Here is a 69,245-nt window from a genome sequence, read left to right on the forward strand (position 1 = left end):
GGTGTTACTGAGTCATGACTGAACTGCCATCTGCAGTCAGCATGTGTGTACACACACACACACACACACACTCACGTATGGATGCGTGACTGCGGATGCCGACGAGTGTGAACGGCAAATACGGGTGAATATGAATGTGCAGGGTAGCTCCTGTCATACAGTAGTTACAGTGTTTACCATTATAGTGTACCAATAATTCTATTTTTTTTCTTGAATTTATTTAAAAGACATTTCATCTGTGAATGTATTTTTTTTTTTAAATGGAAAATGTGTGTTCTCCTTAGTTGGGTTTTTCTTCCTCAGCAGATTCTTCTCAGAATTGCCCCTCTTAGCTAATGCTATTACCCTATTTACATATTCCTGTGCATTGGTAATTATGGAGACTTTTTAAAAAAAAACATTATGCTTTATACTTTTACACTTCAGAGTTTATTTTTTATTTCCTTTTTTTAATTTTTATTTACCTATTTATTTTCAATTTTTATTGACTTGTTTATTTTTCATTTTTATTAATCTATTGTATTTTTAGCTAGCTCGGCTGTCTTGCTGCAGCTCAATTTTCCCAAGCATCTCAGCATCATCTCAAAATACTGAACCTCAAGTTGCTCCAAATGGTCACTGTATGTATGAATGTGTGGCTGAATGGACAAAATCCTAAGTCTGAACCCCTTTGGTTGGTTCTGCCCTGTTATGGATAGCCCTCTTACGATTTGGGGGTTCACTCTAAGGGTTTGGGCATGAAAGCGGGGGTCCGTCGTCCGTTTTGGACAGAGAAACTCTGAATATTCAGTGAATATCTGAGGATTTTTTTTCCCTCCTGCTGCTGTGAGAACATCAAACGGCATGTTTCTGCAGGAGAAAAAAGAAAAACCAGAAGGGGAAAAGGTGAAGCCCTTCTTCGGCCCCGTTGCTCAGAGATGTTCAGTATGAACAGAATTTAAAATATGGCTCCTTCCTCCCTCCTCCTTCTCAAAGCCACATCCTCCGTCTCCTTCCCTGTCGCTCGGCTGTCTGCATCTCATTTACGCGCACATATTTTCACACCGTCGCGCCAAACCCAGACCTGACGTGCCCGTACATGCACGCGCATTTAAATGTGCATGTGTGTTAGAGTTGCAATGAAATCATAAAACTAGTGGTCCACTGTCTACAGTCGCTATGCCTCAGTGTGTGTGTGTGACTGCTTAACTTGTTCATTAAATCTGTATTATATCCTGTTATACCCTGCTTTTCAGCTGTTTTTTTTTTTTTTTTGTCTTTTCTCCACTGTTTCTGGGCGACAACCTTTAGGTACCATCGGCCCGGGGCATGGAACTAAATAAAGTGCTAAGAAATATTTATTAGGACATTTACAGTTCCCATGCTTTGTCAACGAATAACACCTTGTGCCAAAAAGGTTGAGAGTTGGGGAAGGTGGTGGAGGGGGTCGCATAAAATCAGCCGTGTATTCATGTAAAGGCCGCCAGCCCCATTTTCTTGCTTTATAGCATCCACAGATCTTGACAGTAAAATAGCAGGTTGGCTTGTTAATTTGTCCCGACTGTTTGGAGGTCCTGCCTTCTTCAGAACCCCCTCTTCCTCCGTGAAGATGATGAGGGAGGGCTCCGGCAGACGTTAACAACCCGAGCGCTGGCAAGGAAGGTCAGGATCCAAGGAGCCTTCGCCCTCCTGACGGCTGGTACTACAGGTGGATTGGTAAAGATGGGAGAAACCAGGAAGAAACTGGTGTATTTGACCAGAATTCATGAATATAAAATGCACTCTCTTTAAAAAATGTCAGCTTAAACCTATTTCCGCATTATTATTTTGAATTATTAAAAAAAAAAAAAAAATACGCACGTCAAATATAGCCTACTGTAAATTGATGTGACTTAAGTGACGCAGAGTGGAGCAGAATGATGGTAAGTTTTAGTATAGTTAATATATTAACTTCCATATATATCAATCAGAGCAAAAATAGCAGTTTGAAAAACAACTTCGATAAAAAATACTTACAACTAAAATCTGCAACGTGTTTGGATCGTTTTAGGTTGTAGCCAATCACAGTACGCGCTGGAGAAGGGGGCGGGCTTTAAGCCGGATGTCAGCTGTCAATCAAAGGGCCACCTCTGAAGACATCGACTTATTCCTCCAATCCAACGGACAATTTAGTCTTCAGTAAACCTACTACTGATTTTTTGGGGGCCAGTGGAGGACTGGAGAACCCGGAGATCGTGCAGACTCAGCGAGACTGAAAGAACCTGAATCCGGAACTACTACCCTCCCGCTGTGAGTGCTACCTGGTTCCGCCCACCACGGTTAGCTCCGCTGCTAAACCTGAGTCACCTGCTAACTCGCCTGCCGTCACTATTCAAAATTGGTACAAATAAAGCGCGAGTGGAGGATTGCTATAGTATCGTGTCTAAAGAAAAGTACATATATCCCACAAGCTATCTTCTCAACTGTTGTTTGCCATTTAAACGAAGAAATTAGTGTCGCGACTTCAGGTTGTTTGGCTAACAGCTAGTAGCTAAAAGCTAGCATGATACGTTAGTATGGCGTATTTAGCTTCGTGTTGTCACGGTGTTTCTGAGAGGAAACTTTCTGTGTGTGTGTGTGTGTGTGTGTGTGTGTGTGTGTGTGTGTGTGTGTGTGTGTGTGTGTGTTTGTGTGTGTGTGTGTTTGTGTGTGTGTTTGTGTGTGTGTTTCACAGTTGTTCCGAATCCAGACCTGCACTAATGACATACAGTCTTTTTTAATATTTTCAGTCTGTGTTTTCTTGCAATGACATATCCAGATGGATTATTTAATATAACAAGTAAAACTACTGTTTCCTACTGAGATGACAATTGAATAGATTTTTAAGATCATGGGAATTGTCTTTGTTTCTTTAAGATTATAATTGAAATTAATAAAAATCCCCATATCAACAGTCTTTGTAACATGAGCCCAAATGTATTCTTTCTTGTGTCAAGACAGAAAATAATACTTATTTATTCAAAAGATTCGGAGTGTTTATTTTCATATGCACAAAGAAACGGGTTTTACAGTGGAATACTTGCTAACCATATAGCATAAAAAAGGTGTTGGTAACTTAGAAGAGACGCAGGTAACTTAGCATGGAGAAATAAATCCATAATAGCACAATAAAGTACAGCAAAGATGAAGTAGAAATGGAAACTTATTTAACACGTGCAAATAAAGAGTGTGTGAACTGGAGGGTAAATGGTTAAGTGCAGCCAGTCTGTGAATATCCTTAGGTACTTCATGGTTGTTCAACGAATTTTATGATTGCTTATTTACGGAAGGCAGATGGATTGTAATATCAGAGAGCAAAATACGGTGGCGGGCCTCACAGAAAGTCCAGAGTGCGGTAAAAGATTGAGAATCCATGCTGGTGTTTGGAGAAAGAAATGCTGTTTTGTGTTGTGTGACTGCTGCACGTAGATCTGGTCAGGGTTAGCCACAGAATATAGTTGTTGACATTTATGAAGATCGTTTCTGGGTTTCAACTTATTACTCCCCGCAGGTTTACACACGTTTCTTCTGGATGCTAGTTGTCAAACATGTCTGTTCGAACTACCAGCAATCGTGAGTCTGTTTTTTGTTGTTTTTTTTTTCACTCGCATTTTCATGATAGAAAGTCAGGGTTGGACGTAGAGATTGAGCAGTGATCCCATGAGGCCAATTGCTCTGGTTGGATTTCCTGGCATCATCTGAATCCCATCTGACAGGAGGATGAATCACTTGAGGGCCCGTCATCTGACAATACAATCACACTTATGTCATAATACAGTATTAATGTGTTTCTCTATTTATTTGCATGTATTATTTTCATTAAGCCTTGCTTCAGTTCCAAAGTCTCTCCCCAAAACCCCAAACATCTGTTTTTCTAAAAGCAGCAAGAGGGTTTCTGATTGTGCTTCCCAAGCATTGGTTCCTTGGGTTGTGTCTTTGTGGGACTCAGTGTTCTCCTGGTTCCTGTCCACCCCCCCCCACCCCCACCCCACCCCACCACACACACACACTCTCACACACACACAGTTCAAAACCAGCCAGTAGGTTCATTGAAGACTCAAAATTGTGCGTAGGTGTGAATGAGAGAGTGAATTGTTGGATATCTCTGCATGTGGCCCTGTGATTGACAGCTGACCCGTCCAGGTTAAACCCCGCCTCTCACCCCAGTGTTTGCCGGACTCGGCTGCACCCCCCCCCCCCCCCCCGTGTCCCCCCCCCCCCGTCCCCCCCCCTGACTTTTTGAGTACAATAAGCTGTAAAGACAATGAATACATGTTTTGTATACTATCAGGCATACTTTTTAATCCAAAGAAATCCATTATTCGCCTACACCTTTACCCTCAGTGACAATACAACTGTAAACTTAACCAAAGATCAGTAGTGTGTATCTGTGTGGATGGAGCGCTCTATATATACACTGCTCAAAAAAAATAAAGGGAACACTTAAAAAAACACATCCTAGATCTAAATGAATGAAATATTCTTATGAAATACTTTGCTCTTTACACAGTTGAATGTGCTGACAACAAAATCACACAAAAATGATCCATGGAAAACAATTGTATCAACCCATGGAGGTCTGGATTAGGAATCACACTCAAAATTAAAGTGTAAAAACAAACTCCAGGCATTACAACTTTGATGTAATGTCCTTAAAACAAGTCAAAATGAATCCGTGTTGCCTCCTGAGTGGACACTATGATTTCACACAAGGGTGATTGTCTTGGAGTTACATTGTGTTGTTCGAGTGTTCCCTTTATTTTTTTGAGCAGTATATTTTTATTTCCAAAATGTCATCGAGCGTCCGTATTGAATCTGGTCACACAAGTTCGGACTCCGATTCCCGCATTTGCGGTTGCGTTATTCCCTCGCAGACTAAAGGACCCGTCTCAAATCAAAACCTGTTTCCGCAAAACCTTTCGGAATATCTCGGTGCGGTTCTCGATTCGGTGCGGTCAGAGGCCCGAAAAATAAAAGAGACAGAAAGAGAGGAGAAAAAGGATGAGCGCAGGAGGAGGAGCAGAGGAGAGGCAGCCAGGCCTGGGAAGGGAAGGCGGGGGGTGAGGGTTTGGGTTGGGTAAGAGGAGGCCAAGAGGCACGGAGGTGGAGGAGGAGGAGGAGGAGGGTGAATCCGGGCTGACCCCTGTGTCTGTGTGTGTTGTTGTGTGTCTCAGTGGGCTTCCTCTACCCTGGCGCCAGCTGGGAATGCCTCCACTAAGCAGAGGCAGCACACACATCATCCTCCATTCACCCCCGTTCAGTCCCCTTTGATGCCAGTAACATTATACACGCCCGGAGCGCCGCCGAGATCCTATCAAACCGCTGCTTAAAGGGCGCGAGCAAGAGCCGGGCAGCTGATCTAAACCCATCCGGGCTCTGGATGCACCGTCATCCAGTTTTTGTTACCCGCAGAGGAAGTAAAAGCAGCGCAACTTTGTTTTTGTTTTTGTTTTTTTTTTTCCTTAAATATATAATTGGAGTTAGAGGAGTTTCACGAAGTACACCGCCACCTAGGGGACATTTTTCACGTCTGCGGCGAGAGCCCGTCCTGCGCTGAACCTCAGCTTTGTTTACATCCATTAAGAGGTCCTGCAAAGCTGAGGTCGGGTGGTTCTAACCTCTTATTTTTTCCTTTTACGAGAGCCTAATACCTTTGTTGACCGTAGCCCTAATACCTGCTATTGGATTAGTCACAGTTGCTCCTTGAGGTTTATCCTCGCGATGCTCTTTGTGGAATGATTCAACAGCCATGAAATTAGTCATTAGTTTGTTATCCTGCCGCGATGTTGCCCTCACGCAGCAAAAAAACCTCACCGGTAAACAATTACCCGAGTGGGTACGGGGGGTAACGGCCCAAAGCTGCAGCCCAGACATGTCGTGAGCCGGAGGAGAAGGGAATAATAACAACCCCTCTTTGCTTTGCGGAGATTTAGTTTGCTTTGTTCTGGTTATTAGTGAGTCGAAATATTGTCATTACTCATCGACCAAATCATTTTACGACATCCTGCAATTAAACTTTAAGCTAATGGGTTAATGAGACAAATGGAGTTTGAATGCTGGAAGTTGGTTTCCATTAAGGGGTGGATGCCGTCGCGGGGGGAGAAGTGCACTGTGCACACACACACACACACACACACACACACATAAATATATATATATATATATATTTCCTGTGTGCCGCTTACTCTGTTCTCACACACACACACACACACACAGAAAACAGGCTGGTTTGATTTAGGTTTTTGCGGTCCGGTCCTGTCGAAGCCTCAGACGGGCGCGGAGGACCAGAGCGGAGTGAACTCCGGTTCAGCCCGATTCCGGCTGTCTCTGTTGAGCCTCAAGTCGAAGCCGTCCAAATTGGGCTTAATCTGTGTTTTGCTTTGCCAATTATCGGCCAAGCCACGCTGCAAGCGGGGACGAACGGTGTTCTGGTCGGGCCCGGTTGAGTGGAAGGTCACGGCGTGATTTACGGCGATTCGCCGAGTCCCGGGCTGACCCGGCTGGGCCGAAAGCTTTATTAACACCAAATTCATGATGCGGCGCAAAAACGCCGCGAGAGCCAGTGGAAATCCTGGCAGCGGGAAACTAAATAAAATCGTCTTTTCATTTAATCGGGTTTACCCGAACCGTACGTTTTGCTTTTTGAATCCAGGCTGAAAGTAAACAGGCGGGCGTCTTGGTTTTCGGTGTCATGTGACACGACGCCGCTGGGAGTTTATGGAGATTAATACGGAGTCTGCGAGCCGGCTGTGTGTCGTCACCCCGGGCGATAGTGCCACGTTCACGTCGGAGGCCGTTTACCTCAGGTGAAAAGATGATTCTTCATCCAGGAGCCGCTCCTACGCTCGGCTTCGGTGTCCCGAAGCTACCTGAAACACCATTCGGTTTATTTATTTTTCATTATGGTAAAATCTGAGCCTTATTAAATGTCAAATCCACCCCACCCCATCCTGCAGTGGAATAAATGCAGAATTTGACATTTAGAGTTTGTCCTGCAGAATAAACAACTGTTAATACGAGGAAACACCGGTGAGAGAAGCACAGAACACAAATGAAGCAGTAATTCGTGTGAAACAACATTTTGAAAGAAGCTTGAGTTCTGATGATTGTTACCAAAACATTTTTACTGTCTGAGGCCTTCAACCAGAAAACAGTTGAAGGTTAAAACTCCTCGCAAAAGAAAACAAATTAAATCGATGCCCCGCGTTTAACGAAGGCATTTGTGAAAATATTTTCACAAGGTTTACGGGGACGACGTGCACCCAAACGCGCACTTTGAAGGAAGATCCGGGAGTTCGAGATCCAGTCACCTTGAAAATTAACTTAATTCAATCCATCAAAGATTATTATTTATGTGCGTTAGTCTTTTGAGTAGGTCAGAAACCGTATTTCCCTGCTGTTTTTTTTAAGAGTAGTTTGTGTGTGGCAGAACCTCAGACTGGTCGGGGTGTGAGGAGATTTACATGCAGTGTGTGTGTGTGTTTTAGAATTTCTTCTTCTAAACACGGCCGAGTCAGGTTTGCATTTATTAATCCCGTAATAAACACTCACACCTGATGTGTCTTTGCTGGCAGCGAAATTGTCAAACATCTAATGAAAAAAAAGTTGAAAAGCGAAAGCGGTCGTCCCAGTCCGTCGGTCAGTCTTATTTCAGGATTATTATTTTCTCGTTTTTATATTTTCCGACCCGTCTCCCTCGCCGTCTTCATGACCTCATCTTGTTCTCATGCCTGGGATTCCATCCTCTTAACTAAAGGAAAGCCGTTCACGTCCAAGACGTCCAGGCGGCGCCTTCAGATATCGCAGGACGCTAGAAGATGCACAAAAGATCCGGAGTAAAAATTTTAGGTTTTTATCCTGTTAAAAAAATGAAAAGAGGGACAGGCGTCAGCCGGCTGTAATTTTGCTTTGATTAGCCTCAAACTGATCATAAATAAGCCGTTACGTTTTATTATTTTTTTTTTTTTAAATACACCAATAACCCCGCCCCTCCTCCCACGTCAGGCTGTGACATCATCACATTCCAACCCTGCGTCTGCCAGCATTTAATTGAACTAAAAGCCAGTGAGTAGCGGATCCCACGTGAAAATGTGTGTGTGTGTGTGCGTGCGTGTGTGTGTGCGCGGGTCTCCCGGTTCTGGTTTCCAGGGTCGTTACAGTTACACAGTAATCACAGAAGTGACTCGGGCTCCCCTCCGCCCGGGTCAGCGGAACCCTTGACCCGCTGTCACTCTTCATCCGTCACGCCGCTCCAATTAAAATATGCATCGGCCTTGCTTCGGAAACAAGGGACAGTTCTAGCTTGACGTGGTTTCTGCACCCCCTTTTCCTCAAGCGGGCTGGTTCAGGACGCCTGAAAAATATCTCACTACCCCCCCCCCCCCCCAGCCAGTGTCTAATCTTTGACATGTTCCAGGAACCCGTTCAGCTTCTGGCCGCCCCGCGAAATTAAAAAAAAAAAAAAAAAAAAGGAAAAAAAAAGGAGTCCGACCCTGAAAAACACACCAAAAAAAAAAAAAAAAAAAAAAAATCCACCACGTGCGCTTCAGATGCCTGTTTATTGATGTATTAGTTCGGTCGTGATACTCGAACAGACGCTCGGAGCCGTCGCTCCACCGCAGTAAACTACCCCGCTGTCAAAATTCAAAAAATAATGACCCGTCATTTCACCACGCGGACGTCTGACGGAACAGGGGTTCCCGGGTTATCTGTACCCCTTTCACCGAGTAACTCCACGGTCAAAATACTCCTCGAGAAGTAAAACTCCTGCAGGGAAATTGTTACCTCACGAGGAACGAGTGTCTTAAATCCAGGATAAATCTTGACCGCGCTGGATGCGCTAGGTTTAGTATTCTTAACTCTCTTGTTGAACAGAATGTAGTAATCGTGGAGAACTACATCTCGCTATAAAGTCAGAGTTTATGATGACGCCTCCTTTTTTTCCAACCATATGGAAATACTCAAGTAGAGTACAAGTAAATGAATGTACTCGATTACCGGCGCTCGCGTCTGCACGACTTTGACATCCTCACCCGGGACTTTTTTTTTTTTTTTGTTTGTTTGTTTTCTGATTTGTTTTACAGGATTGCCGCTGTTGACAGATTCCAGTAAATCCCTCAGCGGGGGTGGCTCGGGGGGGGGACGCTTCCCACCGCTGCGAGGAAACCGCCGCGACCCGGGGAAGGATGACAAAGATACGGCTCTATCTTCACCCCCCTGGAACCTAGAACATTAGACTTGCTGTCTTTTGCGCAGGGGAGGGGGTGAAAAGTGTGGCCGGTGGGATCTGGTGACGCCATGGAAGCTAAAAGTGATTATCTAGGTAAGATTCCATACATCCGGCGCCCTCGTTCTCGTCCCGACATGCCGCCGTAGCGGTGTCACGATTGCGGCGTGGGGACGGTGACGAGCAGCTGTCGGGGAATAGCGACAGGCGGTGTCGAAAAGCCAAAACGTCCTCATCGCCACAAGCCTCTCCGTGTCCGGGGGGGGGGGGGGGGGGGGGGGGGGGGGCTGGATAATCCAAGAATAAATTGCCTGTCTGTAGTCATTTGAATGCAACATTTAGCCGTGATTTATGTGAAGGGAGAAAAAGCATTACGAGAGAACGTTTTCCAAGTTCAACAGCTTGCAGCAATTTACATTATATGGAGGGAAAACCACTGAAACAAATATTTGACCGGCCTCCATAATGAAATGGATATATTTATACGCGTCGAATGGAGTCAAAGGCGCAGCTTTCACCGAAAGGCCTCCTTACGTTCCCGTTGTAAACATTTTCACCGATGCTACGGGGGTCGGGAATGAAGGTTATTAAAGACATAATTCTCGGGGCCAAAACACACAGATATGATCCATATGATGAAGAAGACGGGCCCTGGGAGGGAAGGGGGGGGGGGGGGGCTTGAATTGGTGACAGAAAGGTTTTAGAGATTTTCACAAATGAGATTTCTTTAGGTTGTTTCCGTGTTGGTTCCTGATTCCGGTGGCCCCGATTATCGAAATAAATAAGGTTTAACGGCTGCTCTCACACAGACCCGCAGGTGATTATCCCTTTACCTAATAATTATTTTTACCCTTGTTAGGGGCATCATCATATTCTACTAATATTTTTCACATAATGTATAGGCTATTATTTTGCACAGTATTTTTTTTTTTTGGATTTCCTGAATATCGATATTTTAGAGTTTCTTCTCCGATGTTTGTTTTCCACATGTTGGTCTTTAAAAGAGCATGACGGCAGTGCGGTGTTCAGTGTTGGACAAGAAGTTTCCTGGTTGAGGTCCAGGTAGCTGACGGGGTTCTCCCCAAGTTCTCCTGCCTGGATTCTCTCCATGCTCTCCTGATTCCTCCCACCGTCCAGAAACAGTCAGTAGGTCTGTTGAAGACTCTAAATTGTCCATAAGCGTGAACAGGAGAGTGAATGGTTGGATGATTGACAGCTGCCCCGTCTGGGTTAAATGTGATTTATCTTAATGAGAGATTATTATTATTCTACTTAAAGTTAGGAATACATTTCTCCCACTCAGTTAGATGAGGAACCATATCAATTTTGATACTGTCGTTGTTGCGCAGCTGTGACAAAGGAATTTCTCAATAAAGTATATCTTATCTTAATTCTTATATTATCTTCTTCAATTGCAAATACTACCTCGACCTTGTTGTAGGTAAAACAGGACTGTAAATTGTAAATTCTATAACCCCCCCAACACCCCTCCCCCCAAAAAATAAAAAAATAAAAGAATACATGAAACAAAATAAAAAAAATATATATATATATACTGCTCAAACAAATAAAGAGAACAGTTAGCGCATGAGGTAGAGCAGTTGTCTATGGAACTGAACATTTGACTGAACATTTGATTTCCATTGATCATTTTAGTGTGATTTTGTTGTCAACACATTCAACTATGTAAAGAACAAAGTATTTAACAAGATTATTTCATTCATTCAGATCTAGGATGAGCTATTTAAGCGTTCCCTTAATTGTTTTGAGCAGTATATATATATATATATATATGTGTGTGTGTGTGTGTGTGTGTGTGTTTCTGCTAAATAAATAATGAAAACTGAAGACTTGATAAGACAAAGTTGAAATTCAGTGGTTTGGACCAAAACACAGTGACATGAATTATGAATGATTGTGATCAAAACAACAAACAAAGATTTCTTGTAAGCTGATCATTGATCAGAAGCCACAGATTGATCGACACGTCCTGCGGCTAAACAGTGTGTTTGTTTGTTTGTTTTAATTTCTTTTCCTTTAATGGACAAAAATGAAGAAAATATGCAGTTTTGTTTTTTTTTTTTTCTTTCGGGCTTTTGGTCAAAATCTTCCCAGGCTTTTTTTTTTTTTTTTTTTTTTTTTTTTTTTTGGCATTGTGTGTCGGGGGTGGACGGTTAAACATACAAGAGTGAGTCATCTCAAGACATGTGTGTCGCTGTTTTTACAGGAGATGATGAGTTACAGATGACCGTGACGGATGAAGAGCGAACTCATTGCCGTCCGGGCGCGTCGTGTATCGCGAACAGAGCAAACAAACAAACACACACTCGTAAGAACACATGGAGACCTTCGACACCCGGCGTGAAGTCACAAATCCGCCGCCGTGATTAATATGTCACAGCGAAAATATTTTAATGCCTTACAAATGGGAGGGGTTGCACGCTGCCCCATGCCATTTATTTACCGTGAGGCTGAGACTTACTGGCATGAGGCAGCACATACAGCAAATTCTTAGACGTCTAAATTAGAGGGGCCTTCAGATGCATGTGTGTAACCCCTGTGGTCTCCGAGCCCCTTCCCTGAAATTTGCGTTGTCCTTAATCAGTGCCAAATGGAGCACCGCCGCCACCAGCCCCCACTCCTTGGGCGATGTAGTGAGCACGAGAGGAAGGAAGTCATTGTATTCAATGAGAGCCTTCCATTTTTGTATTTTACAGCCGCATCACTCTCACCCCCGAACCCCCCCCCTTTCACATAAACTCTTACAGTTGCCGATGCTTTCATGTGTCCCGGCCTGCGGTCGCCAGCTAAGGAGGGCCAATTGCTTAGAATTAAGAGGCATTTGTTTCGGGGCTTCGGGGCTCCGGGTGATTCGGACCCTTCGCTAAAATCCCGCTAACGGTCGAGAGATCTCCGGTGTTCCTCCGGCGGGTTTTAAATGCCATACGGCGGGGCGACGGCGTTACTGCGTGCAAACGCGACAGTGACAGATAGCAAGTTAACGGAGTTCCACGGGGGCTGTTTGGATTTCTGTGTCCGGGTCCGCCAAGGAAAACAAAAAAGCTGCTTCCATGCCATCTTGTCTCCAGAGCCGGCGGGGGCGACAAGACGCTGCTGGAGCGGACGACCAGCACAGCAGTGAAAGTCTCACTTTACCACCAAAATTATGGCCCTGCATCGCCAGACCAACGCGCCTTGGCCGACCGGCCCGGATTCCCAGGGACCGTTACCAACATCCTGGCCGGACCTTCAACCAGTCACGGCTCACGTGACCCGTTCCTGGGCGTCGGCAGGCCTCGTGGTTCCTCATGGGAACACAACAGAAGCTTTAAGCCTTTTTGTCCTTGTCGAGTGCATCTTAGGAATTTAAAAATACCGTCCAGGTCTTGGATAGGAACGAGAGGCCGCTTCGCTTCGGTCATCTGCTGCTGCTGCTCGGCTTTGCACAAAGTCACAAATGTGGTGTCTTGCGGTCCACGCGCCTTTTCAGGGAACTCAAGATCTAAAAGAAGGTGAAGTAGTGCTAGAATGAAGAGCAGCAGATGAAGGAACCATGGAAGCCTCTGTGTTGGAGTGGTCCGTCTCAAAGGCTCATCAATATTCATTTGAGGATAATTGAATTGCAGAACATGGGAAGTGAAGACTTAAATCCCGCTAAGAGTGGCAGCAGAATATGTGCATGGATGTTCATGGAGGGCACCAACGTCTGGTGCTGGACAGGAAAAGTAAAACACCCTGAAGTGAGCATACATCTTCTGCTCCCTGTTAGCATGCTGCTAGTTACACAGAGGGAGATTTTGAAAAAATAGGAACGACAATAGATTTTCACCCGAGTTCATATTTGCGCAAGTCACAGATGAGTCGATTGAGTGATTGCCCAATGAAACACGTGTCCGTCCTTAGCCAAAAGTGCTAACTAAAGTGCTAAAGTGCTAACGGCAACTACGGCCATGGGGAGTTGGAGGAGATTTTCTCTGGCCGGTCAAACGGACTTCAAGCTATCTTGTCAGTCTGGCTCAGGCAGAGGTGGTGTTTGAAGGATCGACGTACCCTGGAAATTGTGGGCCATTGTTGTGCAGTTTTAATTTAGCTTGCGTCCAACACCACAATAAAAATAAAAAATTCTCGCCTTGCGCCACATGTGCTAGCGATTATTAATTAGTGTTCTGCCTGCATTTTAAGGTAATAAGCAAAACAGTAAAATTGCACACCCAGGGCAACAATTACTCTTTACTACGTGTTTGTTTTTCAATCGTTTTTTTTTTTTTTTTTTAATGTTTAGCTGATGCAACAGCTTGGCAGGCGGCGTGTCAGAACAATGACGGAGGCTCGGCTGAAACGGTTTGAAGGACTGAATCTCCAGACGGGAGAAGGGAAAAACCTGTTCATTTGTGAGCTCAGTAAGTTTGACCTTTTTTTTTTTTTTTGCCTTGAAATTAAGCATACGTATATGAAAATAATCAAAAGAAAACATTGATTGTGCTGTGATAACCCGAAATAGCTAAGTGCAGTTTAAATCCTTACGTTTGAATGAACGATCATATTTTTCCATCACTTTCCACCGAGGAGATAAACAGACATCGCGATACAACAAAATTAGAGGCGGGGCTTAACCCGTGTCAATCACAGACGTCCAACCGTTCACCCCCTCAATCACACCTACGGACAATGTTGACGCCGACGCCGTGTTTCCAATGCTGCCGCGTGATTGGATCGACGCAGGGGAAAAGAAAACGCGGCTTTCAAAAGCCCGCCGTTTTTTTCACGTCCAACCCAAGACGCGTCTCTGGAGGCTCTGGCTGGAAACACTGATCTTCTTGCTGCCGCGCAAACAGGGGGTCGCTTCTTCTCCGCTCATCGCCGGGGTGACGGTCATTCAGCTAATCGACAGAGGAGATCATCTTCCACCGACACACACACACACACACACTCCTCATGGCTTGTGTGTGTGTGTGTGTGTGTTGCCACTGTAGTGCTGTCATTCGGTCTTGCTGACGTGGCAGAAAACTGTCTGGGTCACAGAGTCAGCTGGCACCAGAGCTAATGGCCAGTGTGTGTGTGTGTGTGTGTGTGTGTGTGTGTGTGTGTGTGTGTCACTCCCAGACCCCCAGCTCTGCTCTGTGTCCACAATGCGCCGCGGTCTGAAATGCGGAGCCGCATGATGACAGGCCGATCGGCGGGGGACAATGCGCTGTAATTTGTGAGGGGCCTCGCCGCGAGAGGAATGATGGGTAATTAAGAGGAAGACACTGAGAGACACGGCGGGGTCTCGGTGACGGGCGACGGGCCTTTGGCTGTGTGCTCCAACCAGCCAGCAAACACACACACACACACACACACACAAACCTTCTTCGTTTCCAATGGTTTTAAACCCTTTGTAATCATCCCGGCTGCTGTGTTTGGATGTATTTTTCGCAAAATACACATTCGCGCGTCTTGGTGACTGTGTGTGTGTGTGTGTGTGTGTGTGTGTGTGTGTGTGTGTGTAAGATGAGCTCACCCGTAGCAGCGGCTTCTCAAAAGGCACTACAATGTTAAAAGTTTGCCTCGTGGTCGATGGCGGAGTCTTCGGCGGTTGCCAGGCAGCATCAAGGCCCCCCCCCCCCCCCCCCCCCCCCCGCCACACACACACACACACACACACACACACACATCTAGACACACACACTCCCTCAGAGGGCAGGTTCACGTGGCTGGATCAAGTAGAATAATCCATCATGGCTGATGGTGACACCCACATCCAAAAAACAAAACACCTTTCAGCTTTTGAGTCTTGTTTTCTCCAAATCACTAAAGAAAACACATCATATGAAGCTGATAATAATTGCTTAGCTGTAGCTTAGCGTTTGAAAGTGTCTCCTTTTTACCAGGTCCCGCAGAGGTCGGTGAGGCTGCCATATTGAGGACATCCGGGCGCTTCACGCATCATCTATGAGACAATATAACAATATCGAGAGTCTTGTGAGTGTCAAAAACAAAATCCGCGTCGGGACCCGTCGACTGAAAGAGATTTTAAAATTTAGAAAATTGTGATTCTCCCCGTCCTCACATATTTTCCAGCATTTCCTCGAGTCGTAACTCCTCTTTTCTTCAGCTTTTTGTAAATCGAGATGAGTTCTTTTACCGACTTGGGGAAGTGAATAGCTCTAGAATGGGGGCAACTTCCATATTTATATAGTTTTTTTATTAAATGTTTCCGACACTGTGTGTTTCGCGCCGATTACTTCTCACAATTTTCAGGTCGTGAGCTGTGAAAGGTCATTTTCAAACCTGAAATTAATAAAAAAAACATATCTGGCAACTAAGCAACCTTGCTTTAAATAAGAATTGAAACAGATTTTCTCCCAGCTGATGTAAAAAGTGCAGTAGTTCAGGCATCATTTGGGGAAAATAACATAATAAAGTTCATGGATTTGTATTAAAATCCAATAAAGCTTCATCTGCGGTCATATATTTAAAAAGTTTTCCTTTCTCATAATATTTCTCAGTATTTGGGTCTTTTGCGTGAAGGGTGAAGGTTTGCTCCGGGCATCACGATGTTCCCGAGCCCCTTCAACAAACCGTAGCGATTTCCTTTGGTACAAAAAGTATAAAACAATATAGTAAGTGTGTTGTTTTGGAAATAAAAGAGAATTCAACAGAGCCCAGGTGGATGCGGATCAGTACAGTTTGGAAAACAGGCCAGAATCAGGACGCCGGATGAATTTGGAGTTTCTCCGTTTTGCCTCCCTGACTCTTTCTGACCCCGAGACTCAAAAACAAGGTCTAAAAAAAAGGTGTTTAGTCCTATGTTTCACACATATGATATCTGATAGTACAGCCAAAACAGTCAAAGCAAACGAAAGGAATTTGTTTAAATTCCACTTGTTTTAAAAATACTGCGTTCTATTTTGTGTTAAACCCAGCGAGGAGGCGACCGGATAGTCAAACCGCCGCGGCGCGACGTCCCGGTGTGCGCATTATCCTCCGTTCCCCGACATCAATGCACAAAGTTCCTGCCCTCTGATCTTGGCCCGGAATCCTTTCCAGGGTGTATCTCGGGCAAAGCGGCGCGCCGTGGTTGAAATCCAAGCTCCTTCAGGCCCTTCGGAGAATCTCAGACGTTTCCTCTTTGCGTCCCGCCCCCCCCCCCCCGATCTTTTTCATCTACTACAGTTTTTTTTTTTTTCCTTTTCCCACCGCGGCACCTCTTGAACCTTCCGACCGCACCGAATCCTCAAGGTACGCGGCGCAACGCCCCCGTCGGGTTCCCGCGGGCCTGGAGAAACCTGCTCGCGTCTCCTCGGCAGCCAGGAAGGACGAGGAAGGCGGAGGGGCGGCGGGTATCTCTTCATCCGAAGAGCCGAAACAGACGACGGATTTCGTACCCAAGCGGGCAAACAGGACGCGTCGGCAGCCAGATCGCAAAATGTCACCCATCGGCGCTCTTCGTGATTTTTGGCGTAAACATCGAAGCGATTACGCGACAAGGCTGCTCGTAACCGATCCGGTAATCCGTTCGTTCCGCGGGTTCTTTCTAGAGATGGCGGAGGGCGGCGATACTTTGATCCGCCGCGCCGCTTTCCTTCAGGGCTTCCTGGTAAGTTTCAGGAGACGCCGGCGGGCCGGCTGTCGGGGATCGGACGCTAATGGATCAGTTAAAGGGGGACGATTCTTTACGGCTGAGTGTTATCATGTGGGGTTATGGTCGTATGTCGGGCCGCCTCACCGGTTTTAACCTCTCTTCCTGTGTTTTCCTGTCGTTCCTCTCCAAACCCCCCCCCCCGGCCGCCACCGCCACCTCCAGCTGTACGCGGCTCTCGACCGTTTGTCAGTCGAGACAGAACGCCGGCGATGGATTCCAGAGTCGGAGGTGAGCCCCCTCCCTCCCGTACAGGGTTTTATCCGCGGGACTCAGATAAGGATCACAAAGACGCAGACGTGTCTCCCGAAGCGAGGCTCCCCGTCTGTGTTTTTGTTTAACGGCCGGACTGACGGCCGCCCCGCCTCCCGACCAACCTAATTGAATGTGATAGATTCAGTCATTAAGGTAATTGGCAGCTGGTTTCGATCACTGTCACGCTGGCCGGCGGATCCCAACGCGTCATTTTTTTTGTCGTCAAACTCCCCGGAAAGCACGGCCGAAAGCAGATTTTTCAAGTTTAGCCGTCGCCTCGAAGGTCGGGAGGTTTCTTCGGGGCCGCGTCGGATATTTTCACTGAGCGATTGGCGGAGGAAGTGGACCGACTCACCCGGACGATCCCACAGGGGTGTTTGGATGTGTTTTACTCGCCGTTTCTTACCTACTTCGAGGTTCAATCTTCGGATATTTAAATTTAAAATGAGCTATTTTGATCAGTATCACCGCACTTTTCCCGCGTTTATTTCAATTCACACGCCGCACGATTTTGCGACTTTACGCCAAACGTTGCGGAAAGACGGACGCAAGAACGGCAGAAGAAAGACGTTGTTGACTTCATCTCGAAAATGCGATGGCGTCGATTTGAAGGCCGAACACCTCCGCCATGCCCCGTCTTCATGGAGCTGTCAATCAGGGAGAAGCCCCGCCCACGCCTCCGAAGGTCCCCGTTCAGACACGGAGCCACCTGAAGACAAATAGCCAGTAACACATGTTTCAAATTGGCCATTGGTTATAGATCGGTTTATGAGGGCGGCTGGTTGTTGGCCCGCGTCGGTTCCCCGCCTCGATGAAGCACCGAGGAGCTGTCGGTCAATTAGTTCGCCGCTTTAGTTCGCCCCGTCGATGAACGCCGCTGGCCGACTTCCCGTTGCGGTCGTTTCCCACAAAAATTCTCTCCCCGGGGACGTGGACGGGCCGGCCCCGAACCCCCGGGGAAAGTTAAATCAGGTAAACAAAATCAAATCGAAGCTCGGAGGAGCGAGCGATCGATCCAGACGCGAGACGACGTCCCGTGATTGCAGGGATCGGGTTCGCCATCGCCCGACGAAGATGAACTTTTATCTCTCTCCTGGGTGAAAACCAGAAAAAAAAAAAAAAAAACAGAGAAAATGAAAGGCGCTGGCTGTCAGAAGCCTTTATCCTGAAGTCTTTTGTTGTCACGGCGGCGGACTGATGTTTCGGTGACGTGACAGAACCCGAGCGTGACAGTAAACACCGGCTCATTGTGGGACGGCGGCGGAGGTTTCGGCGATGACCGGAGTCTTTGTGAAGGGCGGGAAGTCGAGTTCTCGCGGTCGTCCCGAACCGTCCAATCCCGAACCCTCCCCGGGATCGCCGCCGTCCCTGCGACCCCGTCGGGCGTCAGCTGATCCCGTCCCGACCCCTCCGCCCGCCCAATTATCCCGTGGAGCCGGCGCCGTTTCAAAGGGCAACGGTAGAAGATGCTGGCCTCCGATAAGGGACACATGTGTTCCATCACTCTTAATTGAAGCAGCGTTTCCTGAGAGGGAGCGGGCCCCGGAGCCATGCGACAAAACAAACAGATTTAAGGACATAACAAGTGTATTTGTAATAGGAACGTTTTTCACGGTGCATGGAAATTGCTGTTTGTGGGGGAGGTTGCTTTAAACAACCAAAAAAAAAAAAAAAAAAAAAAAGCTTTTGTCATCATTAAGGCGTGCAGAGTGTGTGAGAGCATTTTTTTTTTTTTTTTTTTTTTTTTGGAAGGGGGGGGTTGGGGGCGATTCACTCTGTTTTGGAGAACACACCATGACGATGAGTTTCCAAACCTTCCCAAATTTGATTACAGGTCTGCAAAAACCTCAAACAATGCCGTGGCAAGCATGTCACTTACGGTCACAGGCCAAACCCCCCCCCCAACCCCCCACTGTATGTGTGTGTGTGTGTGTGTGTGTGTGTGTTATTTTCCTTTATTTTAAACTTCTCCTCTTTCTTTCTTTTGCACCCTCCAGATCACCAGTTAGATATAAAGGACTCGTGTCGTGTATTTTAACAGGAAACGGGACAAATAGGGGAGAAAAGGGCGGCCGTCTGAAGTTCGGAGAAAAAAATAAAAAATAAAGGAAAGCAGAGATGAGCAGTGTGGAAAAGAAAGGGAGGAAAACTTTTCAGGTGAGTGCATAATAAAAAGAATCAGGCGGCGAGAAAATCACACATTTTTAAATTCACGTATATACACTGCTCAAAAAAATAAAGGGAACACTTAAAAAACACATCCTAGATCTAAATGAATGAAATATTCTTATGAAATACTTTGATCTTTACACAGTTGAATGTGCTGACAACAAAATCACACAAAAATGATGAATGGAAATCAATTGTATCAACCCATGGAGGTCTGGATTAGGAATCACACTCCAAATTAAAGTGTAAAAACAAACTCCAGGCTGATCCAACTTTGATGTAATGTCCTTAAAACAAGTCAAAATGAATCTGTGTTGCTTCCTGAGTGGACACTATGATTTCACACAAGTGTGATTGACTTGGAGTTACATTGTGTTGTTCAAAGTGTTCCCTTTATTTTTTTTGAGCAGTATATATATTTTCTTGTTTTTATTTTCCGGGCGCCGTTTTGGCACGGTTGCGTAAATCCCCGGGGGCATTTATTTCCCGGACTCTCGGGGGCAGGAAACGTGCAGCACCCGGGTCGGAACCGAAGCTCGTAAAATAGCAAACCACAGATTCGCAGAGAGAAAGAGAGAAAGAAAAGGGGGGGGGGGGGGATAAAGAAAAAGAGAGAGAGGGAAGCTTCAGCTAGCGGGAGGCTCGGCTCCGTCGCTGCTCCCGGAGATCAGAGACAAAGGCGGGTTTTGTGTCCCGTCTCGCTCGGTTCATCACAGGAACATTTACTTTTTTTTATTTTATTTTTTTCATCCACGCTGGGTTTTCCCAAGCGCGGCGCCACGGGTGCGGAGGGGACAGGAACCCCCGTCTTCTTTAATACAGATCAAGAATGACACGCCCGCGGTCGCCTCTCGACCCCGGGCGCTCGTGCACAAAGCGGCGGCGTGGCACGAATCGATGTTTCTCACCTCCGGGGGGAAGCGCCGGCCTGCGCGCAGGCCCGACTCCTGCTCACACTTTGTCTCATTAACTGCACTTTGTATCCCATTAAACCCGGCCGGGGGGAAGCGCTTAATGTCCCCGCAGACCAGCAAATTACAGAGGTAATATTCTGATCTTTAATTAGACTTTACTGGGGCCTTACTCAGACGTGGAAAAGTTATTTTAAAAGTCTCCTTCCCCCCCCCCCCGACAAACTACCAGCTATCGAGTTTAACACGCGCCGACCTGGTCGATAATCTCATTTGGAGGCTTGTTTTCTCCCCCCCCCCCCGCCGCCCGCCACCTCCTTCCTTCTCCTCTAAATTGCCCCGACATCATGATGCAATTTGGGTTTTTTTAATCACCGTCTTAGCAGTTACAGTGCGGCCGTCCGGTTTCCTGCTACAAAAAGCGCACGGTGCCATTAGCGCGAGTAATTCCGCACAGCAGGCGTCCAGTTGTGTGGCGATCGGACGGAAAAAAAAAGAAGAAAAAAAAAAAAAAAAAAAAAAACAGCGGCCGGCCTTCGCGTTTTCTCTGTCGTGCAATCGGGAAGATGAAGTTCACACTCCGTTCTTATTTTTATTCCCTGCAACAACTCGTCCGCTCTCGAGGCGTTTCACCGCGATTCCGGATAAAGTTTTAAATCCGACGAATTCCAAGAATATCGTTAAGGAATCCCAATTTTTTTTTTTTTTTTTTTCTCGCTCCAAAAGAACTGGGCGGGCCTGCTGACATTGAAAAGCCCAGGATTCCTCAAGTTTAAATTCAGATTTGAGTCAGAGCAGGATATTTTCTTGTTTTTTTTTTTTTTCCTCCCCTGCGATTTTTGATGACAAACCGATTCTGCCTGATTGCACAATAAAGATGATAAAGTGACTCCATATGCCTGCGGATGGGATTTAGTCCCTTGTACGTGTGTGTGTGTGTGTTTGGTCGCTCGAAACCCCTCCTCAGGTGTGTTTTGCATTACACCCTCTCACGTGGAAACCTGGAACTTGTGACAGTCCCCTTCGGATTTCCTAAATGGGGAGCGCTGGAAAGTTAGCGCGAGGTCAGCGGTGAGTCATGCGCGTGACGTGGGCGAGCGCCAAGCGGCGCCGGCTACCGTTGTCGCCGTTGCGCCCGGACCCCCACCCCGAAAACCGCGTCCCGCAAACGACGTGGTCAACGCCGCCCCGCAAGATGGCCGCCATCCTCGCGCGTTAGCTGAACCGACAGAGCCGTGCAGCGGGTCAGATACACTACACACTGTGCGCGGGGAGGGGGTACAAAGGAAAACATATAGAATTCTTGGTCCTGTTTTAAGCCCGTCTTATATAAACGTAGCCAGAGCCGAGTGATATCTGATAAAATAGATCAAAATTACATTATTGGCTTTTATAGCCCACTGAAAACACAGCCCAAAGGTATGCTGTTTGGCAGAGAGCGCCTTGTAATATGTCTAAGAATTGTTACCATCTGGCTGGACCGCGGGGGGAACGCTCCTCTCTTAAAAAACCTCAAAGTCAGAATGATACAAGTAAAAAATGCGGCATTCATAACCAGGTCGGCTCTTTATGGACGCCCGTCCACATCGATTTGGCTCCACGGAGTCTTGGAGATAAATTGTTCTATTTTGAACGGGCGGGGAGAAAAGAAGAAGAAGAAGAAGAAGAAGGGAAAAAAAAAAAAAAAAGGAGAAGTTTTCCTTCCCCCCCCAACTCCTCCTCGAGCGCCGCGACACCGGAGCACAATATTCCTTTATTCCGAGGCGCGTGTTATTTATTTACGCGGCGAAATGGACGGAGGAGGATGGCTCGAACAAAAAAAAAAAAAAAACACAACGCGCGAAGTCCGCCGCCGCCGCCGCCGCCGCCGCCACCCAGCCTGGATAGGAAAATGTTCTCCCCTGACACTTTAACCCCTCTCCTCCGAGCCTCACCCTTCTAATCGTTCTCCTGTACACAGTTTCAGCCCCCATTACCTTATTATGAGATTACAATGTCAGTGCGCTGAGAATTGTGACAATTACCGTAAGTGGCGGCGTAATTTTCGGCTCTAAATAGGCCTCTTTGTGCTCGCCGCCGCCGCATTCCCTCCGCCTGTCACAGCCCGAGACGGCCTTCGCCGATATTCTTATATTTACAATAACGCGGGCAGGTATACAGACGCTTATGTGTGTGTGTGTGTGTGTGTGTAGCATGTGAAACATGAGTCGCTGTTTAGCAGTGTGAACCGCGAAGGGGGGGCTGTTTTCTCAATGCCTCCTTGACCTGTCACTATTGATGATGTGTGTGCGAGTGTGTGTTTAGACGTGGATGTGTGTGCAGGAGGGAGTGTGTGAGAATCCGGCAGACATCTACAGGGGACATCCCCTCCACCTCTCCCCGCTGCCGATATCCTCTCATGCCACCCCCCCGACCCCCCCGTCCCTTCCCCTCCCCTCTGCTGGCGCCCCGGTATGAGAGAGAAAGCTGTTGTTAATAAAAAGTTTTCAAAGAATGGGATGAAAAGGGAGGTGAAATTGAGCGGCCCTGGCCGTATTATTTCTTCTCTGTATGGGACCTGGCCTCTCGCCGTCTCCCCGACGCTCTCGGACCGGGAGGGGGTCGCTGGCTCGGTGACCATTACTGCCCCCGGGCCAAAGCAAATGATTTGCCTCTCTGAGGCTTCAAAGGGGAGCAATTACACTTAAGTAACCAAATGAATAGATAGCCCAGCTTGGCGGCCGCGAGGGGGAGGCGGGGGCGGGGAGGAGGTGGTGGTGGTGGTGGAGGGGTTGAGGGAAGAGGCACCACACCTCGGGAGTAATATGTAACAGCTCGCATCACCCGGGAGGAAAAAGGAATTAAAGGGAAAATAAACGAGGGGATAATCCGCCGTCGATTCCGCAAAAACAAAGGAGGAGTTGGAAAGTTTTTGGTTTGTTTGTTTTTTTTTTTTCAGTGTTTTTTAATGAAATGAGAGGGGAGATCTCCGCACCTGAGCGAGGGTTTTGAGAAGCCACACACACACACACACACACACACACCTCCTCCCGAAAAAAAGACATAAATCATCCCGGCCCCGAATCCAGCAGCTCCTTGTCAAACAGCGAATTACACGAACCGGAGCCGCCGCTCCCGCGAACGCCGCGCACGGCGGGCCTCTTCCCCCCCCCCCCCGTCGCCATAAAGGACCGGAGAAAGGCCCCATTGAGGCGGGTGGAGAAGGGGAGTTTTGGCGGGAGGGGGGGCTCACCTGTGGAGCGGGGTGTATAGCGGCATAGAAGGCCCAACAGCTGGCGGGGTTGTAAGTCCGGGGCTCCTGGCAGAGACGCAGAATGGGAACGGCGAGGCCCCCTTTCAGTCCGCCGCCACTTAGTAACAGAAGGCATGTGCCAAACTTGCAGAATGAGAATGAAACTCCCCCTTCGGAGTTCACTAAATATCAGCAGCCCCTCTTCTTTTTATCCCCCCCCAGCTCTCTGTGTCTCACCCCCCCTCCGCCTCCTCTGGTCTATTATAATTCCTCCATAAAAGAACAATGGTTGACTGAAAGACCCCCAAACCACGGAGATATACCAACAATCGGCGGGGTGAAGGAAAAAGAGGGGCCGGGGGTCCTGAGGGGGGGGGGGGGCGACTCAGCTGAAGTGTGGAAGCCATCAATTACGGAGGGCCTAAAGTTAACATCCCAGCAGGACGCGTGCATTAGAATGCAGATCTGGTCGGGCCGCGGGCAGCAGATGCCAGGCGGGCGGTCAGAGGAGCGGCGGCCGGAGGACAGATGCCGCGCGGGAGACCGCCGAGTCCAACCGGAGAGGGGAAGATGGCGGCGGCGGCCATTGTGCGGCGTTGCCGAAATGACCCGCCGGCCACGCCGTGCACAATGGAGGCCGGAGCACGTGACGCAACAAGTGGGCCCGCCAGGTGAAAAACACACCGCGATTCCCCCGCATCAGCCGTTCCAACAGGATCGCCCCCGCCTCCACCCGCGACCCCCTCGCCGCTTCCCGCCGTTCGGGCCGCCCAGCAAGACTCAGCCCTCTGGGCTTCCTCACGCCGGTCGTTTCCGGCGGCCCTCGGGGCTCCTTCACCGGCAACCGCGCGGAAATTGTGTTTTCAAGCCCCGCTAAGCGACGCCACAAAATGAGGAGTCCTCTTTCCCGGCGCCGCTGCGCTCAACGGAGGGCGGCAGAAAGGTGGCGAATGAACATTCTGCTGCTCTGTGAGCCCGTTTGTGTTTACGACACCCCTCTCTCTGTGTGTGTGTGTGTGTGTGTGTGTGTGTGTTGAGAACCAATCCGGCTGCTCCGTCGGCGGCTCCATTCACGAGCAACCCATGCTTGTTTATTTCAAAAGAGAACTTTGCTTTTTGAACTTCCCACCCTCTCCATTGTGGAACCTCGGGGCTGGGGGCGGCGGTGGAGTGTGTGTGTGTGTGTGTGTGTGAGGCGGGGGGATATTCATACATTCATGTTGTTGGTTCAGGCCTTCAGAAGCTGCAGCAGAGTCACTACCTGGTTCCTCAAGAACAGGTACAGTGAAAACAAATGATTGTTTGTTTTTAAAGTGACAAAAAAATTGGAGTTAAAATGTTTATGATGCTAAAAAAGAGAATATTCCATTCGCCTCCCAAATGGCTATAATTTCTCCTGCAGTTTGTCCTCGCCGGGATTTCAGGCCAGCAGTAAAAAAGAAAATTGATGCTGCTCCTGTGGGTTTTTTTTTTTCCCCCTTCCCTCCCTCGCTCTCCCCCCCCCCGGCTGCACGGCGGCTCCGGCTTCCGAGAGCGCGGCAGATTGCGGCGACATTCTTGGGTTTTTGCGACTGCGACCACGGAGGAACCGCGCAATCTTCCTCTGCCTTAATTTGCATTGTCTCCGGCCCTCCTCAAGAATGTGGGCTTTCTACGGACGACGGCGAGCCAGACCCGACGGCCGATGGCGTCGTCACCTCTGGCGGTTTCCTCTGTACACACACCGCCCGGGTACCGTCCGATCGCCTACGATCACCTACGTATTGATCTGAGCTTCGGAACCGGGAGCTCCCGGACCCTTTGTTTTGGAGGCGGAGTCAGCGGTGGTGACGAGAAGGAGGAGGCGGCGGCCGTGAGGAGAGGAGTGTTTCCCCCGATTCCAGTCAGGCCCAGGGCGGGACGCAACTTTTGCAGAAAACCTCCTGCGTTTTAGAGACGGGACTGAATCCAGGAAGATATCTCAAAAGACACACACCGCCGAGGAAGCCGCCAACCCGTTAGCTAAGCCCAAGGAGGAGGAAGAGGAGGAAGAGTCGGTGGCGTCGGCGGGAAATTAAAACGTTATAGGGGAAAACTAGATGTTTAGCGTTTTACACCAGTATAACCAACACATCTCCCCACAGGAATGTTTATATCTTCTGCCTGACATCTTCTCACAGCTAGATTAGCACAGTGGCCCCCCACACACACACACACACACACACAACACACCCCCAACCCCTCCGAGATACGATTCTTCTCGGTGTCCGGGCGCAACCGATTCGAAATCAGGCCTAAACTGTCGGTCTGCTAATGCTAACCGAGGCCGCTAACTCAACCCGCTAGTTTAGCCTGCTAACGAAGCTCGCTGACTGAACCCACTTGCCGAGCCAGCTAACCGAACCCACAAGTTAAGCTACATATTTAGCCTTCTCACCAAGCCTGCTAACAGGCCCCACTAGCTAAGCCTGCAAACTTAACCTGCTAGCTGAGTCGGCAAACTGAACCTACAAGTTAAGCTACAGATTTAGCCTTCTCACCAAGCCTGCTAACGGAACCCACTAGCAAAGCCTGCAAACTTAACCTGCTAGCTAAGCCGGCAAACACAGCCTGCTAACTGAAACCACAAGCTTATCCTGCTAACTTAACCCACTTGCAGAGCCAGCTAACTGAACCCACAAGTTAAGCTACAGATTTAGCCTTCTCACCAAGCCTGCTAACTGGGCCCACTAGCTAAGCCTGCAAACTTATTCTGCTAGCTGAGCCGGCAAACTGAACCCACAAGTTAAGCTACAGATTTAGCCTTCTCACCAAGCCTGCTAACTGGGCCCACGAGCAAAGCCTGCAAACTTAACCTGCTAGCTAAGCCGGCAAACACAGCCTGCTAACTGAAACCACAAACTTAGCCTGCTAAGTGAACCCATTAGCTAAGCCCACGGACTCAGCATGCTCACCGAGCCTGCTTACTGAACCTGCAAACTTAGCCTGCTAGCTGAACCGGCGAACACGGCCCTCTGATAGCGTGCTGGTCCATGCACGTGAAAAAAAAAAAAAAAAAAAAACCACTCGACCTTGACGGACGGATCTGCTTTCAAACTCGCTAACAGGTCCTGACTCAAATGGCCAGCATGCACGCCGCTCCGGAGACGTCTTTCGGGGCGCAGGGTAGACGGGCCTGAGGCTGAACGCGCCCCCAGAACCACGAGAGGGGGGAGGGGAAGGGGGGGGGGCACGACTGTATTTCTTGTGTACACTCACCCCGGGCTGTACCTGTATCGGATGAAGCCCCCCCACCTCCGCCCCCGTACGAAAGCGCCCGCTCTCATCCCCCCGCCGGGCACGACACGGCGGAGATCAGATAGAGGGAAGGGTCCGCCGTCGCCGAATCTAAACCCAAACCAGCTGGGTGAGGGGGGGGGGGAGACAGAGGGACCGTTCTGTCGGATAGGAAATGAAGCAACATCAGGATTTACTCAGGTCCTGTCCCGGAGCCGCTGCGCTCGTCTCCCCGCGCACCGGAGGGCGTCCCGGGGTCGACCCCGAGGAGACGCCTGTCAGCTGATCCAGGCTTCCTCCCGCCGTCCACCGGTGCTCAATCTTGAGTATTCCAAGTGTATACTGCTACTATTTGTACTTTGTACCATTGGAAGTCATCCAGGTACGCTTGTTTCTCCCCTGACGTCCATGTTTTTCCTCCAAAATGAAGACGTTCGGGCTTTCCTCGAGGGGTGGGGCCTCCGGCTGGGTTTGTGACATCACAAATGTTTAAAAATCAACATGATGATCATCAGCCGGCGGATACTTAAAGCCACCAGTCGCTGAGGAAGAGCTTGATAGCGGCAGTGAAGAGCAATAGAGAAATATTTGTTAAGAAATTTTTCATTTTGAACATCCGACAGACTAATTAATAAATTACATGTGTAACTATACATGAGAAGTGCAGATTTTTTATTTGTTATTTCTAACTTGCATTGAAAGACAGAGATAACCAGAAGCACAAAACTGAGAAACTTTTAAAACATGAGCCAGAATAACATTTATATTTCTTTTTAAAATATCTTTAATTTTTTTTTTTTAATCTGCTTGAATCAAATATGACAAATACATGATGTAATAAATTGTCTTCTTCATTAAGAATTACGTTCATTTGCATTTAGGTTATATTTTTATTTTATATATTATATTTTATGGCGTCCTTGGAATACATTATGCATGCGGAAATTTATTGTATTTTATCCTTAATTTGTCAGTTGTTGTAAACACACAATTACATTAACACATGTATTTCTTTATTTTTGTTTAGTTTTATTCCCTGAGAATCTCCCCGGAATCCCTCCGTCCTCCCGAAACGGTTGAAACTGAGCGAAGTATCCCCGCGAGGAGGCGTCAACGGCGGGTGTACCGGTGTCGGAACCCGGTCCCTACCGGTCCGTTCCGAGCGGGACCCGAACCCGACCGCGGCAGGAAGGCCCGAGACTCGGGGATGGAGCTAAAACTGCACACACACACACACACACAGCGATTTCACGGGACGGTTTCACTCTTTTTTTTTTTTTTTTTATTTGTTGGGAATATAATTTAATCCCTGCAGATGGGTCACCTCATCTACACGCAGCAGATTGAAATTATTCCAGTATTGTTTTATCTGTGTACATTTAAAAAAAAGGTTTAAATTGAATTTTAATGTGATTGAGTATCGTGAAAAAAGGGATTATTTTATTCGATAAAAAGGTGTTAACTTTGTCCTCCCCGTCTTCTTCCTCCTCCAGCCCCCCGGAGCGGAGCGCTTCCTCCCCGGGCGCCCGGGCTCGGTTCTCCGGGGCCGCGGCCGACCAATCGCGGCGCGTCCCGATCCAGATCCGGCCATCCGATTGGTCGTCCGGGTTCCGGGGCGGGGCGCGGGGGAGGCCGCCCCGAGGTCTCTTATACACCGCCTCCCCCGAACCGGCGCGTCCAAGCGAACCCGGCAGCCGCGGAGCCGCACCTCTCTCACGGGATCCATCCGCGGACACTCTCCTCCCCGCGGGCCGCACGGAGGTGCGTGGCTCCGGAACACCGCGCCCCGGCCCCCGGCTCGTCCCCGGCCCCCGGCCTCGCCATGAACCCCGCGCAGGGGTCGCCGTCCCGGGACGCGCAGCAGCTCCGCCCGAAGGAGGAGGCCGACGCGGAGGGCGAGGAGGCGCAGCCCAAAGACATGAGCACCGGGCGGGGGCCGCGGCCGCCGCGGAGCAGCCTGCCGTTCAGCGTGGAGGCGCTCATCTCCAACAAGACCACCTGTAGGACTTCTTACGGAGCCCCGGGGCCCGCCGGGACCCCGTGCCCCGGGGCCCGCTTACCCCCCAGGACTTTTTACGCCGAGGGGAAGCCGCCGGCGGCGGACAGTCCGCCGGCCCCCGGAGCCTCCGCCGAGGACGGCGCGCCGTTCGGGGACAAGGAGCAGGGCGGCTGGTTCCAGGCGGCCTCCTTCACCTCGCCTCCCCGTAAGTCCGCCGGAAGGCTCCGATCCCCAAAAATTAGCAGTAGACACCATCCACCTTTATCAATATTTACCGAATTTGTCATGATTAAATGATGCCAACTATCATTTTAATATTATTAATTATGATTATCAACTGTTATCTACCACTTATCCTGCACTACGGGTCGAGAGAATGCTGTATTATTATTATAAACATCATAATAATTATTATTACTGACTGCAGGATAGGCGGTAAATTATTATTATCATTATTATTACTATTATTACTATTATATATTTTTTTATTATTATGTTTGGGTCTGGCCTCCTGGAGGCTTCACCACCTGCTGTGATCATCGGCGTTCCCATGGTGACAAGAGCGCCGATTGTGCCCCCCCCCCCCTTGCAATTCACCTGTGCGTGCGTGTGTGTGTGTGTGTGTGTGTGTGTGTGTGTGTGTGTGACAGGCAGCTCCAGCCCGACCCCGTGCACGTTAAGGAAACACAAAAACAACCGTAAGCCTCGCACCCCGTTCACTACCTCGCAGCTGCTGGCGCTGGAGCGGAAGTTCCGGCAGAAGCAGTACCTTTCCATCGCCGAGCGCGCCGAGTTCTCCAGCTCCCTCAACCTGACGGAGACCCAGGTGAAGATCTGGTTCCAGAACCGCCGTGCGAAAGCCAAGCGGCTGCAGGAGGCCGAGCTGGAGAAGTTCAAGCTGGCTTCCAAGCCGGTGCTGTCCGCCTTCGCGTTGCCGTTCCCGCTGGGGGCCCACATGGGCTCCCCGCCGTGGGGCCCGTCCGGGGCCTTCCCGAGGCCGAGCCTGCCGGTTCCCGGACTCTTCAGCGGACCTGTCACTTATGGGATGTACTATTTGTCTTAATATCCCCCCCCTTCTCCTCCTACACCCACATACACCGCACTCCCTGGGTTTAACCCCTACCGGAAAAAAGTGTGTATTCTCACACAAGCGGTTCCGGTCTGCAGAACCCGGTGCTTCGACCCGCTCCCTGCACGTCCGGATCCAGGATGGGCTCCAGAGACGGTACCGGCAGGATGTGCGTGTTTCTCCCGGACTCTTTATTGTAGAGACACTTGTATTAGATCGTTTATACTCACGTCGTGGCCTTTATGGGGTGATATCCGTGTGTGTGTGTGTGTATATGTGTGTGTGTGTGTGTGTGTGCGTGTGTGTGTCGGGGGGGACGTTGCTGTAAATGTAAATAAGTTTTGTAGTGTCGATAGAAGCCGGTATTTATTGAATAACTTTGAATCTGTACTGTGTACATACTGTACTTCATTATCGAAATATTCACTTATTGTAAAGAATAAAAAAGGTTAATAATAATGATACTGAGTTTAGTAAATAAAACATTATACAAGATCCGGATGTGTGTTTTGTTTCGTGTTGGAAACCGACGGAGCGGGCGGCTCAGCGCTACTCCGGGATTGTATTTTAATGTAATAATACTGCAAAAGAAAATACTACCGTGATGTATTATTTGTTGTTTTTCTCCCCAGATGCGTGCAGAAAAAAACACTTAATTTTCTTTTAAATATTTGAATGCTATTATATCCGACCGACAGTTTTTATATTTTAAGTATAATTTGATGCAAAGATGTGATGGAACGGAGAGCTTCATTTTCCGTTTTGCCACTTTTATTTATCTATCTATTTATTTTACCTCTGAATCCATCAAAACCCATTATTATTATTATTATTATTATTATTATTATTATTATTATTATTATTATTATTATTATTATTGTTGTTGTTGTTATTGTTATTGTTATTGTTATTATTATTATTGTTGTTATTATTATTATTATTATTGTTATTATTATTATGTGATAATAATGATAATAGTACTACTAGTAATATGATATAATAATAATTACTTAATCGTCATTATAATCATTATTATTGCATAATTATTATTAAAACATGACCGCACTTCCATCGCCAGGAGGGTTTGTTGGAAGAGGTGCTACATGCCGACACGGAGGAGAACTGAAGATGTTTAAACGAGAGTTGGGATTATGGGCTGTTGGCTCATGAATGGAACTCTAAACCAGAACAAAGTCAAAATTGATTTTCGATTAATCGATCGAAATTCGCATAGCGTAAAGTTCAGTCTTCTGCACGCAGTCCTGAACCGTCTTTGCAAAACAAATTACTTTTCCATTATTCTTCTCTTGTCTCCTTTCCCATCCCGCCATGTTATCCGTCCAGAAGAAAGAACAATTTGTTTTTAATTTTTAAAAAAGGAAATATATGGATGTCGTAACGGAGAACATTAAGTTATTTTATGTGACAGAAGCGGATGCGGAGAAAAGGGTCGGATGGAGGAAGATGATTCGCTGTTGCGACCCCTGAAGGGTGCAGTCGAAAGAAAAAGAGGAGGATCTACCTAAATATTTACATTTTTTAACAAATGCAATCGGTTTAAATCCGTATATTCCCCGTCACACGACTGATCCTCTCCTTCATCAGGATTTGAACGTCAACAGGTTGGAGACACGGAACAAAGTTTCGTGTTGTAGTTGCGCAGTGTGTCCACTACGCGTCGCCAGTGAGTCACTGTGTCCCGCTTTTCCACGAAGAAGAAGCATTTCCGCCGAGCCGTCCTGTCAATCAAGGCCCCGTGCAGCGAGGTGAGTAGACCGACGGCGTAGCTTTTGAATAAAATAACTCGCATTGAAAGGACGTTTAGGTAGTTTATTCTTACCATACCCCCCCTCCAAAAATAATCGCGTTTTCTATATATGATCCTAACGCCCGTCAGGTTCTTTTGAAAACCCCGACGTGACACAGGAGCCTCTCTGACCTTGGCTAGCAAGCTAAAGCCGCTAGCTGGCCGAAGCTAGCTTCGCAGAGGCGTTTAATGGCTCAAAATGTTAAGAATCCTGGAAGAATATAAACAATAAATGCTGAGTGTTTGGCAGTGGGTTTACAAAAGGCAGGGCATTGTATCGCTGTCCAAGGAAACAATGTTTTCACGGTCAGAAGAGTCATCATTGGATTAGCTTTGTTAGCTCGGCGGAGGGTTAGCGGCGTCCCAGGCGAGGACAACAGAAACAAACATTCGGGTCGCCGCGACGTGAAGTACAGTCACAGTTTCACTGTTGCACCTACTTCGTTTGACTCTAGTAAATGCTCATAAAGTAATAAAATAAGTAAAACCGCACTGCATCAACATCAGTACTAAATACACTGCTCAAAAAAATAAAGGGAACACTTAAAAAACACATCCTAGATCTAAATGAATGAAATATTCGTATGAAATACTTTGCTCTTTACACAGTTGAATGTGCTGACAACAAAATCACACAAAAATGATCAATGGAAATCAATTGTATCAACCCATGGAGGTCTGGATTAGGAATCACACTCAAAATTCAAGTGTAAAAACAAGCCCCAGGCTGATCCAACTTTGATGTAATGTCCTTAAAACAAGTCAAAATGAATCTGTGTTGCTTCCTGAGTGGACACTGATTTCACAGAGGTGTGATTGACTTGTAGTTACATTGTGTTGTTCAAGTGTTCCCTTTATTTTTTTGAGCAGTATATAATTGCTCGATTAGAGCTCCTTCAAAACAGCTACACCTTGTATACCTGTGTGTTTGCCCTTCTAAAGTCCTTTTCTTCCCTTCCAGGAATTCAGAATGGCAGGCCGTCGTGTTGCCCTGAAGGCCATTGACTGGTTGGCCTTTGCAGAGCGCGTTCCCCCCAACCAGAGGGGCATGTTCAACGCTCTGAAGACCAGGAGTGACGGCATCTCTGCCAAGTCAGTAACACATCCGTCACAGTGTGGGAAAACATGACCATGGCAACTTAATTGACGACTTGTCTTAGCAGCTTCAGAAAATCTTCTGGTCCAGTTCAGATCAGGCGCGGGCGGCTCTCACGACTGACACTCCGAAAAAACACATTTCAAAGCACAAAAGCACGTCTTTCAAATCATCAGGTCTTCATTCTATCAAGACTACGTTTGCGAATACTCCTCCTGTACAGACCGGTTTATTTATTTATTCATTCATTCACTGATTGAGATTTCTATGCCGCTTATTCTGCCCTCAGGGCACTGCAGTTTCGCAGCTGTCATTGGGCGACACGTGGTGTTCACACTGGACCGGTTGCCAGGCGATCACAGGGCCACATCTCTCTAGTCATGAGTGTCTACTTGTCTCCCAAACCTCTCAACTTCCTCCTACTTATTCCCTCATTATCTTTAGGGCATTTATGTGCCCTGCTTGTGAGTATCGTCACACCTGCAGTAGGTTAGTTAGAAACCACTGCATCCCTGACTGCAGGATACCTGAATAGTCCATGAAGGCATGCATGTCTTTTTATTTATTTATTTTCCATTGTGTTCTGTCATTTTTCGTAAAGCACGTTGCTTAAATATAAAAGGGATTCATGAATATATTTTTTTTTATCACTCTTAACAACCTGTTTTTTTTTCCTATAACAGGTTGGCATCCCTGCCTGAAGCTCCTGTGACCATCGACTGGAGTTACTACCGGAGTGCAGTGGCCAAGGCTGGCATGGTTGACGAGTTTGAAAAGAAGGTAAATCTTAAAATTAGTTTGTCTCGAGCACAACAGATTTAATTTTCACTGTGACGTAGAATAGATGCTTACTGCTGAATCGAAGTTTCCAAATTCCATATGAGTCTATGTTTCATCCAACATCACTTGATTGTTGAAAACAAATAATGTAGCTGTCTGTCCTCCAGCTTCTGAGTGGGATGTTAGACTCATTGCACTGCATTCTGGGAGTTTTGCCCTCTGTTCATTGATGCAAGCGAATAGTAGCAGTGTTACGGATGGGAGGGATGCTGGCAGCAAAGAGAGTGATTTCCATTCCCTGCAGTCTGTAAAGCTCTATTTCGTTACGTCTGCAGGACCTCTGGTCCAGTAGGCCATTTCATCACAAGGATTGTTTCCCGTGTCCAAGAGACACGTCGTTTCAGATAAACACTTGCATTGGGCGGATCTGTTTTCTTTAAATACAGAAAGGTTCTTTTGAATATTGTAAAAGGGGACTCGTGACTTCTATATCCCTGGCATTGTTTGTACCATGTATTGGACCCGCTTGTGAAACTCCCGTGTTTTCTAAAGTCCCCTTCACTCTCTCAACCATGACTGTCCAGGTTGAAGAGAGCAGCGTCCTAACACCAGAAGTTTTAGCACCATTGTTGCTTCAACAACTCATGAATGTTGATCCTGTCCACAGTTCAAAGCTCTGCAAATCCCCGAGCCCGTCGACACGCAGACCAGTGCCATCAACGCACAAGAGGCAGAGGCTGTAAGTTCTTCCGTCCAAAATCCTGTGTGTGATTTGACTCAGATGTGACGCTGAATATATTTCACTGTTAAATTCTTAGCGCCCAGTCAAAACTGGCACTCACATGCAGAGCCACGGGACGAGGGAGAGGAGATCCCACGTGGAGTCAAACCTTGGTGATCCGCTGCTATCATACTCTAGAAGAAGTAAACTCTTTGTCTTTCCCCTGACAGAATACGGCTGCAACTGCTTATATCGAAGGCTCAAAGTCTCGCATCGCTCAGTATGAAAAAGAGGTGAGGGGTGGAGCGGGACGCACGGCTGCCTGTTGATCTGCATGGAAAGGGGCACTTTGAAATCCTAATTTCGCCTTCTTTTCGTTTTTAATGTCCCCAGCTGGATAAGTTTAACAACATGATCCCATTTGACCAGATGACCATAGAGGATCTGAACAACACCTTCCCCGAGACCAAGCTGGACAAGGCCAAGCACCCCTACTGGCCCCACAAGCCCATCGCTGAATTGTAAAAAAAAAACAAACACCTCTTGATGCTCACCCACAATAAAGATTATGTATATTAAAGAGAACATGTATCTGAACATTGACTATGGAGGCGCAGGTATGTTAGGATTGGATTGAAATGCGAGCCAGATGAAGAAGTGACTATTTGACAGCTGATGGGGAGAGGAAGCTGCCCAGACGCAGTCATCCGTCACTACTTCTGTGGGCTTTTCCCTTTAGGGGTCGCCACAGCAAATCAACCTCATCTCTCACCAACTACCTTCATATCCTCTCTCACTACATCCATAATTCTTTGGTCTTCCTCAAGACCTCCTGCCTGGCAGCTCCAATTCCGGCATCCTTCTACCGATATGTTCACCATCCCTCCTCAGTCCATGACCCACCTGTCTCAGTCTGGCTTCTCTGACCTTCTCTCCAAAACATTAGTGCGCTTTTCCTCTGGTAGACTCATCCCTGATCCTATCCATCCTGGTCACTCCTAAAGAGAACCTCAGCATCTTCATTGTAACAGTTTCTAACCCATACAGCATCGCTGGCTCACCACAGTCTTGTCCACCTTTCCTTTAATTCTGCCTGATAGTCTTTTATTGCATGGTACCTGACACTTTTCTCCACCCATTCCAACCTGCTTGAACCCGTTTCTTTACCTGCGGTCGTCCATCACCGATCAGCTAATATTATTATTGGTCGTGATCATAATATGAGTTGAATAATAATAAGACAAAATGAGCTGATAGCGGTTCCTGTTTTTCCACCAGTCGGTTATTAACGGGCGCTTTTCCTCCGTTCTCATTGGTCAGCCGATGCCTATTTATGTCTATGGGGGCGGGACTTATAGGCACTTGCTTCCCTTTTGAGTTCTGATTGGTCGAGTTACCGGCATTTTACTCGCTGATTGGCTGGATCGCCCCGGAGGCGTACAAGCAGGACGTGCTAATCAAATATGATTTCCGCTATATGTTGTTTGACTCCTCGGCGTCTGACGGCGATCCATCAGCCCAGGTGAGTCCCGACAACCGCCTCCCTAAGGTGCGACCCCCTCCTCCACACCCACGGGCTGGTCTACCGGTGACAGGCCGACGAGCCGCGGCGGGTAAATCCGGTAAGAACCCGTCTCTTCTTCCCCGGCGACTCCGTGATTGAGGCACCGCGAAATTCTTCCCCGGAGGTCAAACAGGGGAAACGGACACATCGCAGAGGGAGAGGGGCTGTTTTGGCTTCGTCCCGCCCGCTACCCGTTAGCCACCCCATGGGGGCGGGTAGTCAGCCGGTACCCCTGGAGGTCGGCGCGGGGGTCTTAACTACCCTCGCCTGGCGTTAAATCCTCGGCCCCCCCCCCCCCCCACATGAACCGGACCGGAGACACTTGCTACGAACTCCCCAAATTTCGTTCGTCCGAGGCGCGAAGGGACGGTTAGCCTGCTAGCTGCCCGGCGCTGCGTCATCGCCATCGGCTAGCACCCTGCCGGTGTCACCCCCGCCGCCACTTTTTATACATTTATTTATTTCTCTCTATATAAATTGATCTCTGTATCCCGTGAATTTATGTTTCTTCCGGTGTATATCTCCCGCTCGGCCCGGTGTGTTTTGAAGTAACAACCGGACCCGTCCCAACCGGAGCTGGGTCCGCTATGTAAGCTAACACCCCCCGGGCGCTGTGGTGTTTCATCCCCGCTCCCGGGTCACCCCGGAGCCTAACAACCCCGCTTCTCCCCCGCAACCTTCCACCAGACTTGTTCACTGCCACGCATACCCACGCTCCATATTGCGGGATAACGCGTCAATATTGGGTCACGGTGTTTTCAACCGGGAGGGGGGGGGGGGAATGCAGCGCCGTGACACCCCGCCGGGTTGTGCGAACCCCGCCGTGGCCCGGAGCTGTTGGTCGGCCCCGGGTCAGCGGACTCAAACCAGGCATTGTTGTTCCACAGGGAACAATGGATGTTGGGTCTGTGTGTGTGTGTGTGTGTGTGTGTGTTTGGAGGGGGGGGGGGTCCTGCTGCCCCCACACACACATACACACTCTGAGCTGTGTGCAGCTGTTCTGAAGTAAAGTAGATTAAATCTTGACAAAAAATCACTTTTATCTGGGATTTGTTGAAAAATCTAGTCAAAGATCAGACTGTTTAACCCCAACTAACCCAGAGGCCCGGTGCTGCTCCCACAGGACCCAGGGAGTGTGGAAATGGGCAGAGTGGGGAAACATGACTGCAGTGGGCCTTCTTGATTCCCACGGTCCTGTGTGTGTGTGTGTGTGTGTGTGTGTGTGTGTGTGTGTGTGTGTGTGTACGTACACTAAAACAGGGAACCCCCTCCCTCCAAGAGACAGGAGGATTGGGGGGGGGTCCCCCCACATGCACTTTTGTCGCACACGTTCAAATGCTACAAAACAAACCCTCTGGGAAAATCGTCTCCGGCAGCAGCGGTAGCATCCTGCTCTGCGGTTTGTTTTGACACACAGGATACCTCATGTAATACGATACGCCATCCCCACCCCCAACCCTGCAGCCCTGGTGCTGGCGTAGACCGGGCAGGATCTGAGGCGCTGCATTTTTCTCGGGCCTTTCACAGTAACTACCAGTCAGCGGGAAAAGACCTTAGACCTCAAATCATTAGATTTAAGCCGTAGGAGTTGAACAAGCTAACAACATCACCCCCCTAATTTTGTCCATTTGAGGTTCCTCCTGAGAACGTCCTTTATAAAAGGTGTGTTCTACAGTTGCTTTCTTTCTTTGTAAATTGCGTAACAAGCGTTTTATCAGCCGGTCGGTCACTTCCTCCTCTTCTAATCCAATCAACGGCCTTTGGATCAATACCGAGACCAGGAGGCTCCTCTCTACTAGAACTCTCCAACACTTCCCAAGCCCACAGGGGTTTGTCACAGGAAAGTTTGATTGGCAGAAGTCAGCCAGGCTACACACACACACACGCACATCAGATTAGGCTGCATGCTAAGGCAGATGTGGGCTTGTCAGTGTGTGTCAGGCCACTGGGTGAAACGTGATTGTGGTTGTTGTCGGTGACGACAGAACACACATACACGCACCAGTCATGTCATAAACTGTGTTTATTATACCAAAGATAATAAACCGTCTGGATAATAATGTGTATCCAGAAATGTGTGTGTGTGTGTGTGCCTGAGGACAAGGTTATTCGGCCTGTCCCACCTCTGCAGAATGATTTTGAAGGTGACGTTCAGACAACGGCTCCACAGGCCCACCACAGGGGGGCGCACTTCTCTTCCCGCCCCTTTTAACCAGGTGTGGGGCGAACACAACAAAACCCAGCTAGCTCGAATATCAGCAAGGAAGTTATTTATTTATGTTATCAACCTTGTGAAAAATCTTAAAGGTTGTATATCTTATCCTCTTCCTGTCTGAAACCCCCGTTTTGTTCTCCCCGCTCCCCTCGCAGCGGCCTTTGATGGACCACCCCTATGAAGGAGCGGGGCCACGATGGGACAGAGCACCTCGGAACAAGAGGCCCAAGAAAACGCCTCCACGGTCGGTCTGGCTCCTCGCCGCGATCGGATTCATCCATAAAACACACACATATATGTGATAGTTGTTCTGAAGTGAAGTACTCGGTGTACTCTGTGTGCTGTGTGTACTCTTCCGGTGGAAAGTATCCCCCAGCAGTCGGTTTATTACGTTTCCCTTCCACCGCCGCCACCGCCTGTGCTTAAACAACGGATGTGATTCTGAATTATCTGCTTAGATTAGACGAACAGGAAGCAAATGGCCCTCTGCCGTGGTGACTTTACCCTCTTCCTCATTTACATCAAAGTTGAACTATGCTTCAAAGTGAGATGTTGTCATGCAGAACCCCCCCCACACACACACACACACACACACACACCCCTCGCAGACCCAGAGGTTGAGCAATGGCATCCTCTTTCAGCAGTCCGGTCTTGACGAGCCCGTCAGTTCTTCCGAGGTTATTGCAAACGTAGCCCGTGATATCCAGACGGTCCGGCCGACCGGGGAGCAAATTCCCGCTGCCCGCATTCCATTCCACCTCAGTGAAGCTTCCAGACACACACACACACACACACAGAGCATTTGAAGAAAGTGAAGACTCGCGGGGTGACAGTCAGGGCTGTTTCCGCGGTAACCTCTGTGACGTCCTCCCTCTCTCTTGTCAGGACGGGTTCAGTAACATCAAGAACCTGGTGGAGGAGGAGCTGCAGACCAGCATGGTGAGTGCACTTCCGTCGGCTCCGTGTTTTAATCGAAAGAGGCGCGCGTGACGGGCGTCCATCTCCCTTTCAGATGGTGGGGATGGTGATCGGCGCCGGCATCGCCATTGTCCTGATCGCCATCCTCATCTTCTTCGTCCTGCGGAGGATCCAGCTGCGAAGTCAGTCGTCGGCCGCCGTCGCCAGGTTGTGTCGTGGGAGCGTCGCAGCCGCCGTGTTTCTGACCTGTCCTTCGTCCTCCACAGACCTGGAAGCCCAGGAGGCGCCCAAGTACCGCTTCCGCAAGAGAGACAAGGTGATGTTCTACGGACGGAAGATCATGCGCAAGGTGAGACTCTTAACCCGAGCTGGCGTGTTGCTATTGGCTGGTGTCCGCCTGTCACTCAACGCCTCCCCCGCCGGCGTCTCTCCTCGGACCAGGTGTCCCAGTCCACCTCCTCCCTGGTGGGCACCGCCTCCTCCTCCCGGCCGCGTCTTAAGAAGAAGCAGAAGATGCTCAACATTGCCAAAAAGTGCGAAGTGACCGAGCTCGCCGTCGGCCCCCGCTGCACCCCGTGCGTGGTCGTGACCCCGCGTTCTTTGTGTCGGGCACAGGATCCTGCGCTTTAAGAAGGAGGTGCCCACGCTGCAGGCCAAGGAGCCCCCGCCCTCGGTGCTGGAGGCCGACCTCACCGAGTTCGACGTGGCCAACTCCCACCTTCCCTCCGAGGTGCTTTACATGCTCAAGAACGTGCGGTAAGGCCCGTCTTCTTCTCCTCCTCCTCCTCTTTGCTCTTCTACGCCTCACACCTGCCGTGTTCCTCCCCCGCAGGGTGCTGGGCCACTTCGAGAAGCCCCTCTTCCTGGAGCTGTGCAAGCACATGGTGTTTGTGCAGTTCCAGCAGGGGGAGCACGTGTTCAGGCCCGGCCAGCCCGACTGCAGCATCTACGTGGTCCAGGACGGGAAGCTGGAACTGTGCCTTACTGGGACGGTAGGCTACGGCCCGACCCCGGGGAGGTCTGACTTGTGGAGTACGACTTCCATTCAGGGCTCAGCTGGTTCTAGAGGAGAACGTCCAGTTTTGTAGACGCAGTGTGTGACCTATGTGTCCCAGGATGGCAAGGAGAGCGTGGTGAAGGAGGTCTTCCCTGGAGACAGCGTCCATAGCTTGCTCAGCATCCTGGACGTCATCACGGTAGTAGCTGCGCGATAGCGAACGTTCGCGCTCCAGCCCTCCCGTTAACCCCTCCCCTTCTGCTGCACGTGCAGGGCCATCAGAAGCCTTACAGGACGGTGTCGGCACGGGCGGCGGAGGTCTCCACCGTCCTCCGCCTCCCCGTGGAGGCCTTCCTCTCGATATTCGAGAAGTACCCCGAGAGCCTGGTCCGGGTGGTGCAGGTGACGCCCCGTCCTCCGCGGCGCCCAGGCGAAACCCGGCCGGTGTGTATGACCCCCCCCCCCGCCCTTGTATTTCCAGATCATCATGGTTAGACTCCAGAGGGTGACGGTTCTCGCCCTGCACAACTACCTGGGGCTCACCAACGAGCTCTTCAGCCACGTGAGTTGAGAAGCACACAGACACACCTCAGCTCGGGTCTGAGAGTCCTCACCTGATCACTACCCTCGGACCCCGCCTCCGCAGGAGATGCATCCGTCGCGCCTGCCGCCTCCCTCCCCCCACCCGACCCGCACCAGCCCCGTCCGCCACGGAAAGCGTTTCGGCAGCCTGACGGTGCCGGAGGAGCACCGGGACGCCGCCGTCAGGGGTGAAGTCGCAGGTGAGGAGGGCGGAGGGGCGGCGAAGAGCTGGTCTTTTGACTTCCCGGGTGTTCAAACATGGACGTTTGACAATCCAGGTGGAGAGGCGGGGAAGGACGGAGCGTCCGGGCCGACCCTGAGCAGGACCATTTCCATGCCGGTGGACATTGCAGGTCGGCGTCGCCGTGATCGGTGTCAGGTGGGGCCGGCGGAGTCGGCCTTCCAGGCAGGAGAAGCTCTCTTCATCTCCGTTTCCCCGCAGGCATACAGAAGAGTCTGAGATCCGACTTCGACATGGCCTACGAAAGGGGGCGCATTTCTGTATCGGCGGAGGACGGCAACACCCCGCCAACCTACACCAGGGTGAGACACACACACACTCCCTGACGGTGCAGCGTAACTGGGAAATGAAATATCCAAAACTGAAACGATCGTCCGTTGCTTCCTCTTGATGTTCTCCACGATCTGTGGGTTCCCTCCTGCGCTTCCAGTCGGTGTCCCAGGAGCAGCGGGAGCGCAGGGTGACGGTGGACGAGGTTCCCTCCGGGATCTACCTGTACCCGGAGGAGGAGTCGTGCGTGGACAACATCTTCACGCCTGTGACCGGGAGGTCCTCCTCCGCGCTGTTCGAGGAGGCGCAAAAGGAGGTGCTCAAGCTCATGAGGATCGAGGTTCGTCCCGACCGGGTTCCCCCTGCCATGTTCTCCTGCCTGGGTTTTCTCCACGTTCTCCCGTTTTCCCCCCGCAGCCCAGAAAACAGACAGAAGTTTTGATTTAGATGCTAAAGGGGTGTGAATGAGCGTGATTGGCCGGATGGATGATTGACACTTGTCCCCAACGTCAGCTGATTTTTTTTGCCTCGCAATTCGAGAAACTCCAGAAACGGACGTTCCTCAAACCCGCTCCTACTGCTAAAACCGGGTTTAAAAGAAAAAAAAAGATGGCGCCGATCACCACAAACCCCCGTCCTCGCAGAGTCAAAGACCCCACAGCAGACGAGGAGCAAGAATAACCGACTCATCAGATTAGTGTTGTTTTTATTTTTCACATGAATGAGCGTATTGTTGGGAACCAGCCCGGAGCTTCTGCTTCCAGTTTAGGCTGATGGAAGGAGGTCACTGTGCAGCTGACAGATGGACGCGCACACACACACACACACACACACCTGCAGTCTGTTTGAATGTGAGACTGCATTCCCAGTCCGGCTCAGAGCTGTCTCTCCTGTTCCTCGCTCAGTGAGATGACCCACTCCATCCCTGGAGACTGACCTCTGGTGGTCATGGCCCTGCATTGCACCGCAACGCCTCAGCTCAGATACTCTCTGTTTGAATATGTTTTTCGTGGTATTTCAAATGATGCCTCATCTCTGCCTGCCTGCCCCCCATAGGACCCCTCCCTCTTAAACGGGAGGGTGACCCTGCACCACGCCAAAGCTGGAGCCGTCTTAGCCAAGCAAGGAGACCAGGTATTTGCGTGTGTTCACCTCTGCCATGAAAACTACAAAAAGCGGCGGAGGGTTTGTTTTTTTTTTTGTTTGTTTTTTTTAACCCCGCCACCTTTTTACCGGCAGGACGTGAGCCTTCACTTTGTGCTGTCCGGCTGCCTGCACGTCTACCAGCGGATGATCAACAAGCAGGAGGCCGTGTGCCTGTTCGTCACCCACCCGGGGGAGATGGTGGGCCAGCTGGCCGTGCTCACCGGCGAGCCGCTCATCTTCACCATTAAGGCCGTCCGGGACTGCACCTACCTCAAGATCTCCAAGTCCGACTTCTACGAGTGAGTGCCGCCACTCCCGTCTTGTGTGTGTGTGTGTGAAGCGACCCAGACCCACGAGAACCTTTTCACCCGCCGCCTCCGCCCCTCAGGATCATGAGGGAGCAGCCCAGCGTGGTGCTGAGCGCGGCGCACACCGTGGCCATCCGCATGTCCCCATTCGTCCGCCAGATGGACTTCGCCATCGACTGGATGGCGGTGGAGGCCGGCAGAGCCCTCTACAGGTGCTCCCCTCTGCTCCCACTCGCGCGCTAAGTATTTCGCCATGGCCTGACCCCCGCCCGACCTCCCTCCCCCAGGCAGGATGACCAGTCGGACTGCACCTACATCGTCCTGAACGGCCGCCTGCGATCAGTAATTCGCAAGGCTAACGGAAAGAAGGAGCTGGTCGGGGAATACGGAAGGGGAGACCTCATCGGAGTGGTGAGCCGCCCTCCACACCCAGACAAACACACACACACACACACACACACACACACTTGGATTGACGGTTTTGTTCCCCAGGTGGAGGCCCTGACCAAGCAGCCACGAGCCACCACCGTCCACGCGGTGAGGGACACCGAGCTGGTCAAGCTGCCGGAGGGGACGCTCAACAACATCAAGCGGAGATACCCGCAGGTCGGCGGTTCACCGGGTGAAAATGAATAAATATAATGGATCGCCATGGCGACACAACGGCTCTGAGCCCCGACGTCTTGTGTCCAGGTGGTGACCAGACTGATCCACCTGCTGGGGCAGAAAATCCTGGGGAACCTACAGCAGGGCCGCGGGCCCTTCTCAGGTAGGACGGCGGGTTCCTGACCACCGCCAATATCAGCCCCGAACCCTCGTGACCGCCTGGTTCCCGCAGGCTCGGCTCTGAACCTGCCCAACATGACGGCCAGCGCCGACGTCACCAACCCGGCCAGCAACCTGTCCACAGTTGCCGTGCTGCCCGTGTGCGACGAGGTGCCCGTCAACGCCTTCAACCTGGAGCTCAGCCACGCCCTCAGCGCCATCGGTAGGCGGGACTGCCCGCTTCCCGCTCCTCCTCCCGATCTGTGTGTGTTCATAGCTTTCTTTTTTTTTTTTTTGTGTGTGCGTGTTCCAACATCAGGGCCCACTTTGCTTCTGACCAGCGACATAATCCGAGAGCGCCTGGGCGCCTCTGCCCTGGACAGGTAGGTCCGCCTTTAAGACACCAGCAAATGAACCCGCCCACGTCTTCATGCCCGCCTCCCCTCTCCGTCCCCCTCCTCCAGCATCCAGGAGTACCGTCTGTCCGGCTGGCTGGCCCAGCAGGAGGACATCAACCGGATCGTCCTCTACCAGACGGACAACAGCATGACGCCGTGGACGCAGCGTTGCATCCGTCAGGCCGACTGCATCCTGATCGTCGGGCTGGGGGACCAGGAGCCCACCCTCGGGGAGGTGCGTCGGCGCCGCGTCGGGCGCGCAAAATAAAACGACAGCTTCATCCCGACGTCTGTGTGCTTCCTTCTCCGCCGTGGCCGCAGCTAGAGCAGATGCTGGAGAACACGGCGGTCCGGGCTCTGAAGCAGCTGATCCTCCTGCACCGGGAGGACGGGCCGGGGCCGTCCAGGACCGTGGAGTGGCTCAACATGCGAAGCTGGTGCTCGGGCCACCTCCACCTCAAGTGCCCGCGGAGGGTCTTCTCCAGACGCAGCCCCAGCAAACTGGTACCATCCACGGGCTCAGGCGTGGGTGGGCGGCTGAAGTCGTGCCGTGTTTTCACACCCTTGTCCATGTGTGTGTGTTTGCACAGAGGGAGGTTTACGAGAAGGTCTTTGAGAAAACGGCGGACAGGCACAGTGACTTCTCTCGGCTGGCCCGAGTCCTGACAGGGAACAGCATCGCCCTGGTGCTGGGAGGAGGCGGCGCCAGGTGAGTTGAGGGGGGTCTCAGCGGGGTTGAATCCCATCGGATCTTGTAGAACCTGAGGTGAACCAGATGATTCCCCCGCCTCCTCCCCTGCAGGGGCTGCTCCCACGTGGGCGTCATCAAGGCGATGGAGGAGGCGGGGATCCCCATCGACATCGTGGGCGGAACCTCCATCGGCTCCTTCATCGGCGCACTGTACGCCGAGGAGAGGAGCGCCGTGAGGACCAAGCAGCGGGCCAGGGAGTGGTCCAAGGTACGGCGGGGACGCAACTGGAGCAGGGCGGGTGTGTCCGGGCACACGGTTTTATCACGGTGACTTCCTGCCGTCCCGTAGGCCATGAACTCCGTGTTCAAGACGGTCCTGGACCTCACTTACCCCATCACCTCCATGTTCTCCGGCTCCGCCTTCAACACCAGCATCTACAAGGTGTTCCTGGACCGGCAGGCTGAGGTGAGGGTGCAACATCCACCTACCAGATTCCAGGAAAAAAAAGGATGCGCTTATTTTATGTGTGTGTGTGTGTGTGTGTGTGTGTGTGTGTAGGACCTGTGGCTGCCGTACTTCAACGTCACCACAGACATCACGGCGTCTGCCATGCGCGTGCATCAGGACGGTGAGTGGCTGCGGAAGCGCACCTCAGCGCCGGGATGTATAGAGAACGCTTCTAAATGCAACACACACACGTGTGCACGCGCACACGCATTTTGATGAAGATACTCGTCTACCTCTTTAACTCCACTGATCCAGTAACCCTACACGGAAGGCCGACCGGAAGTGAGGAAGTTTAAACAGGAAGTCAAGTCGTTTTGCTCGGACTTGTGATGTCATCGCGCGGCAAATAGCTGTTAGGATGTCAGGATGTTTAGGTCATCGACTGTAGCGGAGCATGCATGCATGTAGATTCAGCGTGGCTGAACTCCAAACTATACTGAAGTGTGTGTGTGTGTGTGTGTGTGTGTGGCCCCGGGGTTTCCATGGGAACCTGCCGTGAAAGGCTGCGGGGTCCGCCGATTGGACCCAAACACCGACGTCCCATCAGGACGCGGCACATTCAGTCTGGTTCGGAGTTCTCGATCGGAGTCGTTGATTTGACGTGTGATACCGGAGCTGATCCCCCCCCCCCCCGCCTGCTCCATCGCTAACTGTAGCCGTAGGCCAGGAATGTTGACGTTTGCATGGCGGCATGAACCGGCGCTGCTGCAGCAGAGCCTCCATCCTCATCCTCTGACTCGTCATCCTCCATCTCTGTCTCTAGCCATGCTTGCGTTCCTTAGATGCCCCCCCCACCCCCACCATAGATATCAGATATAGACATATTGGTCCAATTTTTAGCTGGTTCTGCACGGAGAGACCGCAGAACCCCCCCCCCCCCCCCCCCCCCCCCCCCCCCTCCGGTAATAACCCAGTATTGACCGGCCCCCCGTTTGTCTATGTCAACATGTAGGATCCAGAACACTCCACCCTGCTTTCTGCCCCCTCCTCCTCCACCCACACCCTTTTCTAAAACATCACTCCCCCGCCCAGAGCTTCCTGGAGGTCCCTCCGCCCCCCTCGCCCCGTCCAGAGCGGTTCTGTAACCGCACCCCCCCCCCCCAGAGCAGATGGCAACCAATGGATGGGCTCTGCTTGATTCCTGGGCTAATGATGCTAACTCTGTATCTAACCAGCTGCATTAACCCGGAGCCTCCTCCTCCTCCCTGGTTCCACCCCGGTTCGCCGATAGAACTCATTTTCCAGTTGTTGTTTTTTTTTTTTTTTTTCTTTTTTTTTTTTATTATTATTATTATTTCTTCTACTTCTCCGCCCTCAGCAGCTTCCTGCTCTCCGCCTCCTCCATCTGTCTCTCTCTGTCCTCTCGCTCTCCTCCGCCGGCCCTCACCTGACGTGATCCTCCTTCTCCCGTCTCGATTTTCCCGACAGGTTGCGTCTGGCGGTACGTTAGAGCCAGCGCCTCCTACACCCCCTATTTACCTCCCCTCTGCGACCCCAAGGACGGCCACTTGCTTGTGGACGGTTGCTATGTTAACAATGTCCCAGGTCAGACTTTTAAAACACCAAGAGAGGGAAAAAAAAAAAACCCTTCGAAGCCGCCAACCCGATCACCCCCTCCACCCGTCTTTCGTCCTCCGACGATCTCATTCGTGACTACTAACCCCACACCACCCTCCCTGAGTGGGGCGGACACAGGGGGGGGGGAGCATGGTTTGGAAGGAAATCTTTATTTTATTTTTTTCTTGCAATCACGCACATTGGTTTGGTTTGTCATCCGCCGCCAGACAGCGGCCGTCTAATTTGGATCATCGAGTTCCACCGCCGCTCATTTTGATCTGCCCGACCTCTCCATCGCATGTCTGGACGCCGCGAGCTGACCGGGTGATGCATGATGATCACCCCGGCTTCTGGACGCTAAGAATAGCCTCTAATTCAGAGCTCTGGACGCGGACTTATAGACGCTGACATCGTCACGATCCAGTCGCCGTGCCTGTTCCCCCTCCACCCCCAGGGCCGTTGCACATATCAGACTCTTTGTTTAGTCGTGATTGATGCACGGACGCTCGGTTCGGAAAGGTCAGGCTGCAGTCCCGCCCCCGTCCAATAGGAAACCTGCATCATGCGTCTGCGCCATCGTGCATCTCAGGTCCATCCGTCCTCACGTCCGCCATCTCCACCCGCAGGAGCTCCCCCTCCACCACCTCCTCCTCCTCCTCCTCTTCTCTCCCGGCTTCTGCTTGCTCCTCTCTGCATGCCGGAGCCGCCGCCACTCCTCCAGACAATATATATTTGTGGTGAATGTATATTGGCGACGCGCGTCTCCTCCCCGCCGTCCTGTGGCTGCGAGTGTGTCCGGGGTCGCGTGTTCTGGATCCTGCTGTTGCCCCCTGACGTTGAAACCTTCCCCCCTCCCCTTCGCGAGACGTGGAAACCTACAGAGACGCTTCCTCCAAACCAAAACCACGCCAGTTTCTTCCAGCTGCACCATCGGTTCTTCTCGGCGGTGCCCCCTTATCCTTCCAACCCATGCGCCCGCCCTCCCCCCGGCCCGCCGCCGCCACCACCGCGAACGAGCGGCAAACTTGTCCCAACACCTGCCCCGTCTCCGACCCGGGAAGAAAAAGAAAAAAAAAAAAAAAAAACGACGGCGGCTGTGACGGGGGGAGGAAGGGCCGCTGTTGGGACACAGTCTGATGCTCGGCGACGGTTGCCGTCGACTCCGAGATGACTTTTGCAGTGGTGGGCGACAGAGTGCGAAGGCGGGCGGAACCACGGCCTCGCCCGCCAGCGCCCCGGGGCCGTGGTTCTGCGCCGACACTAACATGAAACATATGGCAAAACATTGAGATGTTATCCCCCCCCCTTCCCTCCCCTTCCTCCTCCTCCTGGTACACCAGGCTCTCTGTGGCGCTATGTGCGGGCGAGCATGACCCTCTCGGGGTACCTGCCGCCTCTCTGCGACCCCAAAGATGGGAACTTGCTCATGGACGGTGGCTACATCAACAACCTTCCAGGCAAGTAGAGGTGGCAACCCCGCCCCCAGACTCCAGAGGGGTGGGCGAGGGGGAGCGCGCTCAGACGCGGGTGGGGGTGAATCTCTTCCTCGGTGCTCGCCGGAGGGGTAAGTACGGACCTCTGGGTGTGTGTGTGTGAATGCCGTCGGAGGGGATCGCGGGCGGCGTGCTGAGGGCTCCCCGTCTGAGAACCGCCGCAGGGGTTCGCCGTTCCATCCCCGCCTCCCGTCCGGCTTCATTGGCGGAGAAAAAATGGTCCTATCGGGGCGGGATTGTGATAAACCCAGAGAGAGAGGTGGTTGGAGAGACGGGGAGGAGGCAGCACGCCTGCTCGGACCGCTCAAGGGACGCCCGGACGCAATTCCTCGCTTTAGGAGCGATGGTGGAGAGGATCGGGGAGGGGGGGGGGGGCTTCAGGGACCTGGACTTGACTGAAGGTCCTGGGATTCTTCTTATTCCTTTTTCAAATGTCTAATTGGCGTCAAAACCCATTTGCTGGGACACAAATGAAATACATTAGGGGTAGAGCGATCGTCCTTGGAACCAAACATTCCTGGTTCGACTCCCGGTGTGTGTCCAGCACACCCCTAACTGCTTCCCTGGCGCCGCTAGCTGGCAGCCGACTCCTCATGGTTCCTCCATGATTGGAGAAAATGAAGTATAAATGATTAGAATGGTTCCCTCTGTCCTGCTCAGGTGAAGTAAAACCTCCCAGATTTGGACTTGCAGATGATCCCCCTCCCTCATCAGCCCCCCCGCCGTCTGTCCGTGTGTTTTATCTGGTCTGGTCTGGTCCTGCGAGAAGGTCGGGGCCAGACCTCGGTGTGGTCCCCGTGCACGTGAACACGCCCGTTGCCACACAGAAGTTTTATCCCGCCAGAAGGCCGGAGATTAATTCGAAAATGGCGACTTCCCGGAGCGGGCCGGACAGATTTGTCGGCCGAGGGGAAAAAACCTCTCTGTGGCGTCCGGGAGCCGCCGTCCCCCGGTGATGTCATGAAGCTAGTAATAAAGTAAATAACAGCGAAGCAAAGTAATAACCATGAAATGATCTTCTTGCCGTCTCTGGCGTCGGATTCCGTTCCCGCCGCAGCCGACATCGCCCGCAACATGGGGGCCCGGACCGTCATCGCCATCGACGTGGGCAGCCAGGACGAGACCGACCTGTGCAACTACGGCGACTGCCTGTCCGGCTGGTGGTTGCTATGGAAACGCATCAACCCGTGGGCGGAGAAAGTGAAGGTAGGGGGGGGCGGTTCCTTTTTTCGGCGGGCCAGCGCGGGGCGGTTCTACCGCCGCCCGCTGACCCCCGATCCCGTTTTGGCGCCCAGGTGCCGGACATGGCGGAGATCCAGTCGCGCCTGGCTTACGTGTCCTGCGTGAGGCAGCTGGAGGTGGTGAAGAAGAGCGCCTACTGCGAGTACATCCGCCCGCCCATCGACCGCTTCAAGACCATGGACTTCGGCAAGTTCGACGAGATCTACGTGAGTCGGCCCCCTCTAACAACCGACGTCCCGCCGGACCTCCGCAGCAGAACCTCATCCTGACCTTCTTTTTCCCAGGATGTCGGCTTTCAGCACGGCAAGCTGGTGTTCACCGGCTGGGCCCGAGGAGACATCATCGAGAACATGCTGAAGGACCACCGCTCTGCCGACTACAACGACAGCAAGAGGACAGACGTGAGGACACACACAGACACGCACGCTTGCGGTTATATCCACCATGAAAACCCAAGCGCTGAGTGACGTTTTGTGCTCTCAGTCGTGCACGTGTCCCGGCGCCGACTTCACCGACCTGGCGGAGATCGTGTCCCGGATCGAGCCGGTGCAGAGCTACGTGTCCGCCGAAGGTGAGCCTTCCCCGTCACGGGAACACGCGGCCTTCCGGCGGCCGCTTTGTTAAACGACAAATGTTGGGTTCAGCCGAGGAGTCGGACTGCCTGACGGAGTACGAGGAGGACGGGATGGACACGGTGAGGGAGGAGGAGGGCGAGGAGGAGGAGGAGGAGGAAGGCGAGGACCCGGACGACAACTCCCCGGGGGAGTGGGTGCAGAACGGAGTCTTCCAGGCGGTGAGTCGGAAGCGTCCTCTCCGCTTTTTCGGGGAAAAAAAACGCTTCCCCGCGGTTCCCGCTCAAGCTGTGTCGCCCCGCAGGACGAAGACAAATCGGTGAGGCGACGCAGGAAAGCGACCAGCGACACGTCGGAGGTCTCGGACTGCTGACAGAGCAGGAGGAGGAGCCAAGAAAAAGAAAAAAAAAAGGATCAAGGGCCAAATACTGGTTGTGGAGGCGATGGCGGTGGATGCTCCGTTCACCCCTCGCGGTTTGTGTAACTGTCCGTGTCATTGTGTGTCTGCCCCCCCCCACCGATGGACCTATTTGTTTTGAAAGATTGACCCCTGACCCGGTGCCACCAACCCCGAGCCCCGTCCCGCCAAACCGCCACGACTAACAAAACCCCATGCCGAAGAGAAAGCATCCGGCACGGTTCCACGTGCGACGCCACGCCTTTTCACGACACGCACCTGAGAGGACAGAGATCCCGGAAGGACCCGGTGAGCTCCGGGTGCTCCGTCAGGAAAGCTGCCGCCGAGCCCGCGGCAGAACTTTGGCCTCGTCCGAAACCGAGCGCCGAATCGGCATTTGGACGCCTCTCTGCAGAACGTGGGACCCGGCGGACGCGAGGTGACGGATCCGTTTTTCCGACGTACCGCTATCTGGAGAGTCTCCAGAACAGCTCTTTGTTTGTAAACATTAACTACTGGCTTGTAAAGATTTTTTTTTTTTTTTTTTTTTTTTTAATTTGGGATGATTGCGGGTGGGGGTGGGGGGAGCGGTATTTAACTAAATTAACATGCTTTAGCCGGTTTGCACTGAAATATTTTAAGTCTTCTTTGCTGATGAGATGCCTGTTTTTAACTGCGCCCACTTTGAGGACCAGAAGGGAACGCCGGACGGAGCGCCGGCTCAGGGGCATATTCGGAAATAAACTAATGCATCATGAAGTGCAGAAGATCAGCTCGCCTTTATTCACCAGGTCACCCGTTTCCTTTTCAATCCAGCCAATCAGGTGGTCGTATCCCGGATCTAAGCTCCTCCCCCTCCCGGCGGCGGGTCGAGGCCTGCAGGGTTCTCACAGAGTGAGGCCCGGTGGGACGGACGAGGGAGATAAAGGAGGAGAGGCTGAGAAATGAGCAGGTGCACCTCAGATTGGTAAACAAAACCTCGCGGCTGATTGGCCGAGGGCTCGCCGGCGCCGCACGCGTGGAACACAGCGGCGGCGGCTACACACAACCGGTAACGGCGAATAGAACTGGACAATCTGCACGGATGTGGACGTCAGCATGGCGGCAGATTTGAGTATTTGCGACATTGCGTCCTTTCCGAAAAAGCACAACAAAATAATTTGATTTGAAATCCAAAAGCCTCCTGATGCCAAAAGCCTCATATCAGCAAGCAGCGGTTAAACAGGGGTATGACCTCCAGCGTGCGCGTGCGCGTGTGTGTGTGTGTGTGTGTGTGTGTGTGTGTGTGTGTGTGTGTGTGCGTGTGCGTGTGTGTGTGTGTGTGTGTGTGACGCCGCCACCTGCCTGCGGGGGGGATATAAAGAGGCCCCTCATGTTCCAACACCTCCACAGCTCCTCTTCTTCCTGAAGCCTCATCATGTTCCTGAACGGCGTGCTGACTCTTGCGGCCCTGCTGGCGGCGGCGACGACGGCCCAGAAGCCCACGGCCTGCGGTGAGTGCGCAGATAACCCTTCCCCGAACATCGATCTTATCACCGACTTCAAAATAAAATCCAATTCCGTTGTTCGGGATTGTTACCGCATCTTCTCCGGCGGGCGTTTTCGCTTTAAATGTGGAAGGTTGCAGACGAACCTCCGATCTGTTCTCCTTGCAGTTTCGCCCCCCCTGATGTCCGGCGGGATCTCCGTGGTGAGGACCGGCTCCCCTCCCCTGACCCGAACCCCCTCCCCCCGCCTCAAACCCACCTCCTCTTTCAGGCGGCGGCCAACGGACTGATCATGAGCTCCGGCACCGTAAACTACGACGCCTTCGGCGAGCGGATGCGGGTTCGTAACTTCGGCTTCTCCGGCAACGCGAGCTTCGCCCTGGACCAGCTGATGCTCTTCAAACAGGTGCGTAGCGGGTTCAAGATCGCGGTCTGGAAAGCGGGGCCGGGGTCGCAGCGTCTCCCGTCTTGACAGAAAGTCTACTTCGAGATCAACTGGGGGACGATGTCCTGCCAGAAGAGGGCGCTGGACGCCGCCTTCACCCCCATGCGCGTGCCGGAAGACGCCAAGCTGATGGGTTCTGTCGTCCTGGGCTCGTCCTCGTCGTGGGGGATGGGGGTCCTGACCAACACCTGGTACGGAGACTTGCCGGGGAAAGGTAGGAGCCCGCGGGACCAGACGAATGGATTAATGTGGTCGTATCTCCGTTCCTGTGTTGTGAGAGTAAAGATCTTCCGCGACCTTCTGGATGAATCCCCGCCGCCGGTTCTCCCTCCGCAGGCCACTACATGACCGTCTTCACCGAGGTCGGTTGCATCCCCTTGACCTCCACCAGCTTCACCCCTGGGTTTGGATGGACCGCGGTCAGGTGGGCGCCTCGCCGTGGCTCCTCCTCCTTCGCCGTTATCTTTCCTGAAAAGGTGAAATTGACGCTAATCCCGACAAATGTGTCCGCTCTGCTTCCAGCACCTATAACTGGGTCCTCGGCACCTCCAACCCCATGGACTTCTTCCCCCCCGAGTTCTGCAGGGGTTCTAAGGTGGACCCGTCTGAGGCGCCGGACACCGTCTTCTCCGCCTTGGAGTCTCTGGCCATGAAGACCAGAGCCGAGGAGTAGAGGTTCGACGCCGTGGGCCGAGATCCGGAGCAGGAACCCCCTGCTTCCGGATCCAGGCGGAACCTTACGATGTAGAGTTCTGTCGCTGCTCCGGACCCAATAAAACTCCTTCACTCGTTCATATCCGCATCTAGACTGGATTCTCTACACGTTGGTTCTCCGTCCAAAACGTCAAATTGCCCGTCTGTGTGAATGCGAGGGTGGACGGATAGATGATTGACAGCTCAAGATTAAGCCCCGCCCCTCGCCCTGGGGACTGGGTACTCACTACCCTGAAAGAATGAATGAACATCTAATAACAAACTGCTAGAAGTGTTATTTCATCCTCAATAATGAAATCGTGAAAGTCAAACACACACACTCCTGTATCCAATCAGATTCCCCCCTTCATCCAAACTTAGGGACGGGACTCCAAACAAAATGTCTGCAAAATATGAAGTCGCGTGACAATAACAACAAACTACTACCGAGTACTCAAGAGTTACTTCAAAATAAAAGTACTCCTGCAGTGCCGGCTCCTACCAGAAGGTGGCGGTGTTGTCATTCTCAGCGCCGCCTCTCCGGGGGATCCTGAACCTCACCGGGGTTCAGCCGACGTCCCTGAACCCCCCCGCCCCCGAGGTGAGGACCCCCACGAGTGCCACGTAACCGCGATCTCTCCACGACGGTTCTGAACGGATGTTCTTCTTTAGGTTCTCCAGGTGGATCGTCCTCGGAACCTTCAAGAGTCTCACGTCGCCGGCAGGTGTTCCTCGGAGGTGAGCGAAAAATCAGACGTGAGCGTCAGCAGACGGGAAGGGGAGATTGACAGCGGAGTCCAGGAGGAGGCCGAAAGGTCAAAGGTCACGTTTTTAAATTGTTTAAATAGAATCGGGACGTTCAGGGCTGAGAAGGTCTGACTGAGTTCACGTGCTGCTTCCTGGTTTGGCGGGCGGAAGGGAGTCGGGTGAAGGTGATTGGACGAGGGGGAAGGGGTCTTATTCGAGGTCGCTGCTGTCTCCGCCTGGACGTTGGCAGCCATGTTTGTTCCGTTTCCACGGTGATGCTCGCATCCAAATCAATCAGCAGCCAAACCAGACTAGATAAGAAGTGCGTGCGTGTGTGTGCGTGCGTGTGTGTGTGTGTGTGTGTGTGGAGGATACTGAAAAGTATCCAGAATGGACCCAGAATTGAATACGTGGTGACTAATAATTGTAACTAAGCAAAAGCAACCGTTTCCAGGAAAGGCACAACTGAGGACGGCCGTGTTGTTTAGAAGTTTGTATTTAGTTGGATTTCTGATGTTTGTTGATGTTGTTTCAAGGCTGTGTTACTAGGAAACCAAACTCCAAGACATCCAAATATATATATAAACTTTTTTTTTTCATTATCATGTTGGTTTTAAATTCCTCTCTCGGTTTATTCAAGTTAAGATATATTTTATTTAACTTGCGTTTATTTTATTTTCAATTTTCATTCATTCAGTCATTATTTACCACTTATCCTGCACTCACAGACACAAGGGAGGCAGGTATTTCATTTTATTTTGAATTATATTATTTTAATTTATTAAAATAATGTATTGTGTTTAATTTTATATTGTTTTGATTATTTTATTTTCCTTTATTCATTCATTTATTTATTATCTACCACTTATCCTGCACTCAAATACAGATAGGCTGATATTTCATTTTATTTTAGTTTAGATTATTTTAATTTGTTTTATTTTCATTCATGTATTCATAATCTGTCACTTATCCTGCACTCAGAGTTACGGGGATTCTGCTATTTCATTGTATTTAATTTTATATCATTTTGATTTATTTTATTTTCATTTATTCAATATGTAACACTTATCCTGCACTCAGTCACAGGAGTTCTGATATTTTATATTATATTAAATTATTTTATTTTATTTTGTTTTTTTATTCATTCATTATCGACCCCTTTTCCTGCACCCCGTCACAGGGATGCTGATATTTCATTCTATTTAATTTGATATTATCATATTATTTTAATTTTATTTCATTTTCATTTATTCATTCATGAATTCAATTTGTACCACTCAGAGTGACAGGGATGTTGGAATTTCATTTTATTTTATATTATTTCAATTTATTTTATTTCATTTATTCATTCATTCATTATGTACAACTTCTGCTGCACTCAGAGTTACAGGCATCCTGTTCTTTTATGTTATTCTATTTTTGAATATATATATATATATATATTTTTTTTTTTTTTTTTTTTACCCCCGGACAGCAGCTCGCCGTTCCGATCGGCTTGAAAAGCCTCATGCACAAATCCCGGCCATTAGTGTATGACGAGCCCGCCGAGAGGGCCTGACACACAAACACACACACACACATACACAACCGTTAGCACATCCACGCTTATATGTGTGTGTTAATGCAAAGAGTGCATGTTCCATAGCCGCTCTCCGTGCACCGGGGCAGCGTTAGTCACCCGCCGCTCTCCAGAGGATGATGGATGTCAGGGGGTCGGCTGACGATTATCCTCTTCACACTGACGAGTGAGCCAGTCCCTCCTCTTCGCCCTCCTCCTCCTCCTTTCTTTATAAATCGCATCCCCTTCGCAAAAACAGACCCGCGCGTCCGGTATGCGGCAAATGCAGGCCGAGTTACTGAAAACGTGCGTGTTATTTCACGCGTAAATTCCCTCCCGGTTATTTAATGATGTGCTTTTCGTGAGGGCGAGTTTTTTAATTTGGGACAATCTATCATGTAGGAGTTTAAATATGTAAAAACTGTAATCACACTGTCGTTATGTTGTAATTACTATAAGCGGTAATGGAAAAAAATGGACTCGTTAAAATGCAGTTATCAGTTAGAGATTATGTTGACACACACACACACACACACACACACACATAGTTCACACACCGGCCAACGAACCGCGTCCCATTTACAAGTAAATCGATTCCGTGAGATGACATCACCTTTGGTCGCTCCCACGGCAGAGGAACTTCCTGAGGGCGTGCACAAGGGGTGTGCACGAGGGCGTGCACGGGGTGTGTGCACGAGGAACGGCGGGCGCCGCAAGAAGGAAGTGGAAGCAGAGGAGATCCCGGCACGGCTATCTCCTGTTTGGAGTAGACGCCGCCGTATCGGCCAGTAACTTGTGCGGCCGAGATACGGCCGCCGCGGTTTCCGTGGCGACCGATAACCCCCGCGGAGCTCTCGAGAAGGGGGGGCGTGTCTGGACGTCGCCGTGGCGACAGACCCTGACACGGTTCTGGACTGTGTCTCTGAAAGCCCTCCGACCTGGAGTGGGGAAGGCCAAAGGTCAGGAGTGGATATATATGCGTGCGTGTGTGTGTGTGTGTGTGTGTGTGTGTGTGTGTGTGTGAACCAGCAGGTGTATCCCCCCCCCCATATTGTTCTCCTCTCTGCAGTGATCCTACAAAATCTCCCCCCCCCTCACCCCTCGCAGACGGTGACTTTTTCCAGGTGGTTGAGTGGGATTAGAGGCCTGGGATTATAATCCCACCATTGGCAAAACCATGATAAACTTGGCTCTTAATGAGATCACACACACCGCTATTCTTGGAATCCATCTGACAGCGTGAACTCACCCTGAGAGAGGTGTGAGTGTGTGTGTGAGTGTGTGTGTGGTCCGGCGCTCGGCGGGACTCGGCCCTCACCCTTCAGATTTAGCTGATGGATTGCGGCGCTATCAGCCGATGAACTGAATGGGGGACTTGATTTGTGTGTGTGTGTGTGTGTGTGTGTGTGTGTGTATGTGTGTGTGTAATCATCAGCCAAGGATACACAAAGACAGGACATGCATAATTAGTGGGAGGCACTGCTCAAGGTCTGTCTGTGTGTGTGTGTGTATTTCTTAAAAGGTCAATCGGCCGCGACGACGTTGTTGATCCGCTTTGGGCGGGACGAGACAAACCCGGACGATGCGTTCGCTGACCCCCATCGGCCGGCCCTGATCGCAAACATGATGTGCGGCGTGGCGGTTCTTTTTCCTCGCCGCCGCCGCCACCACCCCTCCCTTCCGGCGAAACGGTTCCCGTTGCTGTTTGACCACGTTTCCCGAGAGATGTTATTTTCCTACTTGATCAATATTTGCGCCAGCAACTTAAACATAAAATCCGTCAACATGCCTTAGTTTGTATAAAACTCGTAAAACAAACTTTACACTCGTAGGCTGCCGTCGTCGTGACGTCTCGAGGTTGATCTTGGCTCGGACCCTTTTATTTTGCCGTCATCCGTGCAAAACTTCCCGTTTGTACCCGAGAGAGACGTGGAGGAGGAGGTCAAAATTAGATGTGAATGAAGATGCGAAGAGGCAAAAGTTGGCAGGAGTCGCTGTTGTGGCGGTAGCGATGCTACGCTAGCAGCGGGAGACGCTCCGCTTTTTGTCATCAATCTGGCATTAGAAGCGTAATTCAGCCAAAATTGACACTAGCGGAAGGCTAAAGCTAACACGGGTGACCTCCATACATCATCAAGCTAGCATGTATTGCGCTAGTAAAACAATAGCCGCCCCCCTCGGGTTGTAATATGTGTTATAAATTGTGATTTTTATTCCTGCGGTTTTGACAACACACCGGAGGATCAGTAAAGCACAGTTATGCCTCTCAGTCGTCCCAGACGGGGTTCCCTTTAAGACATGATTCAAATTTGACCGCGGAGTGTGAACACCTGCGAACGCCAGATCCCGGGATTTATCTTCTTAATTCCGTCTCCGCCAACCTTTTGTCGTCAAGAACCCGCAGCCGTTCAGATTGAGCCGCTCTAAGCCGCGGCAGCCTCCAGGAATAAGCCACATTCATTTTCAAAACCCGTGAAGATGCGGACGGAAGGCGGGCGCCGCGTTCCGTTGATTTACGGCGTCCGCAGCTCCGCGATTTCCGGGAGCGTCAGCGGAATGACGAATCCCGTTTTAACATCTTTACTCTTTTATTTTTAAAGGTGTTTAAAGGTCAGGACGGCTTATTATTTAATAGAGTTATTATACGGTGCGAGGGGATTGATGACGCACCGATCGATCGGGCGGTTTTAAAAAAAAAATAAACCCGACCTTTACCACGTGGGAGCGCTGGCCTTTTCCCGCAGCAGAGCTGAAGTGAATGCAGATGTGAGTCCCAAACGGAAGGGAGTGAAATACGTTCATTCCTTTGGAATCTCATGTTCGGGCTCATCCTGTGGGCGGGGTTGCATTGCGGGCGGCGGCGGCGGCGGTTCCCGGCTGTGATTGGGCGAGAGGGAAGGTTCACCCTCTCATTCACACGTCATGGATAAATTCATCATATAGAGACACGAAGCTTTCGCTTGGACACACATATGGAGACACACAACCATTCATGCTTTCATCTATGTCCTATCATTTACCCTCTCATTTATATGTAAGTTTAGACATGCAACTATTCATATGGTTAAATTCAGACCGCCCCTAACTTGCCATCATCCGCTCTTGATTTTTTCCCGTCCACTCTGTGTTAATGGTGGGTCCGGATTACCGTGCTGGCCGCCGCTCCGATGTCCCCCCTCCGATCTGACATCCGTTATATATGGCCGCCGCGAGTCCCGGCTCGAGGCCGCGCAGGTGATCGACAGCCCGACGGGCCGATCCCGAGATGTCCTTCACTCGTCCGCCGACGAGGCCGAGGTCTCGCGCTCCTCGCCGCCGTCGGATCCGTCCGGTCCGGGCGTGAGTCGCGTACCGTCGTTCATCACGGATATCTCCTGACGGCGGGGATGCATGGCGGCGGCGTGGGGGGGGCGGGGGGGGGGGTAACACGGGCCGCGCCATTCCTAACAGAACCCGGGGGCTGGATCTCTGATACAGAAACAATATAAATGTAAACTCCGACGCTTCTGATAGTATCTGAAGAGGTCATGGTGTTTCACTCTCTATCCCTCTCTTTGAAGAATTAACATTTTCAAGCCTCCACACACACACACACACACACACACGTCGCTGCACTAAGTCCTTCACGGCACGCTCCTGAGGGAACAGTAGGAAACCCCTGGGAGCCTGGTGACGGCGTGCAGCACCCAAACCAGACGCCGCCACGGAATCAGACAAACCTCCTTCCTCTCATGGCGGGTAATGGATTCCGACGTCCGTTCTTACCGGCTGACAAAGATATTTCAAGGTTGAGGAAGGAGGAAAGCCTCAAGGTCGCCAGGTGCGGTTTTGACGTGAGCCTGACTGGCAGATAGGGGGCGCCGCGGAGCGTGACTCTCGTTTTATTCCTTTCGCAAACTCGTTACATCTGGTGATGCATACAGAGGCGGAAGGCATATGTGTGTGTGTGTGTGTGTGTGTGTGTTTGTTTTCCCTCTGTCTTCCTCCTGCAGTGAGCAGGTTTGCCGCACGCTCTATCTCGCCAATGAGAGGTTAAGCCCCGCCCCTAAACCCGGACGAGTTTGGCTCCTCCCCCCCGTGAGGTTTGGCAGTACGAATGGCTTCCTGTAGTCAGACAGCGGGTTAGCTTAGCATAATGAATGGCGGTCTATGGGATCGGTAGCCTATCAGCAGCTCCGAAAACGCTGCATGACGACCGGACGATGTGAGGGTGGGGCGGGCAATGATTGCAAATCGTTATCGCCATGGTGACGCAAATTTGACCCCTCAACCTTTTACAACCGCCGACCTCTTCCACAGCTGTAATTAGACCGAGACTCTTAATTCCAGTAACGACGGGGACATGTGACCCGACAGTGCCACGTGATTGGACGATGCTGATTATGTTTTTATTTTAAAATTGAAAAGTATTTTCCAAATAAAGATAATTCAATAGATATTAGATCAGATCTGAACAGAAGACATTGATGACCATTTTTAGTGATCAATTAGCATTATGTTGTGATCTGTGTGATGGAGTGATGAAATATCAATAACCAATCAGAAGCTGAAGATACAGACCTTTGTCAGTTTTTATTGCTTTTGTACAGTTTCAGCAGCTGTGTGTGTGTGTGTGTGTGTGTGTGTGTGTGTGTGTGTGTGTGTGTGTGTGTGTTCAGCGTCCAGTAAGCCAATCGGGCCGTAAGGTTGACTCAAGTGTTAAAGTACAAATAGAATCAGGCTCATTCTGCCTCATTTGGCACCAGCACACACACACACACACACAGTGTGACGCAGTGCAGCTCCCGCTGTGGGTGGGCTCTAGGTGGCGCTGTGAAGCACAACTGTAGAGAGGAGTTTCAGGAAGTTGGCCACTTCATCAGCCAATCAGACGCCACCTCACTGGCGTCCTATGAACGCAACAACCAATCAAACGCGGGAGCGTGTGAAATGAGACAAAGTGAGCCGCCGTTCGCTGTGGATGTTTCCGGAAGTATCCCCGGGTTTTTTGGGGGGGAATCAAACAGATCCAACCCCAGGGCTGCCCGCTTGCTCCTGATTGGTCCTCAGATGTGGCGCTAGCCGTCGGTGAGTGTTAGCTAAATGCTATCAGCCAAACCAGCACTTTGATTGACGGCTACTTTGTTATTTTCAGTTTTCTGGCGCCTGAGTGGGCAAAAAAAAAGAAAAACATGAGGAACGGCGAGTGAAAACGCTTCGCTCGAAACGTGCCCGAGGCGCCGTGCACGCTCAGGCGTGGGTCGCGAAGCGAGGGAGGAAGAGCAGGATTCATCTTTGTCCACAACAGGTAACATTTTCTCATATTTTGCAGCGATTTCAGCCGCTTTCTCCTGAACGCGACATGCACACACACACCACACACACACACACACACACACAGGTGAACCCTGACCAGGTGATTTTCAGCCATGTGTTTTTTCGCACCATTAATCTTGTTTTGTTTGCTCTGGTTACCCCCCCACCCCTCCCCCCCGACCACCTGTCACAGGGGTTCCAGCGCCGTTCCCATGGTGAGACTGCAAGCGGGGTGACGGACAGACGAATTTCACCTCCGCCTCCCCGAGCAGGTCCTCTTTCACAAACATCTCTCTCTCTCCTCTTCATATCCCATCATCCCGTCCTCACCCCAGCCGTCCGTTCAATCCCTCCACGCTTTTGCCCCGACTGCAGAAATTGCACCTGATGGCGAGTCGTTTCTCAACGCTCCCCCCTCCTCCCTCTTCGTGCCTCTTCAGCCTCTCTGTCTTTTCTCACTAGCTTTTCTCATTTTCTGCCTCCCTCTGCGGTTGAAGATGGTTTTTTCCTCTGAAAATTGATTCATTTTCGGGGGGGGAGGGGGGTGTTCCATTCCCCCCTCCGTCTCTGCAGCACCCCTGGAAAGGTGTTGATCACACGAGCGAACGCGCCGCGCTGAAACTGAAACTGGGAATTGCGTGATGCTTGAAGTGTTTTTGCATCGTGGAAAAACTACAAAACCCAGCATCCTACGTAATGGATGCTAATGTACAACCGCTGTGATTTTGTAGTTTTTAAAGAACGATAGGCGATAAGCAATTGGTGAAATTCATCTAAACGCGGACGGAGACCCCTAAAAAATGATTAGAAAAGGGGACCCCCCCCTTCCACCTCCGCCGCCACCCACCAATGTGCACGTGAATCCCATGTCCTGATTGGTGCAATGAAAAATAAGGACATGGAGCGAGGAATGGCTAGAAGTGAGTCCTGCAGACGTGGGAACTAACTTTGACTGGTTCGGTCAGTGCAGTAGACGGATGTGTGTGTGTGTATGTGTGTGTGTGTGTGTGTGTGTGTGTGTGTGTGTGTGTGTGTGTGTGTGTGTGTGTGTGTAGGGGGAGGGTGGGGGGGGGGGGTTCTTGGCGATCCACTGGAACAGCAGGCGCTAAACAAAGTAGAGGACAAACTGTTTGTTCAGAGTGCCTCAGCAGTGTGTGTGCGTGTGTGTGTGTGTGTGTGCGTGTGTGTCGGATCACCCGCAGCCAGTCCCTGCCTCTCAAAGGTTAATGGCACTGTAGCTGGGTTTGTCATGAACTCATGCGTTCGATGCCGGCCAAGGCGCCGCTGTCATCAAGTCCGAGGTTAACCTTTGACCCCGAGGGTTGGGGGGGGGGGGGGGGGGGGGCAGCTGTGGCCTTGCATAGTGATCGGGGATGACCACACCTGGCGAGGGTGGGTGTTGGTGTCTGACATCCAGCTTGGTCTCCACACACACACACACACACACACACACACACACACACACACACACACACTGCCCGTTCTGGACTCTAAATCAGAGCCATATTGATCCCGCGGCGCCGAAAACCCCGCTGAGTTTAACTCCTCACCCCGTCATCGTGCGGAGAATATTCATCCTGCTGGTGGAAAAAAAAAAAGATAAAAAAGCACCATGCGTTATTTCCCGCCCCGCTTCCCGACCAGGAAAATAAAAAATGACCGTAACGCGGCGTTCTACCCGGCGAAGCGCGACATCATTGGTCGGAAGGATTTGCCAGATATGTTACATCGTTGTGAAGGCCAAGCAGGAGATACGGGGGTGTGTGTGTGAAGGCGTGTTAACCCACACACACACACCTGATGGGGGGGCGGGTGTGTTTATGACCCTGGAGGATCATGAATCCAACGGCGAGACGTCGGCATGAATCACTTATTACACCCTTCGACATTTAGCAACAGTCTGATGTCATTTGATTTGATTTAGAAAGATCTGCAGGAACGCAGCCCCCCTGTAGCCCCACACACACACACACACACACACACCCCGCACGCCGTGCCCGCACGCTATATCCCGGTCAGACTGCGGCCGTAAATCAGCGGCGGAGCCCGGGTCGTAATGTTGTGGCGGTACAGCCTTTCCCAAATCAATCATGCGGTTTGGCTCCATCGCGCCCCAACCTCCTCGCCGTTATCGGTTCAAGTCCGATCTGTAACTTTTCGCTTTTACCGCAGTGACTGCAGGTCATCTGGAAAGCGAAGGCTAATTTCATTTGAGGTTATGAAAAAGGTAATTCTTAGCGAATTACTGTAATCACACAGTATTTGGACAGTACTTCACCAGGAGGAGGAGGACAAGGTGGAAGGTGTGTGTGTGTGTGTGTGTGTGTGTGTTGGAGGTGTGATTCAATAAGCTCTTTCTTCACAATTTGAACCTTCTCAACCCTCCAGAAATGTTCCTGATCTTTAATTCGCCTTCAGGTTGGAAGGACGGTTGACGGCGTGTCAGATGATTGACAGCTGACCCCGCCCAGGTTAAGCCCCGCCTCTCGCATCTCTCACAGTCACCAGACTGATCGGACCCATTGGACCCACTGGACCAACTAGTCTGGCTGGTCCTCCCAGACTCATCCATCTGACCAGACCCCTTGGTCCAACTGGACTCTGTAGCCTGAATGTGGGTCCAACTTGACTGAATGGATTGACCCAGTGGACCCACCGGACCCTTTGGACCTATTGGGTCCACCATACCCATTGATCCCACTGGACCTAGTGTACCCATCTGACCCACCACATCTTTTGGACCTTTCGGACCCTTTGGACCCAATGGATCCCCCTGACTGACTGGGTCCAGTGGACCCACCATACCTGCCAGACCCTTTAGACTATTTGGGCCTGTCAGGCTCACCATACCCATTGGTCCCACTGGACCGAGTGGACTCACCTGACCCACCAGATCTTTTGGACCCTTAGGACCCTTTTGACCCACCAGACCTGCCAGACCCTTTAGACCCTTCGGACCTGTTCGTCCCAATGTATGCATTGGTCCCACTGGACTAAGTGGACCTATTTGGCCCAAAAGACCTTTTGGATCTCTCAGGACCCCTAGGAACCTTTGGACCCACCAGATCTGCTAGACCCTTTAGACCCTTTGGACCTGTTCGGCCCAATGTACTCAGTGGTCCATCTGGACCGAGTGGACCTATTTGGCCCAAGAGACCTTTTGGATCTCTCAGGACCCCTAGGAACCTTTGGACCCACCAGATCTGCCAGACCCTTTAGACCCTTTGGACCTGTTCGGCCCAATGTACGCATTGGTCCATCTGGACCGAGTGGACCTATTTGGCCCAAGAGACCTTTTGGATCTCTCAGGACCCCTAGGAACCTTTGGACCCACCAGATCTGCTAGACCCTTTAGACCCTTTGGACCTGTTCGGCCCAATGTACGCATTGGTCCATCTGGACCGAGTGGACCTATTTGGCCCAAGAGACCTCTTGGATCTCTCAGGACCCTTTGGACTCAAAGGACCCACCAGACTAACTGGACCCAGTGGACCCACCTGACCCTTAAGACCCTTTGGACCTTTTGCACCCACCAGACCCACCAGACCCCTCAGCTCCCTTGGCTCATGCATGGACATCGCCGACAGGCTGCGGCAGATTAAGGCTCGCTGTCATTCAGCTGGTCGGGATTTTTAGAAAAGGCCAATCGGCCCTCAGGCTGCTGCAGGTAATCGGAACCGGATGGTACGAGGCGGTCTAGAGGGGCGGGGGGGGGGATCATGTTGTGAATTTTCTCATGGTGAACGACGAGATGAGTCAGATTTACAAATTACCCAGAGCGCCGCCCGTTAAAGAGGTGATTCCGGGAAACGGATGCTACCGACCGGGGCGAGTAGCGGTGGTGTCAGGGTGCAGGGGTTCGTAATTTTGAAAAGCTCCGTTTGGCTGCGGTGCGATGGAACCACCGTCATTTAAGTTTAGTCTGGTTTTTTTAAAAGTAGCGCATGTAAAACTCCAATTTTGCGCCGCTCTCCCCCTGAGGGGGAGCTCACCTGCAGCTCAGGTGTCATCCGGCTTAAAGCTCCTTAGCCGTCTCCGGGAAACTTCACAACGGGAAGCCGACAATCCCGGCACGGCTCTTAACTTCCACCGCCCTGACAGCCCTTTTTTCCGCCACGAAAAGCCTCTCATCTGCTCGCCGTCACGGCGGCGGCGGCGGCGCTAGCATTGACGCGCGGCTGGAAATGTACCGTGACGTTTAGAGCCTCCCCGCAGAACGGCCGTAATATCGACGCTCCGTCTTCGAACGCCGCGGAAGAAAAACGACAGCGTGGACGCTCCTTGTCAGACGCCGTCCGTCACGGCGCAGCAGAACCGGGGGGGCGGAGCCTAAGATGACCGACCGGCGTCGAATCGAGCTAATTCCCGCGCAGCTGAAGCTAGCTTGTTTTAGCTAATGATAATACCCAGAACACGTCCAACTGCAAGCTTCTAGTCATGTTGCTCCTCAACCTGTTCCATGGAGGTTCTTTTGGGGGGGGTCTCCTTCCGGCCAATCAGCTGAGAGCATCCAGGACTTTTCTAGACTCTTGTGGTCTGAACTTCTCGGATTTCAGATGCCACGCTGTTGCGTTAAGTGTCCTCCCTGTGCTTGCTTCGGTGGGACATTCCACCCCTATGTGAGAAGGTGAGGTCCACCTTCAACCTCCTCTCGAACGCCTCCATCTTCATTCCAGCTGAGTGTTTTCTTGCCAGGAAGTCGGACGAATCCGCCGCCTCGCGAAGGTTGACGGTCGCACTGGCATTTTCACTTCAGAGCTAACAGGCTAAACACGCTAAGTCGCTAAGCTGAGAGCTTCTACCCGATGTTTGGTAGCTCCGCGGGTGAAGACCGTGACGCCCGGTCAGGTGTGAAACAAACACCAGGAAGGGGGGTCGGCGGCGCCCTCGGCAAACAGACGTCTGAAGCTCTGGAGCCACGAGAAACCCTGAGAGGTCGCCTTCACAGTCGGAGGGGAAAACCCGGAATCCGCAGCCTCGCCTAGATGCAAATGTCTGGAATCACCTGGAGGATGTGAACTTCACACCCGACATCCAAGGAGCGCAGAGACGTTCATCTGCTGCCAGCGTCTCTCAGCCCCAGACGATGCGTTTTAAATGATGAGAAGATGTTTTACTCTGTAGAAGATGTTCTGAAACCTTGGTGAAATCCATCATACCGAACCGATGAACCCAAAACCTCTTCCTCTGACCAAAGTCTCGTCTCCCAATGACATTCATGGATTGGATCGGGACCTGGAGGTGTAGGGGGACATGGACCTGGACCTGGATCTTGATCTGGATCTGGATCAAGACCTCGACCTAGACCTAGATCAAGAAATGGACATTGATTTGGATCTAGACCTGGATGCGGATGTGGAGCTAGATATGGACATGGACCTCCGGATCGGGACCCGGAGATGTAGGTGGACATGGTCTGGGACCCAGACCCACATTTGGACATGGACATGGACACAGTCATGGAGGTTGTGTTGGAGATGGATCTTGATCAAGACCTGGACCGAGACCCAGACATGGACATGGACTTGGACTTGGACTGGGACATGGAGGTTGAGTTGGAGGCAGATCTGGATCGAGACCTAGACATGGACATGGTCATGGAAGTGGATCTGGATCTGGATAGGGACATGGATTGAGACCTGGATCTGGACAGACATGGAGTTCAACCGGGATCGGGACTTGGACCTTGAGGTCGCGTTGGACATGGAAATGGACATGCATCTGGGTTTGGATCTAGACCTGCATCTGGACCTGGATGCGGATGTGGACCTGAACCTTGACCTGGACCTGAATCCAAACCGGGACATGAACATGGACCTCAACCTGAATCCGGACCTGGACCTAGGTCTGGACCTGAACCCGAACCCAGACAAAGACATGATTATGGATGGACCTGTACCTGAATGTGGACTTGGACCTAAACCCGGACCCGGACCCGGAGCTCTGCCTCGGTCCCTCATGTTCCTGTGCAGCTGAAGGTGTGAAGTCTGACAGCTGTGGTCCAGAAGATCCTCTGAGGTCTCCACGGCTCCATGAGACATCCGGTCCGGTCTCCGGGCCGCCGACCTCTGACCCCTCGGCATCACCGGGCGCCGGTCGCCCACCTGAGCCGTCGTTCAACGGACGATTCTCTCCGGTTTCGTCTCCGTTGTCACGGCAACCCCGGTCGTGTTCATCTCGGAGCGGTCGCGCGAAGCCGCTCCTCCGAGGACGGCTCGCTCTTCGTCCTCGGCGGAAATGAAAACGCCACAAATTGATAGACCGCCGTTTTTGTGCCCCCCCCCCCCCCCCCCCCCCCGCTGCGCTCGCCGTCCGCCTCTCTCTTACATCACTAGGCTTTATGACTGTCGCCCGGTGAGGCCGGCGGAGATGATCTCCTGCGGGGGCCGTGGGCGGAGCGCAGGGTTCCACGGCGAGGGCGAGGGAACGCGCCAACTCGTCCCTGCAATTTAGATGTTTGCTCATCTGCGCAAGGGAGGTGGGGGCTGTTACACAACACGGGTTAATCACGGAATAAACCTCCTCCTCCCGTAACCTCGGGGTACGTACTGACGGCGCACAGCCTTCCTCAACACGTCATGCCAGACAGTGTAATAACACAGTGTAATAACAGTGTAATAACAGTGTAATAACAGTGTAATAACGCTGTAATAATGCAGGTGCTGATCGAGATCGAGCCGTGAGATGGAGCGACAGTTTCAGGTTTCATCTGCGCGAGTGAAATGATGGAAATGAAGGATGGTGGCACCAGGTAAGGGTTTTTAAAGAATTTCACGATGGTTGACAGGTTTAACCCCGCCTCTCGCGGGTTTGGCTCCGCCCCCCTCGTGGTCATGTTCTGACAGCGTTAAAAGCTTCCTTTCATTTGGTTAGCCCTCAGAGATGAATTTACTAAAAGCCGCTTCAATAATCCAGACTGCAGCTGCGCCCGCTCTGCAAACAGCATTGCAATGAAAATCAAAATTTGAATTTTTTATTTTTTATGAATACTAAATTATGCAGACTGCGAGCCGGTTACGTAACCTCTCGGCTGTAGGTCGCCAGAAGCTCCGCCTCCTCTTCCCTCCCGGGGTCACAGCGAACTCCCTGCCAGAGCTGCTGCGAGACGGCCTGACATTTTAAGAATGAAATACAACAGGGATGCACTTTTTACCCTTGTTTTTGTTTTTTAAAAATGGCGCTCCGCTCCCGCCGGCCGCCATCTTGTTCCGAGAGGTGTTTGATTGACAGCTGACCCGGTAATGGATATTCGTGCGACGGCGCAAAACCCACGGCGTGCGCGTTCGTCATCGCCTCCTCATCCTCGCGTCCTGAACATTTTGTTTTTGCACAGAAATTCCTCCCAGAGATCTCAGAACGGAGCGTTAGGTCACCGGGACCTTGATTACCACACACACACACACACACACACACACACACACACACACACACATACTTCATGATGAAGCATGATAATGGGCCCCTCCTCCTCCGCCCTTCCCTCCGACATCAGCCGCCCGCAAAGCGGCGAGCGACCCTCTCCAGTCACCTCTGCTGCAAATACACCGAAGGGAAAAAAAAAAACAACAACACAAAAAACAGGTTTTAGCGTGTTTTGCGAGGCGGCGGCTGCTTCCCCCACGCCTCGGCCGCCGCCGCCGCCGCGCCATATTAGCCTGATTGCGCCGCCATTACCGGAACGCTCCTGTTTGCGTTGCATCTAACGCAAATAGTAGAGTAATGGTGACGCCTACACGGCAGCCATTACCTGTGCATTGAGTGTGTGTGTGTGTGTGTGTGTGTGTGTGTGTGTGTGTGTGCGTGCACGTGGCCCGCCGCAGGCCTCCGTCTCCAGGCAGCGCAGGCATCCCACCGCCCGTCGTCCGGTTTGTTGTTTTCATTTTTCTACTACAAGTTCCCACTTCATCGAGCGCTGGCTCGGGGAGGAGAGGTCACTGCATCCAGGGGGAGGAAGAAGAAGAGGAGGAGGAGGAGGAGGAGGAGGAGGAGGAGGGGATGAGTTATGGCAGGAAAGGGAAGGGAAAAAAAAAGGGGGGATGTGAAGGAGGGCTGAGCGAGGAGGAACGGAGGAGATGAAGATGGAGTGAAAGGGTGAGAGTGAAGGGGAGGAAAGGACGGGTGAAAGTGAAAGAGGGATGACGGGCTGAGGAGAGAGGGAGGGAGGAGGAGAAGAAGAAGAAGAGGAGAAGAACAGGTGGAGAGGAAGAAGAGGAGGAGAAGAAGAAGAAGAGGAGGAGAAGAAGAGGAAGAAGAGGAGGAGGGGGCCATTCCAGAATAAGCTTGGCTGTTTATGGTTCAATTCCCACAAGAGCCTGAAAACCCTGTGAGAACTGACTACTGTGGACACACACACACACACACACACACACACACGTACATACATGCGCACATGCACGTAAAAACACACACATACACAAACGCACACATAGTCGTGCACACACACACACACATACGCACATTTGCAAATGCATGCACGCATAATCGTGCACGTACGGATGGACACACATGCACTCACACAAACAGGGACACATACAAATGCACACACACATGCAAATGCACACACAAACACACACACACACACACACACACGCACACGTACATACATGCGCACATGCACGTAAAAACACACACATACACAAACGCACACATAGTCGTGCACACACACACACACATACGCACATTCGCAAATGCATGCACGCATAATCGTGCACGTACGGATGGACACACATGCACTCACACAAACAGGGACACATACAAATGCACACACACATGCAAATGCACACACAAACACACACACACACACACACACACGCACACGTACATACATGCGCACATGCACGTAAAAACACACACATACACAAACGCACACATAGTCGTGCACACACACACACATACGCACATTCGCAAATGCATACACGCATAATCGTGCACGTACGGATGGACACACATACAAATGCACACACACATGCAAATGCACACACAAACACACACACACACACACAATTAGAGACAAATGCA

The 69,245-nt window shown here is 51.1% G+C and overlaps 4 protein-coding genes and 1 long non-coding RNA gene across 10 annotated transcripts; all 5 read left to right on the forward strand.

Moving 5' to 3' along the window:
* The first annotated feature begins 9,124 nt into the window (after positions 1 to 9,124).
* Positions 9,125 to 19,348, forward strand: LOC147213777 (uncharacterized). The gene is made up of 4 exons (XR_015104431.1): positions 9,125 to 9,319; positions 15,094 to 15,184; positions 17,010 to 17,075; positions 19,141 to 19,348. It is a non-coding gene; the product is annotated as an uncharacterized LOC147213777 (long non-coding RNA).
* Positions 19,349 to 28,353: 9,005 nt separating this feature from the next.
* On the forward strand, positions 28,354 to 30,219 carry LOC147213778 (homeobox protein MSX-2-like). The gene is made up of 2 exons (XM_086142600.1): positions 28,354 to 28,870; positions 29,316 to 30,219. The coding sequence occupies exons 1-2, from the start codon at positions 28,489 to 28,491 to the stop codon at positions 29,726 to 29,728; spliced, it is 795 nt and encodes a 264-aa protein (XP_085998726.1). The 5' UTR covers positions 28,354 to 28,488; the 3' UTR covers positions 29,729 to 30,219.
* A 1,203-nt stretch (positions 30,220 to 31,422) lies between these two features.
* atp5pd (ATP synthase peripheral stalk subunit d) lies at positions 31,423 to 34,723 on the forward strand. Its single transcript, XM_086142427.1, has 6 exons — positions 31,423 to 31,500; positions 32,503 to 32,633; positions 33,321 to 33,417; positions 34,085 to 34,156; positions 34,369 to 34,431; positions 34,532 to 34,723. The coding sequence occupies exons 2-6, from the start codon at positions 32,512 to 32,514 to the stop codon at positions 34,661 to 34,663; spliced, it is 486 nt and encodes a 161-aa protein (XP_085998553.1). The 5' UTR covers positions 31,423 to 31,500; positions 32,503 to 32,511; the 3' UTR covers positions 34,664 to 34,723.
* Positions 34,724 to 35,599: 876 nt separating this feature from the next.
* On the forward strand, positions 35,600 to 50,766 carry pnpla6 (patatin-like phospholipase domain containing 6). 5 transcript variants are annotated; one of them, XM_086142541.1, is made up of 37 exons: positions 35,600 to 35,660; positions 38,073 to 38,161; positions 38,803 to 38,856; positions 38,930 to 39,017; positions 39,102 to 39,184; positions 39,277 to 39,368; positions 39,451 to 39,591; positions 39,668 to 39,827; positions 39,951 to 40,031; positions 40,106 to 40,234; positions 40,314 to 40,394; positions 40,479 to 40,614; positions 40,693 to 40,767; positions 40,857 to 40,957; positions 41,086 to 41,265; positions 41,982 to 42,059; positions 42,165 to 42,370; positions 42,460 to 42,591; positions 42,667 to 42,790; positions 42,872 to 42,985; positions 43,073 to 43,148; positions 43,218 to 43,367; positions 43,464 to 43,527; positions 43,609 to 43,777; positions 43,864 to 44,046; positions 44,133 to 44,251; positions 44,345 to 44,501; positions 44,583 to 44,699; positions 44,793 to 44,862; positions 46,170 to 46,286; positions 47,639 to 47,755; positions 48,849 to 48,997; positions 49,087 to 49,239; positions 49,318 to 49,434; positions 49,517 to 49,604; positions 49,678 to 49,826; positions 49,910 to 50,766. In XM_086142541.1, exons 2-37 carry the CDS (start codon positions 38,114 to 38,116, stop codon positions 49,976 to 49,978), a joined length of 4,167 nt encoding a protein of 1,388 aa, XP_085998667.1. In that variant the 5' UTR covers positions 35,600 to 35,660; positions 38,073 to 38,113; the 3' UTR covers positions 49,979 to 50,766. The 5 variants fall into 5 exon arrangements, with proteins under 5 accessions (XP_085998667.1, XP_085998666.1, XP_085998669.1 ...); XM_086142540.1 differs by having other exon boundaries at positions 35,632 to 35,760; XM_086142543.1 differs by lacking the exon at positions 47,639 to 47,755 and having other exon boundaries at positions 35,632 to 35,760.
* Positions 50,022 to 52,729, forward strand: LOC147213781 (ependymin-like). Of its 2 annotated transcripts, none has more exons than XM_086142547.1 (7): positions 50,022 to 50,079; positions 51,395 to 51,495; positions 51,658 to 51,692; positions 51,761 to 51,895; positions 51,965 to 52,148; positions 52,271 to 52,358; positions 52,457 to 52,729. In XM_086142547.1, the coding sequence occupies exons 2-7, from the start codon at positions 51,420 to 51,422 to the stop codon at positions 52,605 to 52,607; spliced, it is 669 nt and encodes a 222-aa protein (XP_085998673.1). In that variant the 5' UTR covers positions 50,022 to 50,079; positions 51,395 to 51,419; the 3' UTR covers positions 52,608 to 52,729. The 2 variants fall into 2 exon arrangements, with proteins under 2 accessions (XP_085998673.1, XP_085998672.1); XM_086142546.1 differs by lacking the exon at positions 50,022 to 50,079 and adding an exon at positions 51,148 to 51,229.
* Positions 52,730 to 69,245: the final 16,516 nt, after the last annotated feature.

The sequence above is a fragment of the Fistularia commersonii genome, chromosome 35 (genome assembly GCF_037954325.1).
Source record: "Fistularia commersonii isolate RoL2024-O1a breed Wild chromosome 35, RoL_Fcom_v1.0, whole genome shotgun sequence".
Lineage (NCBI taxonomy): Eukaryota > Metazoa > Chordata > Actinopteri > Syngnathiformes > Fistulariidae > Fistularia > Fistularia commersonii.

Coding starts and splice junctions, on each gene's coding strand:
- LOC147213778 (XM_086142600.1), top strand. CDS start 28,489: ATGAACCCCGCGCAGGGGTCGCCGTCCCGGGACGCGCAGCAGCTCCGC. Junction 28,871..29,315: donor CTCCTTCACCTCGCCTCCCC/GTAAGTCCGCCG, acceptor TGTGTGTGACAG/GCAGCTCCAGCCCGACCCCG.
- atp5pd (XM_086142427.1), top strand. CDS start 32,512: ATGGCAGGCCGTCGTGTTGCCCTGAAGGCCATTGACTGGTTGGCCTTT. Junction 32,634..33,320: donor AGTGACGGCATCTCTGCCAA/GTCAGTAACACA, acceptor TTCCTATAACAG/GTTGGCATCCCTGCCTGAAG. Junction 34,157..34,368: donor ACGCACAAGAGGCAGAGGCT/GTAAGTTCTTCC, acceptor TTCCCCTGACAG/AATACGGCTGCAACTGCTTA.
- pnpla6 (XM_086142541.1), top strand. CDS start 38,114: ATGGGACAGAGCACCTCGGAACAAGAGGCCCAAGAAAACGCCTCCACG. Junction 39,828..39,950: donor AACTGTGCCTTACTGGGACG/GTAGGCTACGGC, acceptor TATGTGTCCCAG/GATGGCAAGGAGAGCGTGGT. Junction 42,592..42,666: donor GCCGGCAGAGCCCTCTACAG/GTGCTCCCCTCT, acceptor TCCCTCCCCCAG/GCAGGATGACCAGTCGGACT.
- LOC147213781 (XM_086142547.1), top strand. CDS start 51,420: ATGTTCCTGAACGGCGTGCTGACTCTTGCGGCCCTGCTGGCGGCGGCG. Junction 52,149..52,270: donor CGGAGACTTGCCGGGGAAAG/GTAGGAGCCCGC, acceptor CTCCCTCCGCAG/GCCACTACATGACCGTCTTC. Junction 52,359..52,456: donor TTTGGATGGACCGCGGTCAG/GTGGGCGCCTCG, acceptor CTCTGCTTCCAG/CACCTATAACTGGGTCCTCG.